Source organism: Lactuca virosa, chromosome 3, assembly GCF_052849685.1.
Source record: "Lactuca virosa cultivar CGN04683 chromosome 3, Lactuca_virosa_CGN04683_v6, whole genome shotgun sequence".
NCBI classification, from domain to species: Eukaryota; Viridiplantae; Streptophyta; class Magnoliopsida; order Asterales; family Asteraceae; genus Lactuca; species Lactuca virosa.
Genome location: NC_136428.1, coordinates 202,199,030 through 202,271,118, shown reverse-complemented (window position 1 = coordinate 202,271,118; position 72,089 = coordinate 202,199,030).

The following is a 72,089-nucleotide window of genomic DNA, read 5'->3' as shown; positions in this document are numbered from 1 at the left end:
AAATATTAGGTTTTTAATTGGTTCTTAGAAATTCCTAGATTCTTTTGAGATTCAATGAACTTTTCAAAGGCATGTTTCAATCTCGAGTGTGCCCTCCAAGTTTTGTGACCATGCAAATCACTTGGTACCCAATCACTCAATCGATGTTCCGGTAAACCACACACGCTCCACCGATGCTATGGTAAACCTTAAGTCACCCTTTACCTACCTTGTTAAGTCCAAGTTAGTGTGCCGGTTAACCACACACGCTCCACCAACGACTTAAACAAAGTGTAAAGTGTAATTTCATGGATTAGCACCTTATTCACATTTTCCTAAAGTAACTACGATTGGGAATTTAATAAAAGCATTTAGTTACTTTATAATATTCATCATACTTTTAATGAGAATTTATAAGCCCTTGTCTTACCCGTTCGGCTAACGACCCTCCACCGATCAAGGAAGCGGTGGGTAAGAGTGGACACCCATTAAGTTGCCATTTTATAGGCAACAACCTTATACCCCCCTTATAGACCGGCTTCGTGAATGAGGCGTACTAGCGGTAAGACGACTTGACGTTATACATATATATATTAGTAACTTATAATATTATAAAGTATAAGGGTTGAATTTTAACTTTTAAAATTCTAAGGGTTGGAACTAAAGTTTTAATCAAGACTTTACATGTTCCAAAACTTGAGGGCAACTTTTGTAAACTTCCAAAACATTTCATTTCTTGTAACTTATGAATTAATTGAGTAATAAAAATGAAGACTCTTCATTTTTATAACTCTTGTGTTCTTTTAATGGCTTTAATAAAAGTGAGACTTTTGCTTTTCCATAACTTGAGGACAAGTTATGGACTCCATTAAAACACATTATGATCATGAATTAAACTACCATGAAGGTTAAAAACAATTCTTGTGATCATCTAATCTTCATAAGTTCAAGAACATGAATATGAACACTTTCAAGAATCAAAAATTACACTTAAAAAAACTTTTAATTTTAATAATTGCCATTGTAAATGGATTAGCATAAACATTACACCATCTAAAACAAGCTTTAAAACATAAAAACAGTTTAGGGTAATGTTTCTAGTCCATTTACAGCAACAAATGTGCAAACTTTCATACGAGCAGAAAACAAAAAAACGTTTTTTTTTTCAAGCTGTTTGCACACAAAAAAAAACAACAAACGAACCTGGCTCTGATACCACTGATGGGTTTTGAGCATTCTAACACTTCCTAAGTGTACATGCAACCCTAATAACCTTGGATCTATGTTTGTCTAATTATCATGCAAAGTTGAATTCCAAGGTTATATTCCTATCTAGCATACATGGGGAACAAATTTTAACTTGCATGAAAGATAGAATAACTTACCTCGTTGTTGCTTATGATCCTTGAAACCTTGTGAGCCTAGGACCCCAAGTGTGATGCCTCAAATGCTTCACACAACACCAAATGCTTTTGGAATGACTTTAGAGAGAATACACACTTCTAAAATCGGCCTAGCCCTCTTGTTTCTTATGTGTAGCCAATTTTGGTGGAGAATGGGTTTCTTATATAGTGTTGACACATCTAGGGTTACACCATGTAAACCCTAATGTGTCATGACTCTTCATTTCCATGACCCATGGGTTTGTAACTCCCATGGAGCATCCTATGGGTGGAACCCAACTTGATAATCCATGGAGCCTCTTAGCCCACTATATAAGATATGGAAGATTTACATAATCTACCCATATATTTAATTAGTTATCTTTTGATCACTTAATTAATTCTAAATTAATTCTTGATCAAACTAATTAAATAATATTATTAATATATTAGAACTTATAATATATTAATAAACCATAAGTGTTATTTCTCTCATTTTAGTTTATCCAATTGCATGGTGCCATGCAACCCAAATGGACCATGCCGGGTCGGGTCAAGTACATACCATAAATAGTTATGGACTTAGACACCTTATCCAACAGGTATTTCCCCATACCTTCCTACCCCACCTCTTCAAACCCCATCCGCAATCATTGCCCCTGGAAGTACCGCAGTCCCTTCTTCTACTACTCTCTCCAATCTTTCTCAAAGAAGAAAGAAATTAGTCTCAGTCCATCAAGGGCCTCGCAACGTCTCCAAGAAACAAAGAACCCCAAAGAAAGATGCTCCCAAACCAACCAAACCCTCAAAGAAACGCAAAATCACCCAAACTGCACCCTTAAATGATAGTGATTCTGATGAGGATGCACAACCCATAGCTATCCTTAAGAAAAGGAAAACCAATCCCACTGGCCAAATCGTGACCGGACTGATACCTCAACCTCTCAAAAGGCTCCGGTAGTCCTTGTTGGATTAATGTCTAAGTCCATAACTATAATTGGTAAGACTTGACCCGACCCGGCATGGTCCATTTGGGTTGCATGGCATCGGGACAATTGGATAGACAAGATGAGGAAAAAGGATACTAGTGATTTATATTAATATATTATAAGTTCTAATATATTAATATATAATCATATTATTTAATTAGTATTGATCAAGAATTAATTTATAATTAATTAAGTGATCAAAAGGAACTAATTAAATATGGACTCTAAGATATATGTGTGTGATGGGCCAAGTTCATTTAGGTTGGGCTAAGCTTTCATGGATAGTCCATGGAGTGTTTAACCCATGGATCATATGAAATGAAAGGTCATGGGTATTAGGGTTTAACCCTAATCTCCACACTATATAAAGATGTCCTTGGTTGGTGAAATGGGCACTAGTGTGTGTACACAAAAGGGCAAGGCCGATTTCACTAGAGAGAACCAAAGTATCCTTATTCTCAAGGTTATTCCAAGTGTTCATGGTGTTGTGTGAACCATTTGAGGTGTCACACTTGGGGCACTAGGCACTCAAGCTTCATGAAGACAAGTTACATAAAAAAAAGGTATGTATTCTATCTATTTTATTACCCAAGTATATGATATTTGTATGCTAGTATAGGGTAATATCTTGGAAACTTCATATTTGCATGTATAATAGAGAAAACATAGATCCAAGGTATTTAGGGTTGTATGTGCACCATAGGATGTTGTAGTATACTAAAACCCAATAGTGGTATCAGAGCCATGGGTTGTTTTCTATTATATTTGATGCAAATGTATTTTTTTTCAAAGTTAAAAAAAAAAAGAAAAAAAAACATGAAGTTTGTCAAATTTCTTGTTTTGTGAAAAACTAATTATTTGTAAAATTTGAATCATTTGCTATATGAGTTGAATTAGGTCAAATTTAGTAAAATATAAAATGATATGATTATTTTATTAGTTTTAAAAGTTTGATCTAAATGTTTTAAGGAGTTACAAATTTTGTCATAAAATTTTGGAGCTCAAAAAGGTTTTTTTAAAGTTGTGATCTTATGTGTTTTGAAACCTCCATAAGTTATGGATATGAAAAGGTTTTAAAAAAAAAATTGTTTTTATGGAGTTACAAAATTTGGTGTTAATGTTTTAAAGAATTCCATAACTTATTCTTAAGTTATGGAACATGAAAAGTTTCATCATAAAACAAGCATTTAACTCCATAAGGTATAGATTACCAAAAGTTCTATGTTTCCTTGATTTATGAGTTAGTTTAGATTAATGAAAAAAAATTTGTGTTTTAGTTGTTTTCAATCCTAAGTAATCTAAAAGTTGTTCATAAAATGTGTTTTTTGTAACTGGTCCTCAAGTTATATGAAAAGTCACATTTATGAATCTTAAAAAACTCATAAATATGCCTTAGGTTACAAAAAAAATGAAGAGTCTTTTCTTATAAATAATTTTTATGGCTCCATAACTTGTCCTCAAGTTATGGATGTCCAAGAGTCTCTTCATTAAAAGTTTTAAAGCTTTACTTAAAACTCATAAGTTATGAAAATCCAAGAGTTTTGAATAGTTTCAAAACTTGCCCTCAAGTTTTAGAATTTGAAAAGTTATCTCTAATGAATACTTTAATTCCAAGTTAAGCTCTTAGAATTTTAAAAGTTAAAATTCAACCCTTATACTTTATAATATTATAAGTTAATTATATATATATATATATATATATATATATATATATATATATATATATATATATATGTATAAGAGCAAGTCAGTCTTACCATTAGTAGGCCTCATTCACGAAGCCGGTCTATAAGGGGGGTATAAGGTTGTTGCCTATAAAATGGCAGCTTAATGGGTGTCCTCTCTCACCCACCGCTTCCTTGACTGGTGGAGGGTCGTTAGCCGAACAGGTAGGACAAGGACTATAATTATCCCTTCATTAAAAGTATTAATGATAAATACTAAGTAACTAAACACTTATAAATTCCCAATCTTAGTTACTTAGGAAAATGTGAATAAGGTGCTAATCCTTGAAATTACACTTTGCACTTTGCTTAAACCGTTAGCGGAGCGTGTGTGGTTAACCGGCACACTAACCTGGATTTAACAAGGTAGGCAAAGGGTAACTTAATATTTATCATAGTATCGGTGGAGCTCGTGTGGTTAACCGGCACATCGATCAAGGGGTAAATATTAAGGGTACCAAGTATATTTGCATGGTTACTTCACACCTTGCTTTGTGATCCTCGGCATCCCAGTCACAAAACCTGAAGGGCACCCTCGAGATTGAAACATGCCATTGAAAAGTTCAATGAATCTCAAAAGATCTAGGAGTTTCAAATCCAAGTAAAAACCTAATTAAATTATTTCGTTTTTCATGGTGGAAATTGGTAAATCGTCATTTACCTACCTTCAACTATTTTATAACTCGGATTACGACATCCCTCTTTCAGTTATAAATAGGTTGTTGGATCCTAGCCTTAATATTTCATATTAGGTGTTATATTAAGGACTTTAGATCAACTATCTTGAATATCTCCCAAAAGTTGTCTAGTTCAGACATCTATGATCTTCACAAATCTCTTGGAACTTTACTTACTCCACCTCCTCCAATTATTCTCTCTAACCCACAAGTTCAAGGTCACTCATGCCCTAATGGCAAGCAAAGTCTATGTGTGATCACATCTTAAAGATGAAGTCACATATTGACAAGCCGGGAGAGTTGGGTGTCAAAGTCTTGAGAAAGTTGGATGTTCAATCACTTTCTAAGTCACATAGTGAGTTCCTTTGGGACTACTATGAAACACACTATGACATGAACCTTAATGATCTTATCTATTTGCTTGGTACTGCTGAATCAGCAATGATTTGGAAGGCTAGTAAAGCAAATTTTATTAGAAGATCGACTTCCCAAAACTTTATGGACATTGACAATGATAACACTGGAAATCCAGAAAAAGCATTCTCTTCCCAATGGAAAGGGATCGAACATAGTCAACTCGGTTGACCAAATGGTAAAGAGAAAAGCTAAGTCTGTGATAGTCCCTTGAACCATTACCAAAGGGTCCATTTATTAAAATTGCCAAAGGAAGGGGCACTGTTTGCGAAGCTGCCAAAAAATACCTAAGGATGTTAAAGTCAATAAGTTTGACTCTACATCAGGTAAAGTCCATTGTCTAACTCTGTTAAGCTCCTATTTGGAGATTCTTATTACATAATGTGACTGAGTCACATGGTGATGTTATAAGAATCAAAAAAAAGAGAGAAAGCTTAAAGGAAGTATACACTGCTTCTGATCGCGAAGTTGGATTTCGATCGCATCAGAATTTTGAAGCTGTTACTTAGGAGTTGTGACACCTTGCTTAGGAATATATAACAACAAGGTTTTCATATGGATTGTAAGGATAAGCTTTTCCGCAAAGTTTTTAAAATAAAAGGAAATTTTTGATTTTATTTATTTTAAGTATCCTTACAATGGCATTTGTGAAAAAAATTGTTGTTTATATGATTCCATTGCTAGTAATATAGGAAATTGGTTTTGATTCTTTCATTTGTGGTAGTGTCTAAATTTACCAAATAAGGAAAGTTTCTCATCACCCAAGTTTCAATTGGACCGAAACTTGGAATCATGCAAGTTGTATAGTATGATGAATGAGAACTTTCAGCTTGGGAAAATTAAGACTAATTCCTTGTTCACATGTATATGTGAGTTAAGTAAAGGACTAAAGGGATCGAGTACACATTCTTGTGCACTGGTCAAGTCCACCACAAAGATCGATAAGACTATTCGTCATGATTTACTAAAGTTTAGTAACTATGGTTATACTTATAAGTTTAAGTATAATTCTGAAACATTGGAAAAGTCACAATGTATGGCAGAACGAATGAGAAGAATCAAATTAGGCAGAAAGATAAAAGTTTCTCAAATCTTAAAAGATGGGAGAGTACTTTAGTATCATGTTTTGTGATCATCTTAATGATTTAAGAACCTCATCACAATTGGTCTTCTAAGGACATCTTAGTGCATTCTTATGACTAAGAAGAGGAGTCATGAATTGTTGAAATGGTTAAATCAAGAAGATAAGTCATACTCCAAGACTATAAGTTGAGCGACAAATCTTAAATAAAGGTTTATAACAATTGTCAAATGTAAGAGTAAAAGTGTCCTACTCTTGTACATTTGAAGTTGGTAGGTTGTGATGTTTTGGATTAAACAAAGACCAACTAAGGCCAATTGTGTGAAGTGTTTCTCTTGATAAAGAATCCGCACTATCCCTTGAATATTCGACAAGAGAGTCTTATATGTCAAGAGGACAGTGGGAGTCTTAAAGGTCTTGAAAGTCTCAAGAACTAATCAAGAGTAAAACCTGAGGTTCTTCACTAGCACACGACTTGAGGTTTATAACCTATCGTGTTGACATACTTCTATTTTTGTGCCCATTCCAGTTAAAGTTCTCTTTGCATATGAGTTCTTAGAGTTCTCAGTTGGTTGCATAACAACTTGGAAGCAATGGCAGGCCCTTGAGCTGCCAGGTGGTAAGAAATTAAGATTGAGTTCAGTCCATATGTGTTTGGATTTGTCATTATCCTTGTCTGGTGACTATGGTGCTGACGATTCACATGGATAAAAACACATACACCATAAAATCTAAGGGTCATAAGGTTTCTCTCCGACTCATGAAAATGATGGTGAGGAAACACTTCCACCAAGTAGATTTGAAGCAGATGGCAAAAGGTCTAAATAATTGAGACTATGATTACGGCATCCCTTTTCATAGTTCTGAAATTGTTTAGACACACATGCATGCTATCTAAGGAAAGGTGTATGATTTTGATAAAGTCTTATCAAGGCAATCTCGTCTCAGAAATCTGAACTTTGGTAAGAAAGTCAGTAAAGTATTGACTTCTAGAAGTCCAGCTGATTTCTGAGTACATGTCAAAGCTAGTGGGAGCATAAGTGTTATGCTAATAATCATCATGTTAGTGGGAGCATGATAATTATTGTTAGTGTTGCAAGTTAGCAATGTTAATTATAGAAAACAAAAGTTTCAATTTGTGAGGCTGCAGGGGTTGAAACAGTTGTTTTGCTATAATTAAGGGAGAGGATATACTTCATTTCAGTTCTAAAGGCTTAGATTGAGACCTTAATCATCTTTAGTCAAGAATATATATATGAATTTCATGTTAGATTGGTTCAACTTAAGGAAATTCTATATATTGCGTTCTCAAAATTCGATTATGATTACGGCATCCCTCTTCATAGTCAAATTTTGAAAACAAGGAAAATAAAAATATTGTAGCAAAAGACTGGTCTAGAATCATGTCTTTATGTGAGACATCATGAATCGTGTCCCATTTGCTTTGGGTACAGGATCGATTGCATGTGCTATAATATTTGTCCTTTCTAAATTTTTCGAAATGCCCAGAGGCATTAACAAAGGAAAAGGACTAAAATTGGATATGACTAAAATGATTAAGCAATTGTCGAGGACAATCTAAGGTTTACCAAAGATTGGTTGCTCAGGGACAGTTGGAAGTATAGTGCTAATTTTGGAAGGACCATATTGACATATTCTGAAAAGAGTCATCTCTTGTTCAGAAGTAATAGTCAAAATGAGAATATGGAGTTGTCTTCATAGGTGGAAATTATCTGTGTAAGATTAGAAAACCTAATGCAAGAAGCATGTTCAAAGCAATGTACTTTGAATATGAGACTTAGTTTCCATGGAGTTGAACTCCATTGGAATACCTTATAATGATTGTTGACAAGTCTTTGTGACTTTGTACATATTCATTACAGGAGGGTCAGTGCATATAAGTTTAAAATCTAAACAGATTTCGATAAATGATAGGAATTTGAAATTCTCACATTTATCAATAAGGATTTGGAAGTGTGAAATTAGAATCATTGAAATTATGTTCAATTGGTTTATTTCACAAAGTAAGGATCATAGAAAAACATAGAGTGCATACTCGGTGTATGGCAAAGCTATTGTTTTGAAAAACATAGTGTACTTGCTTGGAGCATGGGACAACTAGTGTTTTTAATTCAAGTATAAAGTTGATGAAACCGAAACAATGAATAATGAGTAATCAGTATGGTGATAAATAAAAGTGTCTTATTTATATTCATAGGTTTTGATACCATATTAGATTCAATTATTCTTGTGTTTTACTTTGCATGTTTTGACTTCCAGAATAAACCAGGTCATTCTTCCTGAATGACTAAGTTATTCAAACTATCCACAGTCGTTCATATATTGGAAGTAGATATGAATCAAGACTGTCATGGGTTGGCTTGTAGAGGTCTAAGATGTTGGACAAAGTGGTGCTACAACACTCATGAGTGCTCATAAGTTCTGAGTATTGGATTCAACCCACACTCATTTGAATCACTTCATGGATTTTATCACGAGTGATCATGAGACGATAATATCTTATATTCTTCAAACCTAGAGATACGAGTTGTTACTATGAGTTGGTTATACATTGATTCCATGAAAACGCATTGGTAACTCGATGTTACAAAATGTGCCTTTGTGTATGATTCAACAAGTAGTAGAACAAGACATATGAGTCGAAGTTTATCCATTCCTTTTACCTTCGGGATAAAAGCGATATCTGTGGGCCCCTCGATGATTTAGCGATGACACATGTGAGTGCTTGGCCAAGCCAGGACTGATTTGATTTGTTCAATCAGTCAGTCATCATAAATCGGAAATCGGGAAAAAACAAATGGATAGAGAGAATGATTGATAATCCATGTCTGAGTCCATATGATATCTAGAATGGAGGAATATATGATCCCTTATCTAATGGACAAGTCATTGACAAAGGTCAGAGTTCATCGGCAAGGTCAGAGTTCGACAGAAGCTTTTGAGAGCTACGATTGCTAGTCAGGGTTTGAAGTCATACTCAATAATAGTTTTAGACTTATCTAAGTGGGAGACTGTTGGATTAATGTCTAAGTCCATAACTATAATTGGTAAGACTTGACCCGACCCGGCATGGTCCATTTGGGTTGCATGGCATCGGGACAATTAGATAGACAAGATGAGGAAAAAGGATACTAGTGATTTATATTAATATATTATAAGTTCTAATATATTAATATATAATCATATTATTTAATTAGTATTGATCAAGAATTAATTTATAATTAATTAAGTGAACAAAAGGAACTAATTAAATATGGACACTAAGATATATGTGTGTGATGGGCCAAGTTCATTTAGGTTGGGCTAAGCTTTCATGGATAGTCCATGGAGTCTTTAACCCATGGATCATATGAAATGAAAGGTCATGGGTATTAGGGTTTAACCCTAATCTCCACACTATATAAAGATGTCCTTGGTTGGTGAAATGGGCACTAGTGTGTGTACACAAAAGGGCAAGGCCGATTTCACTAGAGAGAACCAAAGTATCCTTATTCTCAAGGTTATTCCAAGTGTTCATAGTGTTGTGTGAACCATTTGAGGTGTCACACTTGGGGCACTAGGCACTCAAGCTTCATGAAGACAAGTTACATAAAAAAAAAGGTATGTATTCTATTTATTTTATTACCCAAGTATATGATATTTGTATGCTAGTATAGGGTAATATCTTGGAAACTTCATATTTGCATGTATAATAGAGAAAACATAGATCCAAGGTATTTAGGGTTGTATGTGCACCATAGGATGTTGTAGTATACTAAAACCCAACAGTCCTTGGGGTGGCCGCAGACCCATTCAACACCACAATCGAATACCACTCAGACTCATAAAGTGAGTCTGTTTCACCGCATCGTGGAGACTCACCCCCAGTTCACTCCCAAGAGGATGACACTGGTTCTCGCCCTAAGGTCTCCAGGGCTTCCCGTCTTCATTTCTTTTCCCCATAGGAGTTTCGCTCCATACTTTTGTTTGTTACCCAAACACTACAAACATCATCCCAACCGCAAGGCGACTCTTCAGCCTTTGCCAGAACTGAGCCGAGGCCAGACTTGACCCCAGGTCAAGAAGACCGAGGAAGCTCAGGAAATCCTACTCTGCTTACATCTGTAATAGGTGGTTTAGGCATGGCGAGCACTACTGTGCAAGGATCCGTGAACCCGGAGGACACTTCGGTGCGATACCAAGGAATTGACGACATAGACATAAATCATTCATGGAGCAAGTATCAACCTTCCAATGAAGCTGAAGCCAAGAAAAATGCCGCTTTCCGTAAGGCATTCCAAGCAAGAAAGGCACGACAGACAAAACAGCTTCAGCAGAAACAACAAGAAATTCAGTCTGTAGCGAAGTATTGGGCAGATGCAATAAAAAATGCCAATACTGTAGCTACTTTCTGCAAGGTTCAAGCTCTGATGGACAACATGGATGATACTATCCTCAAGGCTCAAGAAGCAACTGCTGATCAAACTCCTTCAAAGCCCCCTCCATCTCCAACTGCCAAAGACTCTCAAGATGCAGACACCGAAATCGAAGTCAGCTCTGCTCCCACCTTCGGTTTTGATGATGATGATCTTCAGGAGGTTAATCAACCCAGTCCTTCGGATGATGACCTCATGATGTTTGATGAAGAGGAATCGAGTGGTTCTCAACACTCAACCTCTAAGCCTAAGGAGAAAAAGAAAAAGAAGAAGATGGTCGTCTCAAGAAAAGAATTCCTAAGCCTACAATCCAAAGTAGATCAAATACTTGCCGCAGTTAAATCAACTCAACCGCAATCAGAAGATCATCCGGTACCGCAGTCCTTGATCGAAAGGATTGAGCGTTTGGAAACCAGGGAACGTCTGGCTGCTGAAAGAATTTCTCTCAAGGTAGAAATGGGAATTCGGTCCCTTGATAACAATCGTCAAGCAGATCACAAGGAATTCATGGCTGCTGCGGAACGCCTCATCTCTCAGGTGACCGCAATCAAGAAAGACTTACAAGCAGCCATTGCAGACCAGTCTAATCAATCTCAAAAGCTGATATCTGAGACTCACACTGCATATGAGTCCATTATCTTAGTCCTTCAAGCTACAATCAACAGACTGCAACGATCTTTATGATCAAACTTCCATGGTCCTGAAATTCTCCAACTGACAAAGGAGATTCATCGGCTACTCTTTAACACCACCATTCCTGATAATCAGCAACTGGCTGATGCTCTAAAAGCCCATTTCCAAGAGGTGTGTGCCAAGGTCGATGGTCTCAAATAATGGCTTGAGGAGGCTCTGGGTCTGAACTCCTCAAGAGGGGGAAGTGAAGAATACCATCACTCCAATCATTCCAACAGCATCTCACACCATCAAAGTCCCCCCATCATTACTGAAAGAGTTCCTTCACCGCAATCATCTCATCAGACTCCACTGCAAAAGGAGATCACTCCTGAGCGACCAGAGACTCCCCCTCACTTTAAGAATCTGGTGGATCACATGTCTTCTCCAAGCTCAAATGACTCCCCTGTTACCAAACAGAAGAAAGCTGAATGGAAAGCAGCTAAACTTGTTGAGCTCATATGGAGAGAATACGGTTTCGACACTATTATGGATGAATCCTTGATAAACTCTTGGATCAATCCCCACCACAGACTGCTGGATGACGAATACAAACCATATCTCACCTATGCTGAACCCCCCTCTGATGGCTACTGGGATGTTCCAATCTCCCCAAATGCTAAATACTTTACAGTATTTGAGCAGTTTAACCGTAGCCTTCCAGACCACAAAAGACTTCCAATGGAATTCGAGAGACTTAACCTATTCTATGCAAAGCATGCCTCTCCCATTGAGAAGATCTGGTCTAACGATAGACCATCAGCAGTCAAGAACTTTAAGCCCCGTAAATTCATGAAATCTGACTTCATTCAATACACACTCACAAGAAGGAATCAGGACTATGTCCGCACCCAAGCTGACTTCCCCTGTATGAACCGAGAAGAAGTTTTTCTTATAGCAAAGGTGTTCCAAAATAATTGTGAAAAGCATCCGAAGATGAAGATAGAACTTGAAAGGGCAAGCACGTTTCTGAGGGAAACTGTCTGTGACTTTGCTAAAATCGACGCAGACATCTATCCCACAATTGCCAAAAGGTTCGATCTACCACCACTTGATCCTGCACCGATGCCTACCGAAGGTTATCAAGAAATATCCCTAGGTGCAACTAACTTCCCTGAACTTGGAGTCATCTTCAAAAGGAAAACCAATCAAGTCAAGTACATCATTTCCATGACCTCCATGAACCGCCTCACAAAGAAGCAACTTGAAATCTGTCGAACCGCAGTAGAAAAATCGAAACATACAACTGCCGAAGTCAAGTTCGAGATTTTAAGGAGGATCACTTGGTTGTAAAATATCAGGAAGTTTTGATGGATTCTGATCAAGTTTCTTAAACTTGATAAGTGAAGAAAAAGTTAGAGGTCACTTAGGGGGAAATTGTTGAAACATGAAGTGACCCTCTTAACTTATCCTACCGCAGCCCACAAGCATCCGCAGTCAAGCTCCCATCAGCAGCCTCATCCGAAGTCATCTAGCCAACCGCAGTCTTCTTACTTTACTTAGTTTATCTATCTTTCTGTAATTCTCTCTATTGTCCAGTATGCCTTGCATGGCTACTCTTAGAGAGTAAATCAAATGTAATTCTTTGAGTCTCTATAAATAGATCTCATTCTCACTTATTCAATACAACTCTGAATCTATCTTTTCTATCTCTCTATCTGATTACACATCTCTCCTTACTCTCGAACTTTACTAGAATATAACTGATTACAATCTCTCTTCGAAGCAAGTCTCTTGTGACTTAATCACTAAGTTTGATCTCACTTATTAACTTGGCTTGAATGCATTCCTCGTTATGAATCAACTTATGTGTATACTTGATATAACAATTGTTGTCATTTCCATTTCTTTACTTTTCCGCAACTAACTTTCTAACTATCTAACTCTAACTTATTAATATTATTGTTGAGCTTTTAGATCCTTCGAGATTGACCATTCCGCAATATACTTGTTCTAACGTTTATTCAAGTGTGTCTCAAAAATTTTCTCTCAACACCCTCTATAGCCGCAAGTGCAGATCACCTCTGTGTTGGGCTGAGGTGGGTGATACGCAAATAGCTAGAGGTCAAGTTCCAGACAGTACTCTCACAGGTCCGGAAATCATTCGAGAAACCACAGAGGAAATCGTACAAACTCGGTAGCGAGTTAAAGCTTCTAGGGATAGACTGAAAAGCTACGCTGACAAAAGGAGAAAACCCTTGGAATTCCAGATTGGTGACCGCGTCTTGTTGAAAGTCTCACCCTGGAAGGGCATGATACGCTTTGGAAAGCGTGGCAAGCTGAACCCAAGGTACATAGGACCATTCGAGATTCTTGCTAGAATCGGTCCAATAGCTTACAAACTCCGACTACCTCAAGAACTAAGTAACATACATCCTACCTTCCACATCTCTAACTTGAAAAAGTGCTTATCCGACGAGACTCTTGTTATCCCACTCGACGAGATCGAGGTAGACGAGCGCCTCAACTTTGTGGAAGAGCCTGTAGAGATCCTAGACAGGGAAGTCAAGAGAACCAAACAAAGCTGTATCCCAATAGTGAAGGTTCGTTGGAATGCGAAGTGGGGACCTGAATTCACTGGGGAGCGGGAGGATCAAATGCAACAGAAATACCGATATCTTTTTCCCTAGTCTTTCTGTAACTCTATAGTCCTACTTTTGGGACGAAATTCTCCCTAACGGGGGGATAACGTAACAACTCGTTATTTTTCTACTTGTAAAGTCAAACTTGAGTCAAATAAGGTCCTCTTTATTGTTTGGATTTTTATTAAGGTTAGTATAACAACCTTTGCATATTAAAAACCTTAAGAATATTAGGTGTTGAGAAGGGAATAAGTTGGATCCGAGAACATTCGCATCATCTTTCTTCTTTCTTTCCCTTCGGACCGCACCCTCGTAGCCGTGAACGAGGCCGTGATCAGCCTTCGGGCCGTGTACGAGGTTCACGGTCGTGAACCATTTGCCGAATCCGGACCGTGAACCCCTCGGCAGTGAACCTTCGCATATATATATATATATATATATATATATATATATATATATATATATGTTTCAGCTGATTTTTATTTCATTTCTACACTTTCAAACGAAATTCCAACCTTTTTCTCTCAAGTATCATCAACCAAGAACAACCTCTCTCCTCAAGAACATGCTAAATTCATCGTTTCTCATCATATTCAAGTGATAATCACTAGTTCTTCATAAAGATCTAACAGGTATCATTTCTTGATCTTGTTATCACTTCAAGAACATCCTTCAATCTTCTTATACTAGACTGGAATCCGTTAATTTCACTTGTTTTCGCGAAGAAAACAAAGAACACGCGAAGAACACGAAGAACACCCATCTGAAAACCTTTGAATCTTCTTAGAAATTTGCTTAGGATCTTCAGGTGTTCTTCATTCATCAAGAACACAGGGATGTGAACACCATCAGGGTCGTGAACACCTCATGGGTCGTGAACCCTCCTGGTCGTGAACTCAATTCAGCCTCCATTTTAGCTTCTAACACTCCTATTTGTAAGTTATACTTACAAATTAGTCAAATTTCCAATCATTCCTATGATTATATAAGCTAATTGGTTGCATATATGCTATATAAATTGCTTTGTAGGACTTGTTTTACTACGGGATTTCACTTGTGGAAATAAACGTCCTATATCAATTCATCAATCGAATCACCCTTTAAAAGGTGAGTTCATACCCCCGTATTTTCATAGTTTTTTTTTTACAGTTTTCAGGGGGGAGGGGGGGATGAAAGTCTGGCACAATGATTTTGTATTACCAACAAATGGTTTCAAAATATCTCACAAAATTGATTTCAATTATCTTCAAATCAAATGGTTTTATATTGTGTTAGAATGACATCAAGTAATCAAAAGTATTTCAAAATGTTAAATTCTTTAAAATATTTTATAAAGTTATATTTTTCCCCAAAAATCATATATATATATATATATATATATATATATATATATATATATATATATATATATATATATATATAAGATTTAAAGGGCTTAGGACTAATAATTCGCTTTGATTCCTTTTCCTAGTTTGGATGTGGGGTTATAGCAAGATTATTTGTCTGAATGTTGTTTAAATTTTAGTTATATATATTTGTATAGGTTTTACTAAGGAATTACACTTACAGAACACTGGTTTACAAACCAGAATGGTTTTATGAGATTAAAACTACTTTTTATATACAACAGAAAATATAGGATTTTCTAGAACAATTTATATATTCAAAAGAACAGAAAATATACTTTCAACATAAATACTTATGCACTCACTCAACTTTATGTTGATACTCTCTTTTCAAATTACTTGTATTCTCAGGGAATCAGTAGATATGTACTCCCCGAGCTTTTGAGAAGACAGAGTTGTTTTGAGTCATGTCTTCTATCTTTTTCTATAACTAGTTTTGGTGTCAATATACAAGGATTGAACACATGTAAAAACTTATACTTATTAATGCAATGGTTGTTTGTACTTTGATTACTATAATGCATGTGTTGTGATACTACAAATGAAGTCATCCACCCTCGGACGTTTCCGCCGTCTGGTTTGGGGGTGTGACAATAGTTAAATCCTAACCTTAATATTGTATCTTTGGGTTATTATATTGAGGTATATTGAAATCTAACTAAAACAATCTTTCTTTTCAGATGTGTACTCCTGGAAACACTTCTTGTTCATCATCCTCCAACCACAACTTCTCTTTGCTCAATATTAGCTCCAAAGTCGTCATGGATGGCTCAAGCTATAACGATTAGATGCGCGACATCAAAATGGCGCTTTGTTTTGAGGACAAAGAGTATGTCCTTGAAAAGGAGCTCAAAGAAATTGATGAATCCAAAGCCACTCCTGAAGAATATGCTGCCTACAAGAAGCACTATGACGATGCCACCAAAGTGGCATGCATCATGGTCACAACCATGCCCCCAGAACTGCAGATGTACTATGAGGACTACTGGCCTTTTAAGATGAACAAGGACCTTATGGAAAAGTACCATAAGCGAGCGCGTCAAGAAAAGTTCGAGGTAGTCAAATCACTCTTGGCTTACAAGATGAAGGATGGGGAGTCGGATGTTAGTCATGTGCAAAGAATGCAACGCTACATAGAGCGTTTGGTCAAGATCAATATTCACTTTGATGAGGAATTGGCCATTGACATGGTCTTGAACTCATTATTCGATTGTTATGGTCAGTTTATCCTAACTTACCATTTAACAACACTGAGAAAACACTGGCCCAATTGCACAACTTGTTGCAGGCAGCTTAAGTAGGGATGAAGGGTAAAAGTATAGCATCCACTCCTTCAAGTGCCCCTGTCTTGGCTATTGGACAGGGAAAGGGTAAAAAGAGGAAAGGTCCTTCTAAGAAAAACTAGAACGGTAAGGCTCAAGCTGGGTCATCTAGTAGTGGTCGAAAGGCTAAGCCCAATGCTACCATTCCCTATGTTTCTGATCCAAAGGATGCTGATTGCTTTTATTGCAATGACAAAGGGCACTAAAAACGAAGCTGCCCAAAATATCTGCAAGATATCAAAGATGGCAAAATCAAGCCATCTTCAGTAGGTATTTACATTATTTCTTGTAATAACTTATTATCTTCTCGTTCGTGGGTCCTTGATACAGGATGTGGTTTTCACACCTATTCTGATTTGCAGGGGCTAAAAGAAAGTGAGGAGGTGGAGCGAGGGAGTATAAACTTGATCATGGGCAACAAAAAGTCTTCACCAGTGACCAAGATCGGAGTTTATCAACTTTTGCTTAATAATGATGTTAGAATAGATTTATTGAATTGTTGTTATTCGTCTGAGATGACGAGAAACATTATTTCATTTCATGCATTGTTCAGACAAGGTTTTAAGTATTATTTTAATGATTTGAATGGATCAATTTATGTTTATAAGAATGGTGTTTTTGTCTTTGAAGCTTTACCTTGTGATGGTGTGTATGAAACAGTGACTTATGTTGATAACTTAGGTAATAGTGTATTTAATATTGACTTGTCTAATAGTGTAAACAAGGCAAGCTTGTGGCATTGTCATCTTGGACACATTAACAAGAAACACATATCCCAACTCCAAAAGGATGGAGTGTTGGAATCGTTTGACCTAAAATCAGATGATATGTGTGAATCTTGTCTTTTGGGAAAGATGACAAAATCACCTTTCACGGGATCTTGTGAAAGAGGTGAAGGTTTGTTGGACCTCATACATACTAACGTGTGTGGACCCTTCAGATCAACCACAAGGGATGCCAATCGATTATATATGACTTTCACTGATGATTATTACAGATATCGCTATATTTACATGATCAAACATAAGTCAGAAACCTTTGAAAAGTTCAAAGAGTTTAAAAATGAAGTCAAGAATCAATTGGGCAGGAAGATAAAGGTATTTAGATCTGATAGAGGCGGAGAGTATCTTAGTATCGAGTTTAACGACTATCTAAAGGAATGTGGAATACTTTCACAATTAACACCTCCTAGGACACCACAGTTAAAATGTGTAGCTGAGAGGCATAATCGGACCTTGTTAGACATGGTTCGTTCTATGATGAGTCGTGCTTCTCTTCCTATTCACTTCTGGCGGTATGGCTTAGAGACAGCCGCCCACATCCTCAGTTTTGTCCCTACAAAGAAGGTTGCCAAAACACCTCACAAAATGTGGACGGGGAAAGTTCCCTCGTTAGAACATATTAAAGTCTGGGGTTGTGAGGCTTTCGTAAGACGAAAGACTCATGACAAGCTTGCAGCTAGAAGTGAGAAATGTGTTTTCATTAGTTACCCAAAACAGTCTTTTGGATAGTTGTTCTACAGACCTAGTGAAAATGTGGTCTTTGTAGCACGAAGAGGAGTCTTTCTAGAAAGAGAGCTCATATTCAAAGAGGACAGTGGGAGCACCATTGAAGTTGAAGAGATTCAAGAGTTAGCCAATGAAGTAACCTTAGATGACACTAGCATTCAACCAGAGGAAACAGTTCCTGTTAGACCAGTTGATAATTCATTACCTCTTCGAAGATCCACTAGGGTGAGGGTGTCATCTGAGTTATATCGTTTTCATATTACTTCAGACGGTGACACATTCATCAGTGATAGGACACTGGTAAATTTAGATGAACCAGTTACTTACAAGGAAGCAATGGCAGTCATATTGGCTTCCAAGTGGAAAGAGGCAATGGACAGCGAGATTAAGTCCATGTTTGACAACCAAGTTTGGAATTTGGTTGATTGTGCACAAGGTCGTAAGACAGTTGGGTGCAAATAGATCTTCAAGAAGAAGACAAACATGGATGGAAATGTGCACACATTCAAGGCTCGATTGGTTGCAAAAGGTTTCACTCAAACCCCGGGGGTTCACTATGATGAGACCTTCTCGGCAGTAGCTAAGATTAAATCTAGTAGGATATTGCTCGCCATAGCTGCCTTTCATGACTATGAAATCTGGCAGATGGATGTCAAGACTGCTTTCCTTAACGAAAAGTTGGCTGATGATGTTTACATGAATCAGCTAGAGGGTTTTGTTGATGCAAAGTTTCCCAATAGAGTGTGCAAGCTTGAGAAATCCATTTATGGATTGAAACAAGCATCTTGCAGTTGGAATCTTTACTTCCATGAGAAAGTCAAAGAGTTTGGTTTTTCTAGGAGTGAATATGAGTTATGTGTATATATCAAGGCTAGTGGGAGTATAGTGACTTTTCTTGTGTCGATGACATATTGCTCATTGGTAACGACGTTCCAACCTTGAAAGATGTTAGATCTTGGCTTGGAAAGTGTTTTTCCATGAAAGACCTTGGAGAAGTGCCTATATTCTTGGGATTAGAATATTGAGAGATAGAAAGAAGAGAGTAATTGGACCTAGTCAAAGCACATACTTGGACAAGGTACTAAAGAGGTTTAGTATGGAAAATTCCAAGAAGGGAGAGCTATATCCAAAGCAATACCAAATTGAGTAAGACTCAACGCCCGAGTACATATGAGGAAATAGCTGACATGAGTCGTGTACCTTATGCTTCCGCTGTCGGATCAATCATGTACGCTATGACATGTACTCGCCCTGATGTGGCCTTTGCTCTGAGCATAGTCAGTCGCTAGCAGGGAAACCCGGATAAAGCTCATTGGATGGCGGTGAAGAATATACTTAAGTATTTGCGAAGGACAAAGGATTGGGTCCTTGTACTTGGTGGCAATGATACTTTGAGAGTAGATGGTTATAGTGATGCCTGCTTTCAAACGGCTAGAGATAACTTCTGTTCTCAATCTGGTGGGGTATTTGTACTAAATGGAGGAGTAGTTGCTTGGAAAGGTTCCAGCAAGATACGGTGGCTGATACGACTTGTGAATCAGAGTACACAGCAGCAAGTGAAGCGTCGAAAGAAGCTGCTTGGTTAAGGAACTTCATCGGAGATCTCGGAGTTGTTCCGCCCATCCAGGAGCCTATGGAACTGTTCTGCGATAACGAAGGAGCGATTGCCTTAACAAAGGAACCCAGAGATCATGGTAAAACCAGACATATTGATAGAAAGTACCATTTCATAAGACATAGATTAAAAGAGGGTATCATCTGAGGACAACCCAGCAGACCCCCTCACAAAGGGTCTGAGTAGGGTTAAGCATATTCAGCATGATCGGAGCATTGGACTGAGAGATGATATTAGTTATAGTAGTTAGATTAGTTTTCTGAAACTTATAACAAAGTAAATGTAATTGACTTTTGGTGATTAAATAATAAAGTATTATTTATGAGTTTGTTTACTGCCTTTTATCAATTGTTTATTATTGTGTTTCATATTTTGCATGTTTTACTTCCCGAATAATATGATTATTCAAAGTCCTCAGTCGCTCGTACTTTTGGAAGTAAGTAGTGAATTAAGATTGTCATGAATTGGATTGCAGATTGTCTAAGGATAGACATTGCAATAGAACTGCTGCAATGTTCATGAGTACTCAAAAATTGAGATTTGAGTATTGGATAAACCCTCGCTCAGAGTTTTACTTCATGGAATTCATCATGAGTAATACTGAGACGATAATATCTTATAATCTTGAAACAGAGATATATGAGTTATAATTTGCAAGTCGATTATACATTGGTGATGCGAAAACGCATAAGTAACTTCATGCTATAAAACGTATTGTCATGTATAGTTTGATGAGTAAAAGATACAAGTATATGAGTCAATGTTTATTCGTTCCTTTTTCCCTACCGAGAAAAGCGATATATGTGGGCCCCTCGATGATTTGGTGTTGACTTATGTGCTGGACCCAGCCAGGACCAAATTGAAGTGTTCAATTAGAAGTCCTATATCATCACAAATCAGAAATCGGGAAACATAGATTTTGGACAAAGAGATTGATTACATTCCATGTCTTATGTCTAGGGATATCTTGCAGAATGAAGGATTATATGATCGCTTATCTTAGGACACATAACTAACTGGGTCAGAGTTCGGCGACAACTTTTGGAAGCTACAATTTGCTGGTCAAATTTGGAAGTCTTACTAGCAATTATAGATACAGACTTATCCAAGGGGGAGATTTTTGGATTAGGTGTCTAAGCCCATAACTATAATTGGTATGTACTTGAATTGATAGCAACACGGTCCTTTTGGGTTGCCCTCAAACCTAGCAATTGGACAAGGAAATTATGAAAGGAGAGATATTGATTTATTATAAGATTAATAAATTAATATAAATGATTTATTAATATGTTAAAAGGTTAATATATTAATTAGAAATCATAATGTTTAGTTAATAGTTAGCCAGAAATTAATTAGAATTGATTTTGGGGTTAATTGTATTAATTATAAAGTGTGTGGACTAGTTTTCAGTTATCAAATAGTTTAGTGGAAGGTTGCAGGACCTCCTTGGAAGGGGGTGGACGAAATCTGTAGGGGAAACAGTAATGATTTCATCCAAGGGGCTTGGATAAGGCCTTTGGATAAGCTTAGGCCCTAAGCAAAGGAACATTAGGGTTTTCCTTAAACCCTAGATACCCCAGCTATATAAGGAGCCTCCTGGCTCCCAAAATTGGCACTCCTTCTCTTGAAGAAACCCTAGGCCGAAATTGCATAGCCTAACCTCTCTCCTCACAAGCTTCCTTCTTGCTAGTTCTTGGGTGTGAATCCATTAGAGGCATTACAATTGTGGTGCTAGGCTTCCAAGAAGATCAAGATCAAAGGACTACCAATTGTTTGCTATAACAATTTAAAGGTATGTAACTCTAAAACCCTAGTTGGTTAATTTTGAAACTAGCCTCTCTCCTTAGGGTTCTTGTTTTGCAATTTAAAGTTATATGTTCAATAGTCAAAACTGATAGGTTTTAAGTAAAACAAATAAACTAGAAAAACCATTCCTAAGTTCACATGCAACCTACTTTTGATCTATGTTTTAACTATTGAACATATAACTTTGAATTGAAAAACAAGAACCCTAAGGAGAGAGGCTATTTTCGAAATTAACCAACTAGGGTTTTAAAGTTACATACTTTTCAATTGTTATAGCAAACAATTGGTAATCCTTTGATCTTGATCTTCTTGGAAGCCAAGCACGACAATTGTAATGCCTCTAATGGAATCACACCCAAGAACTAGCAAGAAGGAAGCTTGTGAGGAGAGAGATTAAGGTATGCAATTTTGGCCTAGGGTTTCTTCAAGAGAAGGAGTACCGATTTTGGGAGCCAGGAGGCTCCTTATATAGCTGATGTATCTAGGGTTTAAGGAAAACCCTAATGTTCCTTTGCTTAGGGCCTAAGCTTATCCAAAGGCCTTATCCAAGCCCCTTAGATGAAATCATTAGGGTTTCCCCTATAGATTTCGTCCACCCCCTTCCAAGGAGGTTCTGGAACCTTCCACTCAACTATTTGATAATTGTAAACTAGTCCCTTCACTTTATAATTAATACAATTAACCCCAAGATCAATTCTAATTAATTTCGGGCTAACTATTAATTAAATATTATGATTTCTAATTAATATACTAACCTTTTAACATATTAATAAATCATTTATATTATTTTATTAATCTTATAATAAATCAATATCTCTCCTTTCATAATTTCCTTGTCCACTTGCTAAGTTTGAGGGCAACCCAAAAGGACTGTGTTGCTATAAAATCAAGTACATATCAATTACAGTTATGGGCTTAGACACTTAATCCAACAGTTTCCCACTTGGATAAGTCTGTAACTATAATTGCTAGTAAGACTTCTAAATTTGACCAACAAATTGTAGCTTCCAAAAGCTGTCGCCGAACTCTAACCCAGTTAGTTATGTGTCCTAAGATAAGTGATCATATAATCATTCGTTCTGCAAGAGATCCCTAGACATAAGAAATGGAATGTAATCAATATCTTCGTCCAGAATCTATGTTTTCCAATTTCTAATTTGTGATGATATAGGACTTCTAATTGAACACATCAATTTGGTACTGGCTGGGCCTAGCACATAAGTCAAAACCAAATCATCGAGGGGCCCATAGATATCGCTTTTCCCGTTAGGGCAAAAGGAACGAATAAATGTTGACTCATATGCTTGTATCTTTTACACATCAAACTATATATGACAATACGTTTTATAGCACCAATTTACTGATGCGTTTTCACATCACCAATGTATATTCAACTTGCAAATTACAACTCATATATCTCTGTTTCAAGATTATAAGATATTATGATCTCAGTATTACTCGTGATGAATTCCATGAAGTAAAACTCTGAGCGAGGGTTTATCCAATACTCAAATCTCAATTTCTGAGAACTCATGAACATTACAGAAATTCTATTGCTATGTCTATCCTTAGACAATCTGCAATCCAATTCATGACAGTCTTAATTCACTACTTACTTCCAAAAGTACGAGCGACTGTGGAGTTTGAATATTCATATTATTCGGGAAGTAAAACATGAAAAATATGAAACACAATAATAAACAATTGACAAAAGGCAATAAACAAACTCATAAATAATACTTTATTATTTAATCACCAAAAGTCAATTACATTTACTTTGTTATAAGTTTCAGAAAACTAATCTAACTACTAAAACTAATATCATCTCTCAGTCTAATGCTCTGAGCATGCTGAATATGCTTAACCCTACTCAGACCCTTTGTGAGGGGGTCTGCTGGGTTGTCCTCAGATGATACCCTCTTTACAACAAGATGGCCTTCTTCTACTCTATGTCTTATGAAATGGTACTTTATGTCGATATGTCTGGTTTAACCATGATATCTGGGTTCCTTTGTTAAGGCAACCGCTCCTTCGTTATCGCAGAACAGTTCCATAGGCTCCTGGATGGTCGGAACAACTCCGAGATCTCCGATGAAGTTCCTTAACCAAGCTGATTCTTTCGATGCTTCACCTGCTGCTATGTACTCTGATTTACAAGTCGAATCAGCCACCGTATCTTGCTTGGAACTTTTCCAAGCAACTGCTCCTCCATTCAGTAGAAATACCCAACCAGATTGAGAACGGAAGTTATCTCTATCCGTTTGAAAGTTGGCATCACTGTAACCATCTACTCTCAAAGTATCATTGCCACCAAGTACAAGGAACCAGTCCTTTGTCGTTCGCAAATACTTGAGTATATTCTTTACCACCATCCAATGACCTCTACCTGGGTTTCCCTGATAGCGACTGACTATGCTCAGAGGAAAGGCCACATCAGGGCGAGTACATGTCATAGCGTACATGATCGATCCGACAACGGAAGCATAAGGTACACGACTCATGTCAGCTATTTCCCTATCTTTACTCGGGAATTGAGTCTTACTGAATTTGGTATTGCTTTGGATATTGTCACACCCCCAAACCAGAACGGCGGAAACATTCGGGGGCGGAGGGCGTCATATTTAGTATCATAACAATTGAATAGTAGTGTTTTGAGAAAATGTATGCTATTTGAAAGTTCACGTTCACTTTCCAGAAAATCCGATATTTTCTTATGAGTGTATGAAATGAGTATGAATGATTGTTGTATAAATTGTATGTATTTGAACCAGGAAAATCCTATATTTTCCTAAATGTGGATTGCAGTCTCAAATGTCCAAGACCGTAACTTGTAAGCAACAATGACATGCTCAAAAGAATGGTGTATAGTCTTTTTATAAAACAAAACTATAAAAAGGTTTGTATTTGAATGTGAAAAGAACTGTATTTGTTACTTTTCCCGTGAAAACTTAATACCATAATAATTATCTATCCAGTGATTTTTTATAACCGTATTATCATAATTTGCCTATAGCGACGTTCTTCAGACGTCGAAATGAGATGACACTTGTCACCCCGGGGACTGTAGCTAATAGTCAGGGCGCGGGATCATTAGTGCCGTATAGATCTATACACACTTGTCACGTTCTCCGGACGGGAGATTCTGGTTATAAATAGGACTTCTATTGGTACCTGAAAAGGTATATTGAAGATGAATGCCTCACGAATTCTCAATTAAGTCCCGTATTAAAATGAATAATGTTGTTTCGGAAATGATTATGCTTTTTCACAATGTTAACAAAGGCATAATAAAAGGTGGATGTTCTTTTATGTATAAAAGTGGTATACTGAAAAATAGTTACCCTTAATATGATGCAAACGTATAAATAAGCTTATAGTATTTATAATCATGTTTTATTCCGAGAGGGTAAAGTAAGGTAAGATGTTTTGCATGTTAACAGATCCATATGATAGTTATTAAAAACAATCTGAAATGTATAACGAAAGGTAGATGTTTTCACACAAGATTAACTGTGTGTTTACTTGTATTCTCCCCCGTAATGTGTTAAAAGCATTTAAAAAGTATCTAAAACCGTAGAAATGGGGGGTATGAACTCACTTGGTAGCTTGAAGAAGGTGAGACAAAAATCGATCAGAACTTCGACTGGAGAAAGCTGATTTCTCAGGATTCTCGGGAATCTCTGGAATCTCGGGAGCGTAAAACTTCCTTCGGAACTTGGATATGAAAAACGAGGCTTCGAGATGGTTTCGAGGGGTTAAACGCAGAGCAAAAGCACGGGAATGAGAAGAATTGAGCAAAAGAACTCGGCAGCCTCACATGCCCTTTTGTAGGGGCTGAACCTCGCACGTACGCTGGGCGTACGAAGCTCTACGCGGGGCGTAGTTCGGATCGGACCTCCAGGTGTCGAGCTCCGGATGGTGCAACGTGGTCGCTTCTGGGCCGAGGAATGCAGTTGTACGCTGCGCGTAGCTATCTCGTACGCAGGGCGTACCTCGGTGTCGACATGTACGCGGGGCGTACTCCACGGTACGCGGGGCGTACCCTTCGGATCAGATCGGACTCGTCAGCACTTCGGATATTATCCGAATAAATAATTAAATTTATATATTTTAATTATTTAAAACTTCAGAAAATCATAACTCTTGCATACGATCTCCGTTTTCGACGTTCCTTATATGCACGCGTAGGTGAGATTATGCTCTACAAATCTCGTTTGGACTTCGTTGGCTAATTTTGATTTTATTTTTAATATTACATTTTTAGCAGGCCGGGACAGGAAAAGTCCGTTAAAAATCCATAACTTCTTCATCCGAGGTCCGTTTTCATCAGACTTTTTACCGTTGCAATACCATTGATGAGATCTTCGATTCTCGTTTAGGTCATGTTGGCAAAAAGTCGCTCGATCTCTAATTCGAGTTTTTAGCTGTCTACTGCTATGTCCGAAACTTCGAAAAATCATAACTTCCTCTTATGAAGTCAGATTTTAGCGTTCTTTATGTTTTTGGAAACCTTATTACCATATCCACAACTTAGCACACTCAAATTGAGAGTTTTGAACATTTCATTTTTGATGTTATTTCAATTAATTCAAAAAGGGATTACCATATTTGACTTTTAGTCATTACATTGACCTGAAATATCGGGTTGTTACATCATCCCCCCGTTAGAGGGAATTTCGTCTCAAAATTATTTACAAGGTAAGTGTCTATGGACTAGGGAAGAGATGCGGGTACTTTTGTTGTGTAAGGTCCTAAAACGGATCTTTACCAATGATCAAGCAATCAAACAATCACAAGTAATCAGAATATGAGTAGAAGAACAAGAGAAACCGAGCTTGCACACGTTTATAGCTGAAAAACGTCAGGTACAACTCGATATAACTTGACTATGAACTCTGTGTTGGATTAATGTCTAAGTCCATAACTATGAAGTGAAATTCCTAATTCTTTTGAGATACATTGAAACTATTCAATGGCATGTTTTAATCTCGGATTATGCTCTTCTATTTGTGACTGGGATACCGAGGATCACAAAGAAGATGTGAATAACAATGCAAATGTGCTTGGTAACCTCATTGTCTTTATCATTATCTATTGATGTGCTGGTAAACCACACACGCTCCATCAAAATGATAATTATGAGATATCCATTACTACTCTTTATTAGTGCCTATTAGTGTGCTGGTTAACCACACACGCTCCACTAACGACCAATAAAGCATAATGTGCAATTTCTTGGGTTAGCATACTTTTCACATTATTCCTAAAGTAACTAGAGTTGGGATTTTTGTAAAATAATTTTCTAGTACTTCATTAATAACATTATACTTTTAATGAGATTTAGTTGTCCTATAAAATCCGTTATGCTAACGACCCTCCACTAAAACAAATAAACTAGAAAAACAATTCCTAAGTTCAAATGCAGCCTACTTTGGATCTATGTTTTAACTATTGAAAATATAACTTTTAATTGCAAAACAAGAACCCTAAGTGGAGAGGCTATTTTCGAAATTAACCTACTAGGGTTTTAGAGTTACATACCTTTCAATTGTTATAGCAAACAATTGGTAATCCTTTGATCTTGATCTTCTTGGAAACCTAGCTCTACAATTGTAATGCCTCTAATGGAATCACACCCAAGAACTAGCAAGAAGGAAACTTGTGAGGAAAGAGCTTAGGGTATGCAATTTCGGCCTAGGGTTTCTTTAAGAGAAGGAGTGTCAATTTTGGGAGCCAGGAGGCTCCTTATATAGCTGAGGTATCTAGGGTTTAAGGAAGACCCTAATGTTCCTTTGCTTAGGGCCTAAACTTATCCAAAGGCCTTATCCAAGCCCCTTGGACGAAATCATCATGGTTTTTCCTATAGATTTCGTCCACCCCCTTCCAAGGATGTTCTGGTGTTGGATTAATGTCTAAGTCCATAACTATATTTGGTATGTACTTTTAATGAGGTTCTGGTGTTGGATTAATGCAATGGATGTTGTTGCTTGTCTTTACTATTATGCATTGTTATGATACTGTACATGACGTCCTCCACCCCAGAACGTATTCCGCCGTTCTCGGTTTTGGGGTGTGACATTTTAACCCATGGATCCTATGTAAATGAAAGGTCATGGGTATTAGGGTTTACATGGATGTAACCCTAATCCTCCATAATATATAAAGGGGTCCTTGGCTCACAAAATTGGAACAAGTGTGTGAAAATAAGAGTGGGCCGATTTTAGTGTGCATACATATTCTCTCAAGTTCTTCCAAGGTGTTTTGGTAATTTGTGATTCCATTTGAGGCTTCCACACTATTGGGGCTAAGCTCTTAAAGCTTGAAGACATCAAGCTACATCAAAAGGTATGTCATCTAACTAGAACTTTGCAGTATAGGTGCTTCATAATATGCTAGTTAGGATGAAACCTTGGAATAGTTAATATTTGCATGTATAATAGAGAAAACATAGATCCAAGGTTTATAGGGTTGCATGTACACCATAGGAGTGTTAGAATGCTCAAAACCCAACAGTGGTATCAGAGCCTGGTTGTTTTCTGTTATATTGATGCAAATGTTTTATTTTCAAGTTGAAAAAAAAAAGGAAAAAAAAACATGACGTTTGTCAAATTTTAAGATAATTACTTGTTTTGTGAAAAACGAATTATTTGTAAAATTTAAATCATTTGTTATATGAGTTGAATTATGTCAAATTTAGTAAAAGATAAAATGATATGATTATTTTATTAGTTTTAAAAGTTTGATCTAAATGTTTTAAGGAGTTACATATTTTGTCATAAAATTTTGGAGCTCAAAAGTTTTTTTTAAAGTTGTGATCTTAAGGGATTTTGAAACTTCCATAAGTTATGGATATGAAAGTTTTTTTTTAAAAAAAAAAATTTGATTCAAAGTTTTTATGGAGTGACAAAATTTGGTGTTAATGTTTTTAAAGAATTCCATAACTTGTTCTTAAGTTATGGAACATGGAAAGTTTCATCATAAAACACCATTAATTCTATAAGTTATGGAATCCAAAGGTTTTCAAGAATTACAAAACTTGCCCTCAAGTTTTGGAATTTGAGAAAAGTTTTTTATGAAAAAAAGAATTGAATTCTAAAACTCTTGGGTTCATAACTTAAACACTTAATTAAATGGTTTTAATTTTGAGTTTAATAATTGGAATTATGATGTTTTGTTGAATAGTTCAAATTAACTCTTATGGACTTTATTAATAGTTAATTAAAGCGTTTAATTAAAAGAGTATTATTAATCCATAAATATATGGTTTGAGTTTAATTAAATTAAAAGTCTAGTTTAACTAATAGATTAAACCACCAAGTATTTTAAATGTCTAAAATACACCCTTATACTATTATAATATTAAAAGTTTAATATATTATATGTATAAGAGCAAGTCGTCTTACCATTAGTAGGTCTCATTCACGAAGTCGATCTATAAGGGGGGTATAAGGTTACTGCCTATAAAATGCCAGTTTAATGGGTGTCCACTCTCACTCACCGTTTCCTTGACCGGTGGAGGGTCGTTAGCCGAACAGGTACAAGAAGGACTATAATTATCCCTTCATTATAAGTATAATGATAAATACTAAGTAACTAAACACTTATAAATTCTCAATCTTAGTTACTTAAGAAAATGTGAATAAGGTGCTAATCCATGAAATTACACTTTGCACTTTGTTTAAGCTGTTAGTGGAGCGTGTGTGGTTAACCGGCACACTAACCTGGACTTAACAAGGTAGGCAAAGGGTAACTTAATGTTTATCATAGTATCGTTGGAGCGCGTGTGGTTAACCGGCACATCGATTGAGGGGTAAATATTAAGGGTACCAAGTATATTTGCATGGTTACTTCACACATTGTTTTGTGATCCTCGGCATCCCAGTCACAAAACCTGAAGGGCACACTCGAGATTGAAACATGCCATTGAAAAGTTCAATGAATCTCAAAAGAATCTAGGAGTTTCAAAACCAATTAAAACCTAATAATACATTTTGTTTATCTTGGTGGAAATTGGTGAATCGTCATTCACCTACCTTCAAATATTTTATAGCTTGGATTACGGCATCCCTCTTCCAAGTTATAAAATAGTTTGTTGGGTCCTAGCCTTAATATATCATATTGGGTGTTATATTAAGGACTTAAATCAACTTTACGTGAATTTCTCCCATTGTTGATGTCTGCTTTAGACAACAATGATCTTCCCAAACCAAGCTTTCCAAATGAATATGACTTCCCGAGTTTGGCTCATGGAAGTCATACTTCTCTTCCTCCACCTCCTCCAATTATTCTCCCTAACCCACAAGTTCAAGGTCACTCAATCCCTAATGGCAAGCAAGGTCTATGTGTGATCACATCTTAGAGATGAAGTCACATATTAACAAGCCGGGAGAGTTGGGTGTCAAAGTCTTGAGAAAGTTGGATGTTCAATCACTTTCTAAGTCACATAGTGAGTTCCTTTGGGACTACTATGAAACAGACTATGACATGAACCTTAATGATCATATCTATTTGCTTGGTGCTGCTGAATCAGCAATGATTTGGAACGATAGTAAAGCAAATTTGATTAGAAGATCAACTTCCCAAAAACTTTATGGACAGTGACAATGGTGACATTGGAAATCTAGAAAAAGCATTCTCTTCCCAATGGAAAGGGATTGGCCATAGTCAACCCGGTTGACCAAATGGTAAAGAGAAAGGCTAAGTCTGAGATAGTCCTATTACCAAAGGGTCCATATGTTTATTTTGCCAAAAGAAGGGGCGTTGATTGCAAAGCTGCCAAATTTACCTAAGGATGTTAAAGTCAATAAGTTTGACTCTACATCAGGTAGAGCCCATTATCTAACTCTGTTAAGTTCTATTCTGAGATCCTCATTACATGATGTGACTGGGTCACATGTTGATGTTTTAAGAATCAAAGAATAGAAAGAAATATTAAAGGAAGTATATGCTGATTCTGATTGCGAAGGTGGATTTCGATCGCATCAGAATTTTGAGCAGTTGCTTAAGAAGTTATGATATATTGCTAAGGAATAGATAACAACAATTTTCCATGTGGATTGTAAGGATAAGTTTTTCCGCAAAGTTTTAAAATAAAAGAAAATTGTTTAATTTTATTTATTTGAAGTATCCTTACAATGGCATTTGTGGAAAATTGTTGCTTATATGATTCCACTGACAGCAATATTGGAAAATGGATTTGATTCTTTCATTTGTGGTAGTGTCTAAATTTACCAAATCAGGAAAGTTCCTCATCGCCTAAGTTTCAATTGGACCGAAACTTGGAATCATGCAAGTTGAATAGTATGATGAATGAGAACTTTCAAGCATTGGAAAATCAAGACTAATTACTTGTTCACGTGGATGTGTGAGTCAAGTGAAGGACTAAAGGGATCGAGTACACATTCTTGTGCACTGGTCATGTCCACCACAAAGCTCGTTAAGACTATTTGATTTACTAAAAGTTTAGTAAATATGGTTATACTTAGAAGTTTAAGTATAATTCTGAAACATTGGAAAAGTCTCAATGTATGGCAGAACGAATGGGAAGAATCAAATTAGGCAGAAAGATAAAAGTTTCTCAAATCTGAAAAGATGGGAGAGTACTTTAGTATCATGTTTGTGATCATCTTAATGATTTAGAAATCATATCACAATTAGTCCTCTAAAGGTCATCTTAGTGAATTCTTATGACTAAGAAGAGGATTCATGAATTGTTGAAATGGTTAGATCAGGAAGATGAGTCATACTTCGTTCCAAAACAATTCTTAGAGTCATACTCCAAGATTGTAACTTGAGTAACATATCTTAAAGAAAGGTTTAGACACACATGCATGCTATCGAAGGAAAGGTGTATGATTTTGATAAAGTTTTATCAAAGCATCTTGTATCAGAAATCTGAACTTTGGTAAGAAAGACAATAAAGTATTGATTTCTAGAAGTCCAGCTGATTTCAGAGTACATGTCAAAGCTAGTGGGAGCATAAGTGTTATGCTAATAATCATCATGTTAGTGGGAGCATGATAATTATTGTTAGTGTTGCAAGTTAGCAATGTTAATTATAGAAAACAAAAGTTTCAATTCGTGAGGCTGCAGGGATTGAAAAAGTTGTTTTGCTATAATTAAGGGAGAGGATATACTTCATTTCAGTTCTAAAGGCTTAGATTGAGACCTTAATCATCTTTAGTCAAGAATATATATATATATATATATATATATATATATATATATATATATATATATATATATAGATATATATATATATGAATTTCATGTTGGATTGGTTCAACTTAAGGAAATTCTATATATTGCGTTCTCAAAATTCGATTATGATTACGGCATCCCTCTTCATAGTCAAATTTTGAAAACATGGCAAATAAAAATATTGTAGCAAAAGACTGGTCTAGAATCATGTCTTTATGTGAGACATCATGAATCGTGTACCATTTTCTTTGGGTACAGGATCGATTGCATGTGTTCTAATATTTATCATTTCTAAAATTTTCCAAATGCCCAGAGGCATTAAGAAGGGAAAAGGTCTAGAATTGGATATGACTAAAATGATTAAGCAATTGTCGAGGACAATCTAAGGTTTACCAAAGATTGGTTGCTCAGGGACGGTTGGAAGTATAGTGCTAATTTTGGAAGGACCATATTGACATATTCTGAAAAGAGGCATCTTTTGTTCAGAAGTTATAGTCAAAATGATAATATGGAGTTGTCTCCATAGGTGGAAGTTATATGTGTAAGATTAGAAAACTTAATGCAAGAAGCATGTCCAAAGCAATGTACTTTGAATATGAGACTTAGTTTCTATGGAGTTGATCTCCATTGGAATACCTTATAATGACTGTTGACAAGTCTTTGTGACTTTGTATATATTCATTACAGGAGGGTCAGTGCATATAAGTTTAAAATCTAAACAGATTTGGATAAATGATAGGAATTTGAAATTCTCACATTTTTCGATAAGGATTTGGGAGTGTGAAATTAGAATCATTGAAATTATGTTCAATTAGTTTATTTCACAAAGTAAGGATCATAGACAAACATAGAGTGCATACTTGGTGTATGGCAAAGCTATTGTTTAAGAAAAACATAGTGTACATGCTTGGAGCATGGGACAACTAGTGTTTTTTATTCAAGTATAAACTTGATAAAACCGAAACAAGGAATAATGAGTAATCAGTATGGTGATAAATAAAAGTGTTTATTTATATTCATAGGGTTTGATACCATATTTGATTCATTTATTCTTGTGTTTCACTTTGCATGTTTTGACTTCCAGAATAACTAAGTCGCTCTTCCTGAATGATTAATTTATTCAAACCATCCACAGTCGGTCATATGTTGGAAGTAGATATGAATCAAGACTGTCATGGGTTGGTTTGTAGAGGTCCAAGTTGGTCGACAAAGTGGTGCTACAACACTCATGAGTGCTCATAAGTTCTAAGTATTGGATTCAACCCGCGCTCATTTGAATCACTTCATGGATTTTATCACGAGTGATCATGAGACGATAATATCTTATATTCTTCAAACCTAGAGATATGAGTTGTTACTATGAGTTGGTTATACATTGATTGCACGAAAACGCATTTGGTAACTCGATGTTATAAAACGTGCCTTTGTGTATGATTCAACAAGTAGTAGAACAAGCCATATGAGCCGAAGTTTATCCATTCCTTTTACCTTCGGGATAAAAGCGATATATGTGGGCCCCACGATGATTTAGCGATGACACATGTGAGTGCTTGGCCAAGCCACGACTGATTTGATTTGTTCAATCAGTCAGTCATCATAAATCGAAAATCGGGAAACAACAAATGGACAGAGAGAATGATTATAATCCATGTCTCAGTCCATATGATATCTAGAATGGCGGAATATATGATCCCTTAGCTAATGGACAAGTCATTGACAAGGTCAGAGTTCGACAGCGGCTTTAAGAGCTACAATTGCCAGTTAGGTTTTGAAGTCATAATCAATAATAGTTTTAGACTTATCCAAGTGGGAGACTGTTGGATTAATGTCTAAGTCCATAACTATATTTGGTATGTACTTGACCCGACCCGGCATGGTCCATTTGGGTTGCACTTCACCGGCACAGTTTATATGGATAGTCTTTTGAGAATAGTATATTTATGATTTATATTAATATATTATAAGTTCTAATATATTAATATGGAATCATATTATTTAATTAGTATTGATCAAGAATTAATTTAGAATTAATTAAGTGACCAAAAAGAACTAATTAAATATGGACTCTTATATATATGGAATGGGCCAAGTTCATTTAGGTTGGGCTAAGCTTTCATGGATGGTCCATGGAGCTTTTAACCCATGGATCCTATGTAAATGAAAGGTCATGGGTATTAGGGTTTACATGGATGTAACCCTAATCCTCCATAATATATAAAGGGGTCCTTGGCTCACAAAATTGGCACGAGTGTGCGAAAATAAGAGTGGGCCGATTTTAGTGTGCATACATATTCTCTCAAGTTCTTCCAAGGTGTTTTGGTGATTTGTGATTCCATTTGAGGCTTCCACACTATTGGGGCTAAGCTCTTAAAGCTTGAAGACATCAAGCTACATCAAAGGTATGTCATCTAACTAGAACTTTGTAGTATAGGTGCTTCATAATATGCTAGTTAGGATGAAACCTTGGAATAGTTAATATTTGCATGTATAATAGAGAAAACATAGATCCAAGGTTTATAGGGTTGCATGTACACCATAGGAGTGTTAGAATGCTCAAAACCCAACACTCTGTGGCATCAACAACTAACAATGACCTACACAACCTCTATATATATGAGACTTAGACCGTAAATGGGTTTACGGCCGTAAACACTGACCGTAAACACATATATGGCCGTAAACACTGAGCTGTTTACGGTCCTAGACATAAAAATACATTTTCCTATAAAAGCAAGGTATAAACCATATTTTTGACCCAACAATCTCCCCCTTGGTTTATAGCTTTCTTTTCTTTTCTTAAATGACCCAACAAGCTCCCCTAAAAAGTAGCTAGCTTTCTTGTTCATCTTTATTGTAAGCTTGGCTTCAGCATTTATCTTCAAATTCTTCACAACTTCAAGATGAACTTGATGAATCTTCAATGAATGACTTCATCTTGAGCACTTGAGCTTTTCTTCAGAATTTGGCATTGAACGCACATTGGGTGAGGAGGCTTGACGTACTGATTCTCGAAAGATAGCGCTTTTAGCTTGAGAATCTTCAGAGAGAACGTCAGAGAGAAACAATCTTCTGGATCACTTCAGCATGTACAAGATAACAGCAAATTGATTGAGGAGGCTTCAATGCAATCCGTCACATAATCTTCAATTTCAGCTTCACCTTGCTTCTAGGGTTGAAAGATTGAATGTCGAAAGAATAATCTTCCTTTCTTGCTCCTTCGAATGAGAATTCTTCGATGCTCACGGATGAAGCCTTGGCTCAGAAATCTCGATACAGTCTCCATGAGTCTCATCTACACCTGAATTCACCTTTCAAGACAAAACAAAACTAAAAGAAAACTTACCACACAATATTTTTGGATTTTTCATATTTTCTGAAAAAGAAATAAAACAGAAATAACACTATTTTTGGATTTTTTTTAATTTTCTGATTTTTGTTTGGTTTTTAAAACTTTTAATTCTCCCCTAATATTTTTTAAAATATGAAGAAAACTATGAACAAATTCAACAAAAATAAAAATGATATCTAACTTAGAGTGATTTGGGATCAAAGTTTTTAAACAACCTTTATCCGTTTATCAGTACGTCTCCCTTCATGAATAGATCTGATCAATCACCGATATTGTGGTCCACTTAAACACGAGAGATTGTGACAAAATTAGGACATACTATAAGTGACAAGACAATGTGATCCTAAGATCCTAGATAATATTCCTTAAAGACCATTCAGCTGACGACGACCAAAGATATTGTTGTCCACCTAAATTGAGCAGCGAGATCTACAGACAACCTAGTGATTGATCAATTTTAAATGTACTAGAACATGTTTCCCGCTTCCTGACATACCCCAATAATCAGGAACTTCCAAAGTACTCCTTACTTTAGGTGAGCAGACAATTATTATGAGAGAAGTCAGATTTAGAATGCATATGTTATACACCCAGGTCGGATCTCTTCCAATCTCACAGAGGGTGAAACATATGACTAACCAGATTTAGAGGGATTGAGAAGTAGAATGGTGCATATGATATGTACCAAGTCGGATGGTTAATCACGCAAAGGAGACAGCATATGGCTAACAGACAGGCATAATTGCATAGATAGAAGATGCATAGAAATAGAGTTGCATATGTTGCAGTCCAGGTCGGATGTATTTCAATCACGCAGAGAAGGCAACATATGACTAACAGAAAGAAAGCAAGAAAATAATTTCCTACAGACCTACTTTATCGGAATTCCCCAGTCGTCCCATCAATACCGGAATTAAGGACAGAGTCCGTACATCGAGGAAGAGTTAAACCACAGTTCTAGATACGGATTACTTTAATGTGACCGGTGGATTATCATGTATATCTCCCTGCTCAACCTATCTGGGCGTCGTATTGTCAGGCTAAATGGATCTATCTAGGTCAAGATTTTTCAAGTCTCTAGATTCCTTAAGTTCATTAATGCCTAGTCAAGTCCATTTTAATCTTTCGTGCCTACCAGCGCATCGAACACAGAGCCTAGACAATTCAGATTCAGTCCCTTACACGGATTCAGATTTCCTGTTATCACATGATTATATCACTTCCCAAAACATCTCCATCAAACACATTTCATTAACACCATATTTTTGAATTTTCTGATTTTCTAATGTTTTTGGATTTTTTAAAATTTTCTAATTTTTGTTTTGTTTTTATTTATCCCCCTAAATTTGTGGATAGGAGAGAAACGAAAGTAAATGCACAAATTTAAACTATCCTAAAACAAAAATTAGTCTTTAAAGCGAGTCAGCTTAAGAAAAACTCAGGAGTATAGAGAAGAAAACTCAAACCGTAAGTCACCGATTAATTTTTGCATCAATAAGGTCTGAGAACAGCACGCGTAATCTCATAATAGATCCAAAAATTCTTCACAACGTTAAGCACTAATCCCATGAGTGATCCCTTCCTTTCTTCCCTTCCCGCAAAGGACACATACTCTCAAATAATGTTCTAAGTGTTGTACAGTTGAGAGATGTCCCTTATCATGTGCCTGGAACAGCCACTACCAACAAACCGAAGTCTGATGATATGCCTCCATAGCTGCTCCGACACATAGCGGGATTAGCTGGTCCTTGGAACCCAGTCCATTTTGAAACTGGGTCGAACTTTGTCATCTACGCAAGATACATTCTCCCACGACATCTCCTGTTTATCACAAACAGAAGATGTAGAAATATTAGAATCATTAGAAGATTTGGGAGAGTGAAACTTCGGAACCCATCTGTAGTTGGGTTTAACCCATTTCTTTTTCAATCCGATGGGTGCCCCGGCACTTGATTTTGAACTTGAGGTCTGCTGTCGAGATGACTTTGACCTAGCCGGTTTTGGTTTCGTTGGAGCATTTCTTGAAATTGGCTTCTGGGCCGGCATTCCCTTCTTGCCCTTGGGAGTTGGATTCCTGACCTTCTGCGCGTTCCAGTCACCATGGTCTGAACGTGACCTTGAGGGGTTTCTTTCGGAGTATCTCCCTCTTTGCGCGTTCTGCCACCCTTGTGCATAGTAGGGAACGTATGCGCGATTTGGACAATATCTGACAATATGTCCAGGTGTTCCACAGTGAAAGCAAGTATGCTTCTTCACGTAGGAGTTGTTTCTTCCTGCCCCTGGTGGCGTATCCTTGCCTTGTCTCTTATTGTTCCTACAAGCACAATCACAACAGGCACTCTATTTCACTGGAATTGGTGGCCTGTATTTCTGAACAGTAGGCTGATCAGAAGCAGCTGAGTTCGAAGCAACAGATTCAGAGCTCAAAGAGATGTTGGTTTGTTCAGTGGTGTTCTCCTTTTTCTCATCCTCTGCTACTTTACTTGCACATGAAGTAGATGTGCTAGAAACAGGAACATCAGTATTTTCAAACAAATAATAAAATATGTCAAAAAAAATTAACTCAACATGATCCGGAGCAGAAGCATCACAAGATGTATCATTGATTTTAACATCGGAAACGAAAGGTTTTTCATTGGAAACAGAAACATCAGATTGAGACTCAGTTTTATTATCAGAAACAGATCCTTCAACTTTGTGCTTTGACTGATCTAAGGATTGATCTGCAGGGGAAGTAGAAACGTTAGTATTTTCAACATTAATAAATCCTCCTGAAACAAAACCAGATGGCTTGCCATATACCATGAATGGTTCGTTGGCAATCTCCTTTTTAGACAAGGGTTCATACTGATATGTATGATTAAAAGGAGGAGGTACATTATCGAATCCTAAACCCTTTTCCTGGTTTCGTTTGAACTGCATGCAATGGTCAATCATGTTGGCAACTACCTCGCTTGATACATCAAATCTTCTAAAATCAAAATTTGCAGTTTCAAATTGTCTCTTTAATGTATCAAGTTCAGTAATTAACTCATCATTCTGTCTCTTGATGTAATCATAATTTTCACATTTTTCACTGTAGTCCTGCTAAATTCTCTTAAAGTCCTTTATTTTTGTTTCTAATTGGGCCTTTAGGGGTTTTTGTCCTTTTCTAAGCTGATAACCCTCATATCTAAGATCCTCTACTTCTCTACGCAATAATGCTATTTCGTCAAGAAGAAGTTTAACATAATCAGTACATGCTTGAGAACAAGAAGGTAAACTTACCTCGCGTTTCTTGGGCTCGGAAGTAGAAGATACCATCAGTGCAAACTGCATCTCCATCATCTGCTCTTCAGGATCAGCTGCATCATTCTTCAAGGGAGCATCATCATTGATTTGGGGTAGGTGAGCATTTTCAGGTTTTGAAATGTTTAGGGCCTGAATCTGGTCCTCCCAATCAAATGACTGAGTAACCATAGCAGTCTCACCATTGGCCACAGCACCTCCACGATTGTTTCCCACCGCAACCATCGTCCTATCATTGTTCAACCTTCGATCCGGTTTTGGGCACTCACGAGCAAAATGACCTGGCTCGTGACAGTTGAAACATCGCAGCTTTCCCTTGTTGAACCCTACCTTTTTATCAGCATTCATCCCCCAGTTATTTTTCCCTGTCTTTTTAGCAAACTGCTTCCACATCTCCTCGCCCTGAATACTACCATAGCAATTTGCCATGTAATGTCCATCTCTTCCACATCTTCTGGATGAATCTGATCCAGATCAGCAAATGACAACTAAGGTGGAAGCTCTCCAGCAACAAAAGCATTATAGAAGTTAACAACTCCTGTGGTGAGAGCAAGATTTTCATCACTTTCCTTTGTGTTTGAGGAAGAGGCTACAACTGGCACATTGGAGGATGGAACAGCTTGTGGAGTGACAAATGGCTGGCTTTGAGAAATAGGCATGGACGACGCAGTAGTAAAGGTTTGAATCTGAGGTTGTTGAACAGCAAATGCTTGACCTGAGGAAGAGATGAATGATGAAAGAGCATTGTTAGAGGAAATTCTGAGACTTGCAGTCAAATACGAGCTCACATGGTTAATCTATCGTTGTTTATCATCAATATCACAAGCCTTGATGATCACCATTGTTTCAGCAAGAGTAAGGCGATTCAGATCATTGGTCTTCTTAATCACAGCAACATTCATGTCCCATGAATTTGGAAGAGCATTCAGTATCTTTTTATTTATCTCGGACTTGGTCAAGAAAATCCCAGATATGCTCATCTCAGCAGTGAGAGTTGTGAATCGATGTAGCTGTGTCTCCAGGGTTTCTCTAGGTATGTAGTTAAACATATTGAATTTCTGTCGCAACATATCCTGGCGACTTTCCTTCATGTCTTCATTTCCTTCATACACCTCAATCAAGGCTTCCCATAAAGCTTTAGCTGAAGTATACTCTCTAAAACCTTGAGCTATATCAGGAGATAAGGCCATGGTTAGGGTGGCCAAAGCCCTTTCCTGTTCTTCGACTTTCTCAAATTCATCATCTGTATAGTTCTCAACTGCTTTGTCAATCATTTGTCCTCCAACCGTCATAGTAATTCGAACAGGACCCTTGATGATGCTTCTCCAAACTTTGAAGTCTTTCATTTTATTGTACTTCTCAATCCGGTATTTCCATTCACGAAAACCATCTGCAGACAGCAGTCTTGGAATACGTGTGGTTGTGCCCATGACAGTATCCAACTCATGAAGATGTGTTTGACTTTGAGAATCCATTGATGATTAAATTTTAAATCAGAAAATAAAACTGAAATAATGTCAAAAATGTGTTTCCGGTCAAGGTGTTTACCGCCGTAAACTAAGTTTACGGTCGGATGTTTACGGCTAGAGAGTTTAGTGTCTGAGCGTTTACGGTCTTGTGTTTACGGTTAATGAAGCTTAGTTTACAGTTATTGAAGATTAGTTTACGGTTATTGAAGATGCCTTGTTTACGGTCCAAGAACACAGTTTACGGTTTATGAACGTTCTTGAGTTTACGGCCGTAATCTTTTGGCAGTAAACTCTCAGAAGTTCTTCGAAAACGCGTTTTTGGAGTAGATTCGATCCCTTTAGTAACGAAAACACTAAACCCAATCTCGAACAGTGAAGAATATATGTTTAAGCAGCCGAAAACTCGATTGAATGAAGCTTTGACACCGGTTTTGCTCTGATACCAATTGTAAGGTCCTAAAACGGATCTTTACCAATGATCAAGCAATCAAACAATCACAAGTAATCAGAATATGAGTAGAAGAAGAAGAGAAACCAAGCTTACACACGTTTATAGCTGAAAAACGTCTGGTACAACTCGATATAACTTGACTGTGAACTCTGTGGCATCAACAACTAACAATGACCTAGACAACCTCTATATATAGGAGACTTAGACCGTAAATGGGTTTACGGCCGTAAACCTGTTTACGGCCATAAACACTGACCGTAAACATATATATGGCCATAAACACTGAGATGTTTATGGTCCTAGACATAAAAATACATTTTCCTAGAAAAGCAAAGTATAAAGCATATTTTTGACTCAACATGTTGCATCTGATCTTCTCGCTCCCAAGTGAATTCGAGCCCCCGCTTAGCATTCCAGCGAACCTTCACTATTGGTATGCGACTCTGCTTAGTTCGTTTGATTTCCATATCCATGATCTCGACGGGTTTATCCACAAACTTAAGATTTTCATTCAGTTTGATTTCCTCGAGTGGAATCACGAGAGTTTCGTCGGACAGACACTTCTTCAGGTTAGATACATGAAACACCGGATGTACTTTGCTAAGTTTGATTGCAAGCTGAAGTATATAAGCTACTGGACCAATCCTTGCAGTAATTTTGAAGGGTCCAATGTACCTTGGGTTTAGTTTTCCACGCTTCCCGAAGCGTATCATGCCCTTCCAAGGTGAGACCTTCAGTAGGACGCAGTCACCAACCTGAAATTCCAAGGGTTTTCGTCTTTTGTCGGCATAGCTCTTTTGTCTATCTCTTGAGGCTTTCAGTCGCTCTCGAATTTGAACGATCTTTTCAGTCGTTTCCCTTATGATTTCTGGACCAGTGAGAGTGCTATCAGGGACTAGACCTTTCGCTAACTGCGTGTCGCCTACTTCCGCCCAGCACAGAGGTGATCTGCACTTGCGGCCGTAAAGGGCTTCGAATGGAACAGTCTTGATGCTAGTATGATAACTGTTGTTATAAGAGAACTCCACCAATGTCAAGTGGACATCCCATGCTTTACCGAAGTCGATTACACATGCTCGCAACATGTCTTCTAGGGTTTGGATCATTCTCTCACTCTGTCCGTCAGTTTGTGGGTGATCGGCTGTACTCATATCTAGCTTAGTACCTAAGGCTTTCTGTAGCGTTTGCCAGAACCTTGAAGTGAATCTACTGTCTCTATCCGAGATGATAGATATTGGTACACCATGAAGTCGCACGATCTCTCGGATGTAGGTTCTTGTTAGTTTCTCTATCTTATCGGTTTCTTTGATTGGCAAGAAGTGGGAAGATTTGGTTAACCTGTCGACGATCACCCAAATGGTATCGTGAACACCCTGCGTCTTGGGTAGTTTGGTTATGAAATCCATGGAGATCTGCTCCCACTTCCACTCAGGTATTTCGGGCTGATGGAGTAGACCTGAGGGCTTCTGATGTTCTACCTTGACTTTGGCACAAGTCAAGCACTTGCCCACATAAGTAGCAATTTATGCTTTCATGTTTGGCCACCAGTAGAGTTGTTTGAGATCCAGATCCATCTTATCTGAACTTGGGTTCACGGAGTATCGGGTCTTGTGTGCTTCGTTCATAACTATTTCTCTGAATCCACCGAACTCCGGTGTCTAGATTTGGTTCATGAGGTAACGAACTCTGTCACTCTTGATCTCAAAATTCTTGTCCATCCCTCAAAGTGCTTCACCTGTCAGGTTTTCGGGTTTCAAGGCTTTTAATTGAGCTTCCTTGATTTGTGTTGACAGGTGTGAATGGATCGTCATGGTTAATGACTTAACTCTTCGACGAGAGTACTCCTTACGACTAAGGGCAACTTCCACCACATTGGCTTTTCCCGGATGATAACGAATCTCGCATTCGTAGTCATTGAGTAGCTCAATCCAACGTCTTTGCCTCATGTTGAGTTCCTTCTGATCGAATATGTGTTGAAGGCTTTTGTGGTCTGTGAAGATGGTGCACTTCGTACCGTATAGGTAGTGCCTCCAGATTTTTAGGGCGAACACCACTGCTCCAAGTTCTAAGTCATGAGTGGTGTAGTTGACCTCGTGCGTTTTTAGTTGTCGTGAGGCGTACACAATAACCTTTCCTCGCTGCATTAGTACACAACCCAGCCCTTGATTGGATGCATCGCAGTATACTACAAAGTCTTCTGTCCCCTCTGGAAGAGACAAAATGGGTGCACTGCACAGGGCTTGCTTCAAGGTTTGGAATGCAATATCTTGCTTTTCCCCCAGCTGTAGGTTACACCCTTCTGAGTCAGGGAGGTAAGAGGTTTTGCAATACTAGAGAAGTTCTGTATGAACCGGCGATAATAGCCAGCAAGGCCTAGAAATTGGCGAATTTCGGTTGGCGTTGTTGGCGCAGACCAACTCTGGATAGCCTTGATCTTGGAAGGGTCCACGTGGATTCCCTCTTCGCTGACCACGTGACCTAGGAAGTCCACCTTCCTAATCCAAAACTCGCATTTTGAGAATTTCGCGTAAAGCTTCTCTGTTCTTAGCGTCTCTAAGACTTGTCTCAGGTGCTGCCCATGTTCCTCTTTACTTTTTGAATAGATGAGTATGTCATCTATGAATATTATCACAAATTTGTCCAGGAACGAACGACATACCCGATTCATTAAGTCCATGAACACGGCGGGTGCATTGGTTAGTCCGAACGGCATCACTACGAATTCGTAGTGATCGTATCTAGTTCGGAAGGCCGTCTTAGGAATATCGCTCTCTAGGACTCTCAGCTGGTGATATCCCGATCTCAGATCGATCTTGGAAAAGTAGTGTGCTCCTTGTAGTTGATCGAACAAATCGTCTATTCGTGGTAGGGGGTATTGGTTCTTAATGGTAAGTTTGTTGAGTTCTCGGTAGTCGATGCACATTCTGAACGATCCGTCTTTCTTTTTCACGAAAAGCACTGGTGCTCCCCAAGGTGAGAAGCTTGGTCGGATGAATCCTTTGCTGAGTAGTTCATTCAGTTGACTTGATAGTTCTTGCATCTCTGCTGGGGCTAAGCGATACGGCGCTTTGGCCACAGGGGTGGCTCCAGGAATTAAGTCGATTCTGAATTCGACTTGTCTTGCAGGCGGTACTCCTGGGAGATCCTCAGGAAAGACATCAGGAAAGTCACAGACATCAGGAAAGTCACAGACATCAGGCACGCCCTTGATGTCTTCTACTCCTCGATTCACATCCACAACATGTGCCAAGAACGCGTGGCATTCCTTGCATAGATATTTTTGAGCCTTGATGCAAGAGATGATACGAAGAGGGGTGCTAGGTTTGTCGCCATAAATAACGAGGGCTTCGCCATTTGGCAGATTAAGGCGAACGGCCTTATCATAACATATAATGTCCGCACGATGAGAACTTAGCCAATCAATGCCTATGATAACGTCGAAACTTTTTATCGAGACTGGCATGAGGTCGATTGGAAAGGATTTATTGTTTAGGGAGAGGGTACAGTTTAGGTATATTTCCTTAGCACCTTTTGTTTTCCCATTAGCCATTTCTACTATTAAATTTTCACTTAATGATTGAGGGATTTGTTTGAGTAGATTTTTAAAACTATTGCTCACAAAACTCCTCTCCGCTCCACTATCAAATAACATGCATGCATATGAGTTATCGAGGAGAAACGTACCCGTAACAACAGTGGGGTCTGCAACAGCTTCCTCCTGGCCCATTGCAAATACTCGGCCACTTCCCCCAGCATTCCTGTTGTTTGCCTTCGGGCAGTCCCTTCGGAAGTGCCCGGTTGCTCCGGACTCGTAGCAGGTACGGCCTACTCCGACATTTGCAGCTGGAACGGCTGGTTGGGCTGGTTCTTTGCAGAAGCGGACGGTGTGTCCCTTCCTGTTGCACCTAGTGCAATGCATTTCACGGCAGGGTCCATGGTGATGGACGTTGCATTTACTGCACTTCGGTAGGTTGCCGATGTATGGCTTTGTTGGTGCTGGGGCGGTCGGGACAGTAACAACGTGAGCCGTCACTATCTGTTGTTTGTTGGGGTTCTCTTGCAGGGCTAGTCCCTTTCTCTTGTTCCATGGTTTCCATTGGCCCTGTATTTCCTTTGGTGGGTCGGCAATAACTGCGGTAGTATCCTTTTTGATCCCGTGATCGATCAAACGTTGTGCCAGGCGCTTTGTGCTGTTGAATGTTATTGGGTTGGAGGCCAAGACATGTCCTTGAATCTGAGGTAACAACCCCCAGATGTATCTTCCCACTTTCTTCGGCTCCGGGTTGACCATTCCCGGGAAAAGGGCTGCCAAATCACTGAACCTGGCCGTGTAGGCAGCTAGGTCAGAACCAACCATTTTCAGGTTCCATAGCTCCTGCTCCAGTTTTTGAATTTCCCCCCTCGGGCAGTATTCTTCCAACAGTAGGACCTTCAAGTCCTCCCAGCTCATGGTGTTGGCCACTGGAAGAGACACAGATTTCACATGGCCCTTCCACCACGTGAGGGCTCGGTCTGTGAAGGTACACGCAGCAAACTTGACCTTGCTTGTTTCTTGGCATGAACAGATTTCAAATACCGTCTCGGTCTTTTCAAACCATTGCATAAGAGCAATGACTCCTCCAGTGTCGTTGAACATTTTCGGCTTGGCGTTTGAGAATTCTTTGTAGGTGCATTCCCTAACATGACCATGACCAGTGCCATGGTTCTGATGGTTGGTACTACTCCCGCTCCCTCCGGCTCCATTAGAGTTTATTTGGGATAGCGCAGCTGCTACTGTTGCGGTGATGGCAGCCTGTACCATAGTGGGATCGTAAGTTGGAGGTGGTGGTGGCGGTGTTGGTGTCGCATTTCGGCGTGCTGACCTACGAGGAGGCATCTGGCTGCCGAAGAAGTAACAATGAAGACAATAAGTCTTTGATGATTGATAGTCGTGTGATAATGAGTCAGTTATTTTCAATATATCCTGAATTAGATTTGACTTAAACAAGGTTTTTGAGTTTGATTCATAAGCAGAGCTTAACAGATAAACTTATGAATTTGAGTGGTAGGGAAAGAATTAACACACAAAGGAAGTACTTCCTTATATATTAAACATATATTGGGTTACATTTTGGAGTCAGGAAAATTTTTGACCTTTCTAAAGGTCTCCGATTACAAAAGTTAGAGAAAAGTAAGACTTTTAGCCGAGATCCTATTCTATAACAAAATTTTGGGAGTCGGGCAAGTACTACTTGCGATGTGGTTTGCGTTTGGAGCTTGACTCCGTGTCTGATTGCTTTGTCCCCATGAGACGCCTGTCAAAGGTGGCTTGCTGCTCCCTCATTTCCCTTATCTCAGAGAGGGATGTGTTTAGTTGGCCTTGGAGTGTGTCGGTGTGGAGTTGGGCATCCTCCTTCAACCTGTCTAGGCGACGGATATCAGCTGCGTTACATTGTACCTCTACGTTGGCTTCGCGAATCCAGTTCGCTTGGACTCCTGATTGGTAGGACTGGTTGGCTATTTTGCCCACCATGACTGGGAGAGCCCGGTCAGCTGAACTTCCACCACTGACTTCGTAGAAGTCCCGACACATGCCGTAGGGAGGGCGCAATCCTTGAAGTTGACTCCAATGGTGAATGTGACTTCCCCAGATGGGAGTTAGTCCCTGAAAACCTCTTCGAACCGCAGGAGGTCGGACGGCTGGTGGATTGATTACTTCTGGTTCTGAGTATGTCCCATCAGAGCCTTCATCTTCCTCCTCTTCCATGGGTTCCTCATCCTCTTCTGGGTCGTCTTCCTCCCATCCCCCGTTGCCTTGATTGTGGTAGTAGGGGTCTCCGGGTAGATGGAATCCAGCCATTGCATCTATGCGAGAATAGGGTTAAGAATTGACTATTAACTAAAGCACATACTGAAGTATCAAAGTTTAAACTTATTGCATTCACCAAATACTCCTATAGTATTATAAATGTTATGTTTGATTCAAAAATGTTATGCTTTTGGTAAGTTTTTAGACTTGTTGTCCACTGCATCTACTCCCTGGCATACGTTAGTCGGCTCTCGGACAAATATAGTTGATCAGGCTATATTCATCCCAGTTCCGATTACATGTTCCAAGGCATATCTGTATTGCACAACTCATCTGTAATACTTCTATATTGTTTTTAATATGATATTGGCCTTGATATATGATGTATGCATGTATACTTTATAAAAATTTCATTTTTAAAAGTATAACTCTCAGTCAGAGTGTTTTTGCCCAGTTGTGTTTATAGTTGTATATCAAAAATAAATGGTTTTGATATACTTAGTTCACTATAAACAAAGCTCTGATACCAATCTGGCACACCCCCAAACCGGAACGGCGGAAACGTTCGGGGGCGGAGGACGTCATATTCAGTATCATAACAATTGAATAGTAAAGAAAGTACACACCACCATAACATATATATTTGAAAAGTTTAGATGATTGTAAGTGTTACATGTTTGAATATCAAATACAATATGGTGATCCAAAAATATGTTACTAACGCCAGCGCGTTAGTCTTCAAAAGTAGTTGCTACCTGGTTTAGCGTTTTCCTGATAATACAAGTTATTTCAAAGAAAAAGTGTCAACAATAAAGTTGGCGAGTTCATAAGTAGTGTTTTGAGAAAATGTATGCCATTCGAAAGTTCACGTTCATTTTCCAGAAAATCTGATATTTTCTTATGAGTGTATGAAATGAGTATGAATGATTGTTGTATAAATTGTATGTATTTGAACCAGGAAAATCCTATATTTTCTTAAAAGTGGATTGCAGTCTCAAATGTCCAAGACTGTAACCTGTAAGCAACAATGACATGCTCAAAAGAATGGTGTATAGTCTTGTTATAAAACAAAACTATAAGAAGGTTTGTATTTGAATGTGAAAAGAACAGTATTTATTACTTTTCCCGTGAAAACGTAATACCATAATAACTGTCTATCCAGTGAGTTTTTATAACCGTACTATCATAATTTGCCTGTGGCGACGTTCTTCAGGCGTCGAAATGAGATGACACTTGTCACCCCGGGGACTGTAGCTAGCATTCAGGGTGCGGGATCATTAGTCCCGTATAGATCTATACACACTTGTCACGTTCTCCGGACGGGAGATTCTGGTTATAAACAGGACTTCTAGTGGTACCTTAAAAGGTATATTGAAGATGAATGCCTCACGAATTCTCAATTAAGTCCCGTATTAAAATGAATAATGTTGTTTCTGAAATGATTATCCTTTTTCACAATGTTAACAAAGGCATAATAAAAGGTGGATGTTCTTGTATGTATAAAAGTGGTATACTGAAAAATAGTTACCCTTAATATGATGCAAACGTATAAATAAGCTTATAGTATTTATAATCATGTTTTATTCCGAGAGGGTAAAGTAAGGTAAGATGTTTTGCATGTTAACAGATCCATATGATAGTTATTAAAAACAATGTGAAATGTATAACGAAAGGTAGATGTTTTCACACAAGATTAACCGTGTGTATACTTGTATTCTCCCCCGTAATGTGTTAAAAGCAGTTAAAAAGTATTTAAAAGCGTAGAAATGGGGGGTATGAACTCACTTGGTAGCTTGAAGAAGGTGAGACAAAAATCGATCAGAACTTCGACTGGAGAAAGCTGATTTCTCGGGATTCTCGGAAATCTCGGGAGCGTAAAACTTCCTTCGGAACTTGGATATGAAAACCGAGGCTTCGGGATGGTTTCGAGGGGTTAAACGCAGAGCAAAAGCACGGGAATGAGAAGAATTGAGCAAAAGAACTCAGCAGCCTCGCATGCCCTTTTATAGGGGCTGAACCTCGCACGTACGTTGCGCGTACGAAGCTCTACGCGGGGCGTAGTTCGGATCGGACCTCCAGGTGTCGAGCTCCGGATGGTGCAACGTGGTCGCTTCTGGGCCGAGGAAAGCAGTTGTACGGTGCGCGTAGCTATCTCGTACGCAGGGCGTACCTCGGTGTCGACATGTACGCGGGGCGTACTCCTCGGCACGCTGGGCGTACCCTTCGGATCAGATCGGACTCGTCAGCACTTCGAATATTATCCGAATAAATAATTAAATTTATATATTTTAATTATTTAAAACTTCAGAAAATCATAACTCTTGCAAACGATCTCCGTTTTCGACATTCCTTATATGCACGCGTAGGTGAGATTATGCTCTACAACTCTCGTTTCGACTTCATTGGCTAATTTTGACTTTATTTTTAATATTACATTTTTAACAGGCCGGGACAGGAAAAGTCCGTTAAAAATCCATAACTTCTTCATCCGATGTCCGTTTTCGTCAGACTTTTTACCGTTACAATACAATTGATGAGATATTCGATTCTCGTTTAGGTCATGTTGGAAAAAAGTCGCTCGATCTCTAATTCGAGTTTTTAGCTGTCTACTGCTATGTCTGAAACTTCGAAAAATCATAACTTCCTCATATGAAGTCAGATTTTAGCGTTCTTTATATTTTTGGAAACCTTATTACGATATCTACCACTTAGCACACTCAAAGTGAGACTTTTGAACATTTTTTTTATGTTATTTCAATTAATTCAAAAAGGGATTACCATATTTGACTTTTAGTTATTACATTGACCTGAAATATCGGGTTGTTACAGATAGGTAGCTCTCCCTTCTTGTAATTTTCCATACTAAACCTCTTTAGTACCTTGTCCAAGTGTGTGCTTTAACTAAGTCCAATTAGTTTCTTCTTTCTATCTCTCAATATTCTAATCCAAGAATATAGGCAGCTTCTCCAAGGTCTTTTATGGCAAAACACTTTCTAAGCCAAGATTTAACATCTTTCAAGGTTGGAACGTCGTTACCGATGAGTAATATGTCATCGACATACAACACCAGAAAAGTCACTATACTCCCACTAGCCTTGATATATACACAGAACTCATATTCACTCCTAGAGAAACCAAACTCTTTGACTTTCTCATGGAAGCAAAGATTCCAGCTGCGAGATGCTTGTTTCAATCCATAAATGGACTTCTCAAGATTGCACACTCTATTGGTAAGCTTTGAAAAACCCTCTGGCTGATTCATGTAAACATCCTCAGCCAACTTTCCGTTAAGGAAAGCAGTCTTGACATCCATCTGCCAGATTTCATAGTCATGAAAGGCAGCTATGTCGAGCAATATCCTAATAGATTTAATCTTAGCTACTGGCTAGAAGGTCTCATGATAGTCAACCTCTGGGGTTTAAGTGAAACCTTTTGCAACCAGTCGAGCCTTGAATGTGTGCACATTTCCATCCATGTTTGTCTACTTCTTGAAGATCCATTTTCACCCAACTGTCTTACGACCTGGTGCACTATCAACCAAATTCCAAACTTGGTTGTCATACATGGACTTAATCTCTCTGTCCATTGCTTCTTTCCACTTGGAAGCCTATGGGGCTGCCATTGCTTCCTTGTAAGTAACTGGTTCATCTAAATTTACCAGTGTCCTATCACTGATGAATGTGTCACCGTCTGAAGTAATATGAAAACCATATAACTCAGGTGGCACACTCACCCTAGTGGATCTTCGAAGAGGTAATGAGTTATCAACTGGTTCAACAGGAACTGTTTCCTCTGGTTGAATGCTAGTGTCATCTAAGGTTCCTTCATTGGAAAACTCTTGAATCTCTTCAAGTTCAATGGTGCTCCCACTGTCCACTTTGAATATGAGCTCTCTTTCTAGAAAGACTCCTCTTCGTGCTACAAAGACCACGTTTTCACTAGGTCTATAGAACAAGTATCCAAAAGACTGTTTTGGGTAACCAATGAAAACACATTTCTCACTTCTAGCTTCTAGCTTGCCGTGAGTCTCTCGTCTTACGAAAGCTTACCAACCCCAGACTTTAATATGTGCTAACGAGGGAACTTTCCTCGTCCACATTTCGTGAGGTGTTTTGGCAACCTTCTTTGTAGGGACAAGATTGAGGATGTGGGCGCCTGTCTCTAAGGCATACCCCCAGAAGTGAATAGGAAGCGAAGCACGACTCATCATAGAACGAACCATGTCTAACAAGGTTTGATTACGCCTCTCAGCTACACCATTTAACTGTGGTGTCCTAGGAGGAGTTAATTGTGAAACTATTCCACATTCCTTTAGATAGTCGTTAAACTCGATACTAAGATACCCTCCGCCTCTATCGGATCTACGTACCTTTATCTTACTACCCAATTGATTCTCGACTTCATTTTTAAACTCTTTGAACTTTTCAAAGGTTTTTGACTTATGTTTGATCTAGTAAATATAACCATATCTGCTATAATCATCAGTGAAAGTCACACAGAATCGATTAGCATCCCTTGTGGTTGATCTGAAGGGTCCACACATGTCAGTATCTATGAGGTCCAACAAACCTTCACCTCTTTCACAAGATCCCGTGAAAGGTGATTTTGTCATCTTTCGCAAACGACAAAATTCACACATATCATCTGATTTTACATCAAATGATTCCAACACTCCATCCTTTTGGAGTTGGGCTATACGTTTCTTGTTAATGTGTCCAAGACGACAATGCCACAAGCATGCCTTGTCTACATTAGACAAGTCAATATTAAATACACTATTACCTAACCTATGAACACAAGTCACTGTTTCATACTCACCGTCACAAGGTAAAGTTTCAAACACAAAAACACCATTCTTATAAACAAAAATTGAACCATTCAAATCATTTAAAAGAATACCTAAAACCTTGTCTAAACAATGCATGAAATGAAATAATGTTTCTCGTCATCTCAGACGAAAAGCAACAATTCAATAAATCTAATCTAACATCATTATTAAGCAAAAGTTGATGAACTCCGATCTTGGTCACTAGTGAAGACTTTCTGTTCCCCATGATCAAGTTGATCTTCCCTCGCTCCACCTCCTCACTTTCTTTTAGCCCATGCAAATCAGAACAGATGTGAAAACCACATCATGTATCAAGGACCCACGAACGAGAAGATAATGAGTTATTAGAAGAAATAGTGTAAATACCTGCTGAATATGGCTTTACTTTGCCATCTTTGATATCTTGCAGATATTTTGGGCATCTTCGTTTCAAGTGCCCTTTGTCATTGCAATAAACGCAATCAGCATCCTTTGGATCAGAAACATGTGGGCCACTACTAGATGACCCAGCTTGAGCCTTGCCCTTCCAATTTTGCTTAGGATGACCTTTCCTTTTTTTCCCCTTTCCCTGTCCAACAGCCAAGACAGGGGCACTTGCAGGAGTGGAGGCTATACTTTTACCCTTCATCCCTGCTTCAGCTATCTGCAACAAGTTGTGCAATTGGGCCAGTGTCTGCTCAGTGTTGTTCAAATGGTAAGTTAGGATAAACTGAGCATAACAATTGGGTAATGAGTTCAAGACCATGTCATTGGCCAATTCCTCATCAAAGTGAATATTGAGCTTGACCAAACGCTCTATGTAGCGTAGCATTCTTTGAACATATAACTTTGAATTGCAAAACAAGAACCCTAAGGAGAGAGGCTATTTTAAAAATTAACCAACTAGGGTTTTAGAGTTACATACCTTTCAATTGTTATAGCAAACAATTGGTAATCGGTTGATCTTGATCTTCTTGGAAGCCTAGCACCACAATTATAATGCCTCTAATGGAATCACACCCAAGAACTAGCAAGAAGGAAACTTGTGAGGAGGGAGGTTAGGGTATGCAATTTCGGCCTAGGGTTTCTTCAAGAGAAGGAGTACCGATTTGTGGAGCCAGGAGGCTCCTTATATAGCTGAGGTATCTAGGGTTTAAGGAAAACCCTAATGTTCCTTTACTTAGGGCCTAAGCTTATCCAAAGGCCTTATCCAAGCCCCTTGGACGAAATCATTAGGGTTTCCCCTATAGATTTCGTCCACCCCCTTCCAAGGAGGTTCTGGAACCTTCCACTCAACTATTTGATAATTGCAAACTAGTCCCTGCACTTTATAATTAATACAATTAACCCCAAAATCAATTCTAATTAATTTATGGCTAACTATTAAGTAAACATTATGATTTCTAATTAATATATTAACCTTTTAACATATTAATAAATCGTTTATATTAATTTATTAATCTTATAATAAATCAATATCTCTTCTTTCATAATGTCCTTGTCCAGTTGCTAGGTTTGAAGGCAACCCAAAAGGACTGTGCTGCTATCAATTCAAGTACATACCAATTATAGTTATTGGCTTAGACACCTAATCCAACAAAAACATAGATCCAAAGTAGGTTTCATGTGAACTTAGGAATTGTTTTTCTAGTTTATTTGTTTTACCTAAAACCTATCACAGTCAGCAACTTCCTCCTCCTCAATTTCACTTATATTATCATAATCATCTTCGATATCACGAAAATTATTTTTAGAGTCAGATGTCGAATTCTCAGTTCTTTTTAAAAACGTTATTTGTTCGTTTTTGGTCAAAGTCTCATTCACAATAACAATAAGATCATTTTCATCTAAACATTCATCAATTCTAACAACACCATATGCATATCGATCTATTGGGACCTTGTCAAACTCATATATTTTCTTTTCATAGTCATAGGAAGTCGAATCAATTTTCTCCCTTTCGAAAGCTAAAAAGGGCAAAATCTTCCTATGTTGTTCCTTGCTAATGTTTGACGAATGATGTAATGCAGTCAATTTTCCATACAAACGTTTAGTTGAATTACAGTATATATTTCGTTGTTTAAGAAAAATCTTATTATCAGTACTAAGGTTGTCTCTATCACACATGATATTTGTCAATTGTAAATCTAAACATTCTATTTTAGACTTCTTGACCTCCAAAATCCTCTGAGTTTCAAGCAATAAAGTTTTTGACCTTTCAACATCACTACTAGCAGAAATAAACAAATCATTAACATATGTAATGGCTTCATCAAACTCAGATAACATGAAATTATATCCACTAGAAGGAATATTAAAGGATTGTAAAAGAGAACATACCTACGAATTATAGGAGACTTATGAGCAGTGCTCGATACAAAGCATTTCCTTGTGATATTCTCTTCATCCTCTTCTTCAAAAATTGCGAACATCGCTCCATGAGTCGGGTTTCTCATCTCCTCATCATCTGATCCTGACGACCAGATTTGATACGTTCCCTCCTCATCATCCATTCCCTTCACAACCAGAGACATTCCCTTAGTTTTTTATCTAACTTCCTCTAGCCTCTCCACGTGGTACGCTTCGTCCTTGACTCTACTCTTCCTCTCATCTCTCTTTCTCAGCATGCAATCACTCGCTATATGATTCGCTCCATTGCAATAATGGCAGTCGAATCCAGAATCTCATGTGAGCTTTTTCTCTATCTTTGCTTCCTCAGTCTTCACTTCCTTCTTCTTAACTCTCTTCTCCTCATTCACATTCTTCCCAGAATAACTTCCTGTCATCTCACTCATTCTTGTCTTCGAATTGAATGGATTTTTGAAAAATTTCTTCACTCGATTGTTCGATTAGAAAGCCACTACTTCGTCATCAGAATTGACGATCAAACCTTCATCTTCCGAGCCCTCATTCTCAACAGTCTCTTTCTCAACTTCTCTATGGCAACCTTCGACATCAGTGCCAAAGGACCACCCAAACCAATTTTTGTTTCCTCAACTATCTCATTTACTTCACTTTCATGCGCCTTCAACACATTATAGAGATCATTAAGAGAATAGTAGTCGAAGCTTTGTTGAGTTTTTATCATTAAGCTGACATTGCGCCATTCCTTGCGAAGCCCCATGATGAAAGTAAAATTGAAATGCATTGTTGGCCTTGTGAATCCATATATGTTCCATTTATAGATTAGTTCATTCAGACGGTCATAATAAAGCTCAATGGATTCTCCTTCTTTCTCCTTGAATTCTCCCAAATCCAACAGACACTGCTTAACTGAGCGTATCTTTGTCTTCTCACTACCTTGGTACTTTTCCTTTAAAGTATCCCAAATTTCTTTTGATGTCTTGCAACTACGCACATAGTTATACACAATAGGTGGAAGAGCACCACGGAGTTCATGCATACATCTCTTCTCGTTTTTCTGTAGTTTCTCAGTTTGTTGAGCAACATCTTGATTGGTAGTAGAAGTTCTAACATTGTGTAACACAGTAGGAGAATAGACATTGTCAATGACGCATTTCCAGAGTTACTCATTGATTCCATTCAAATAGTCTTCCATTCGATCAGCCCATTGCTCATAGAATTTTGGAATCAGCATAGGAATTTTTGTGGATGAACCGAGAAGATGAGTATATGAAGTCATGGTGTTCATGTTAAAATTTGCCATTGTTGTACGGAATAGATTTGAGAAAAGCTTCAAAAATTGAGATCTGATGGTTAAAACTTCCAGAAATCAAACACCGATACTCGATATAACAATCAAAACGCAAAATCGAATCAAAACAGATGATCTATAATGATTTTCAAAATCAAAATAGCAGAATATTTTGAATGTAGAATGAGACTCAAAAACTTTAGAAAACTCAAGAAAATCATATTACATCTGAATGAATCCTGCTCTGATACCAAATGTAGTTGTTATATGATCGAGTATGAAAACATAAATCAGAGTAATGAACGAATTAAGAACACACGGTGTAAATATTATCTGGTTGGTTCGATTATGCTCTTGAAGAATACAGAGAAAAATAGAGTAAAGTGTTCAGAGTCACGAAAGTTACTCTAACTCTAGTATCCCTTCCCTATTTATAGGCAATACAAAAGCATACAAAAAATACATAAGGGACTAAATGTTACAGTTTCAAAACTAACAATGCCCCTATAGAAAACATATAAACTAGTCTTCGACACTAAGACTTACTCAGATAGACATCGACACCTCACAACTAATTTTGACCCTTACACTCAGTAGAGAAAAGCAAGATAAAAATGTTGAAGACTACCAGAAGTTCCTAGAGCACATCAAATCCCTTCAAATCAATATCATGTTCATTGAAGCCTTAGCTCAAATGCCAAAGTACGCAAAGCTCCTTAAGGATCTCCTAACAAACCTAAAGAAGATGGGGGAGGTGTCTCAAGTAGTACTAAATGAAACCTACTTAGCTGGTATGTTGAGCATACTACCATAGAAGATGGATGATCCGGGTAGTTTAACACTTCAAAACCAATTTGGGAATCTAGTCACAAGCCACACTCTAGCTGATTCGGGAGCAAGTGTTAACTTAATGCCTTATTCATTTTTCAAGAAATTGACCTCCCAGAACCAAGACCAATCCGCATGGACATCCACTTAGCAAACAAAACGGTGACATTTCCAAGGGGAATTTGTGAAGATTTATTAGTGAAAATTGACAAGTTTGTTTTTCCTGCAAATTTCATTGTTCTAGACGTGGAGGAAGACGAACAAATATCAATTATTCTTGGAAGGCCCTTTTTGAGCACCACACGAGCCTTGGTAGATATAAGATAATCCAAACTCAATCTTCGCGTTGGAGAAGAAGTTGTAACTTTCGGGGTTAATAGAGTAATAAAACATTTAGGAATAAGTGATGACATGGCTTTTTCGGTAGATGTGTTTGATGAAATTTTTGAGAAAGAGCTTGGATGATGGAAGGAAAAGGAAACTGAGGGGTATATAATTCTATGAGAATGTGATTTTAATGTTGAACATGAGTTTCAAGAACTAGAGAAGCTACTTGAAGAGACTGAGTACAATGAATTGAAAAAGGTAAGTGAAGCCCTCCATGACATTCCGTTCAATTGAAGAACCAAACGGTTCATTTCTGTGGTGTTGATTCTTTGAAGCACGTCGTTATATAGTCTCCATTTGCCAAACCATTTCTTCCTTTCTAGCGATGTGGGATCGTCTTTGTATATTTATTAACAACGTGTTGCATAGTAACAAATAAATCGTGATGGATTTGCCAAGCCACTATTTTATAATTTTTTAAACAATCGTATCATTCTTTTTCTAAACCATTTTTATTTAATTTCTTTAAACAATCAAATCATTGTTTTTTCTATAGATTCAAATCAATGTTTTTATATTTATATGGATCAAAATTTTCTTTCTATAAAATACGTGTACAGCACAATAAACTCATCATCAATCAATGCATTACACTATATATTTGAATCGTTTTTATTCTAACTACTCGCTACATCCCTGCCAAACCGAATGAGTATTGATAACGAGTTCTAAAATATTTGGTGGTGGTGGCGGTGGTTATCACAGGAGAGGTGGTGTTGGTGGTGGTGAGGTGTCGGAGGGGATGGAGGTGATGATTACTTATTAGATATGACTGTGAACCGTTCTCGAGATTCTAAATTGTCTAATATAAATAACTTTGTAGTTTTTGATTTTAATTTCTTTTGACCGGTCTTAATGAAAGGGGTTGATGGATGAAATATAAAACGTCAGTTTTAGAAGACGAACATAACTAAAGATTTTAGTGTTGTATTTTGTTTTTCTCAATTTTAGAAATTAAAATACGACAACTATTTTATGTCGTAAATTTTCATAAAGGATAAACATAATTTTACAACGGACAATTATGTTTGTCGTAGATCATTATCATTTTACAAATGTTGATATACGTTTTAGGACATATATCGTATATTTGTATCTATCATATAATTGTTGCGAGTCGTAATACTATTGTCATTATAATTTGTTTTTTTTTTAAATAGTAGACAGAAGATTGGTCACTAATAATGCTTCATTCACAAACAAAATTTGGTGCTAGTATATATGAGACTGAAATCCACTCTCTAATATGTTTCAATAAAAATAATATATATGTTATTGATTCATAATCTCTAATATATGATATATATTATTAAATAATCTATCTCAAAGACTAATATTCAATCCCCCATAAGTTCTCTAAAAAATCAACACTAGCCACGTTTATCTGAAATTTAATATCTAATAAGTTCTTTAAAAAATCAAAATTGACACGAGTTTATTAGGGACTGAAATTTAGTCTCTATTAAGTTTCATTCCAAAGTCAAAGTTAGCGCCAGTCTATTTGAGACTGAAATTCAGTCACTATCGTGTTTCTTACCAAACTTAAATTGGTGCAAATGTTTTAGGGACTGAAATTTAGTCCATAATAAGTTTCCCTCCAAAGCCAAAATTGGTGCTAGTTTATTCGGGACTGAAATTCAGTCCCCAATGTGTTTCCCTCCAAATGTAAATTGACACAAAGTAATTAGGGACTAAATTTCAGTCTCGAATAGGTCTAGCCAGTTCCAAATTATTCACATATTAAAATCAATCCTAAATAGCATCTGAGACTGATTCATCAGTCCTAGATACATGATATTCGGGACTGATTAATCAGTATTTGATAGGTTAGTCACAGAAAGCCATTTTTCTTGTAGTGGACATGGTAATAACACCACGCTGTGCCATTCTGAATTCAGTTGATCTGACGGAAAAAACTGCGACACCACGACGTGGAAAGATGCCCATGTCGTGTTCAATGAACAAAAACTAAAAGTCGAGTTAAAAGCTTTTCCCGAACATGTGGAGTATGCATTATTGGAAGAAATTAATAAAAGCCAGTCATCATAGCATCTGATCTCACACAACACGAAACGGAAAGCCTAGTTGAAGTACTCAAGATACGAAAGAATGTCATCGCATGGAAGATCACCGATATCAAGGGCATTAGTCGCTTAAAATTTTCATATAAAATTAATTTGGAAGAGGGATCTAAACCAGTGGTGCAACGCCAAATGAGATTAAACCCGAACATGCAAGAAGTAGTCAAGAAAGAGGTAGTCAAACTTTTGGATGCCAATATTATTTACTCAACATCGGATAGCCAGTGGGTGAGTCCGGTGCACGTGGTACCTAAAAAAGGAGGCATGACGGTGGTGACAAACAAAGAGAACAAGCTTATTCCTCCGAGAACGGTAACTGATTCGCGTGTGTGCATCGATTATCTCAAGATAAATGATGTCAATTGAAAAGATTACTAGGTCACCTTTATTGATCAAATGCTCGAAAGATTACTAGGTCACCTTTATTTCTGCTTTTTAGATGGTTTTTCAAGATATTTTTAGATCCCCATTGATCCTCAAGACCAATAAAAGACCACGTTCACTTGCCTTAGTGGGACCTCTTCTTATCGTCGGATGCCATTCGGGTTATGCAACACACCAGCCATATTCCAAACATGCATGATGGCTATTGTCCACGATATGGTTGAAAATTTCATGGAAGATTTCATGGACAATTTTTCTGTTTTTGGGTCGTTTTTTGATGATTGCTTGTCTAACCTCGACTTGATGCTTGCTAGATGTGAAAATACCAACTTGGTCTTAAATTGGGAGAAGTGCCATTTCATGGTCAAAGAAGGCATTGTCTTGGGATATAAAGTATCTAAATCGAGGATATAGGTGTAACGTGCAAAAGTTGACACTATAGTTAAATTTTCACCTCCAACTAACGTAAAAGGGATAACAAGTTTTCTAGGCCATGCAGGATTTTACTGCCGATTTATAAAAGATTTTTCGAAAATTACAAGGCCATAAACCCAACTTCTTTTGAAAGATGCCATATTTTGCATATTTATATATTTTTTAAGTTTTTTATATAGATGCTTATGTATTTTAAATGAATAAATGTTTTGTTTTACATATTTATATGTATTTTTTTAAATACTTTACATATTTTTTGTGTGTTTTTATGTGTTTTCTATGTATTATTTATTTATATGTATTTTTACGTATTTATGTATTTTTTTAATTTTTTATATAGATGTTTATGTATTTTTATGTTTTTGAAATGTTTGATCATATTATTTTTACGTATTTATGTATTTTTACTTCAAGTCATCTTCACCATTTCATTTAATTCGCACAACATCTTCGAGTATGTCTAGATGGTTTTACTATATACCTATATATTTTAAGTTTTTCCCATTCGATATTTAATTTCAAGATAAGCTAAAGGGAATAACTTAATATATATATATATATATATATATATATATATATATATATATATATATATATATATGGGTATATAGGAAAACCATCTAGACATATTCAAAGAAGTTGTACGAATTGTATGAAATGGCGAAGACGACTTGACATAAAAAATTCATAAATACGTAAGAAAAATATCGTTATACATTTAAAATACATAAACATCTATATAAAAAAACTTTAAAAAAATACATAAATACATAAAAATAGATATATATACGTAATACATAAAAAAAACCACATCAAAATACATAAAAATATGTACAATACTTAAAAATACATGTAAATATGTAAGAAATATGTTTATACATTGAGAATACATAAAAATACATAAATATCTATATAAAAAACATAAAAGAAAATACATAATACATAAAAAATAACACATAAAAATAAATATATAAAATACTTAAAAATGCATATAAATACGAATATGTTTATAAATTTAAAATACATACACAATGTAAACATGTATATATAAAAACTTACAAAAAGACATAAACACTTATATATATATATATATATATATATATATATACACGTAAAATAATACGTTTATATATTTAAAATACGTAAACATATACATATAAAAACTTAAAAAATACAAAGTACGTAAAAATAGATACAAATATATAAAAAATACGTTTATACATTATATTTAAGTTTTGACGAAATCTACAGAAAAGTCCAATTATTTTGAAAAAATGAACGATTTGGTCTCATGGCCTACTGAACAGGTTAAAAATGGCTAAAGTGAATAAATTAACCGGTTTCGTGGGCTTTTCTATTCAAAAAGTTAGAAAGTCAGGACTTTTCTATTCAAAAAAGAAATTTTAGGACTTTACTAAAATTTTCCCCAAAATATTGGGACATTTCTGTAGATTTCCCATAGAAAAAATATCACTTTTTGTCTTTGAGGGAAAAGAAAGGAATTGAGTTTGGCGGACTTTGCATTGCGGACTGAGCTCTATTTACCGTCAGAATTGCACATTGAATCCTATACTTAATTTATTGCTCAATGTATCAATTCAAGTGAAGAGTTCAAGGAAGCCAATTACTGGCCCATTATCGCCAATAGGGTCTACCAATGAGGAACGGCTCAAGAAAGTGATATACAGTCTCCTAACTTGGGACGAGCTTTAGGCGGAACAACATGGAGGAGTCGGCGAAAGCACAAAAACTTCCATATTTCCACATATTAGCGAACTATTCTACACACAAGAAACACGATCGACCTTGCAAATTCTATCCCAGGGGAGTCTCTTCCTTTTTCTACCTCCTTACTTTTATGTTTTGCATAGCATGCAATGGGGACATAGCATCAAACAAGTGTGGGGTGGGGGCTGATTGCATTAGAGTACAAGCATTTGATTATTGAAAAAAAATTGCATTGTCATAAAATTACTAGTTTTTACAATATACATTCACATAAACTTGAAATAATAGTTTAATTTAGGAAAATCTAGCCAAGTAAAATTTTTTGCTAGTATTTTGTGGGATGATCCAATGAGAGCCCAAATGTTTACCTGAGCCAAGACATGTTATAATGTATTTGTGGCTTCCCATTCTTATTGAAAAGTCATGAGATATGAAAGATAATCTGGTAGTTTGTACGATGTAATAAGTTTTGCAGCGTGTACATGAAATCCATCTAGGAGAGATTTGTTGGGTTTTGAGCATAACAACATCCTATGTGATCATGTAACCCTAACTGCTTTGGATCTATGTTTTCCACTAATTGAACATGCAAATTGAATACCAAAGCAATAACCCTAGATCTAGCATACAATTTCAAAATTCATACAGAAAATTAGGGTTAGAAGATTACCTCACTTGTTATGTAGTAATAACAAGACAATCTTGAAGATCCTTGACTCTTGAAAGCTTAGTGCCCCAAGTGTTGCACCTCTAATGGAGTCACAAACACCCAATGCAACAAGATGAGATGAGAGACACTAGAAAAATCGGCTAGGGTTATTCAAGGAAGCATAGGGCCGAAATTCTAATGCTTGTGGGGAGTTTATATAGTTGTGGGTTGCTAGGGTTTTTAGGCGGAAACCCTAATTTCCTGCTTAAGGCTTAAGCAACCCATGGACTCCTCATTATGAGGCCTTGGACGAAAATTTTATAAGGCTTCCTATAATTTTCGTGCACTCCACCATAAGGAGTCTAGTAGTCCAGTTTCACAACTATCAATGATTTCCAAAACAGCCCCTCCATTATTAATCAGTTCCTTTAATCCCAAAATTAATATCAAATTAATTTCTGATTAAATACTAATTAATAATATGATTTCTAAATAATATATTAACCTTGTAATATATTAATAAAATCATTTTTAGTACAAATTTATTATTTCAAATAATAAATTCTACTCGCTCTCCACTAGTCACCCTGTCAAGTTGAATGAGTGAAGGCAACCCAAAAGGATCATTCTTCTATCAACTCAAGTACATACTAATTATAGTTATAGGCTTAGACACCAAATCCAACAAGATTATGTAGTCATTGCACTTAGACTAATATCTTTAACCAATAAAGACTGAAGTTAAGCTCCTTGCTTAAGCATGTAGGATTTGAGAGAAAAAAAAAAGAGAATTTACAAAAAGTTGAAAGAATTTTGGAGCTATGAAAGTATGAAAATCAAAAGATCAAAAATTCTAAAGATCAAAAGTTGAAGATACCAAAAATGAAACAAGAGGGTGGTGAATTCAAAGAAATTTAAAAGCAAATATCAAAGAAGAGATGAATTCAAAGAGCTCCATTGTGGTATCAAAGTTGTAATTCTTTCTAGAATATATATATATATATATATATATATATATATATATATATATATATATATATATATGCTTGGTAGTTTACCCAAAAATACCTTGAGGTAAAGAAAGATTTTTGAGGATGGATTCGGAGGGTTGCGAAAATGAGTGTCTTATAAACTAAGGGATGAATGTTCATAAGTATTGTGACTATTTAAGAATAGAAAGTTTTTAGGAATTATAGACACAAGTACATGCATTGCGGTCTTGGGATAATGGTTGGGTTTTAAATGGATTGTTTTATTTAATATTGGTAAGTTAAAAATCAGTTTGCTTGGGGGAAAGCAAAGATTATGTGTGGCGTATTTTGATATGTGCGTGTATATATATATATATATATATATATATATATATATATATATATATATATATATATATATATATATATATTACATCATATCTTAATAATTTTGGTCATTTTTATGCTCATTATAGAACAAAAGATACTTAATCTATTCTTTGTTGTGTTGTAGGGGTAAACGACATGCTCAAAGCAAAAAGGAAGCTAGAAGATGGAAGTTGGAAGCTAGGAACTTGGATCAAGGTTAAAAATGAAGAAAAACCTATTTACCACGCCAGGGTGGCATTACCACGACGTGACGTTTTGAAGTTTCCCTTCGAATCTGGAAGACTTGCAAATTACGTGATAAACCCGAAGACCACGTCGTAGTGGACTTGCCACGACGTGGTGGACCGACTTCGAGAAAAATATATATAGAAGACGTATTCCTCCAGAAACCAACTTTTTCCGGAGCTTTTGTCGACTTTTGAAGGACAAGAACGTACTTGGAAGCTTGGAGTTGTAGAAGATCGATTAGAAGCTTGAATTTGAGAGATTTGAGGCAAAATTTCTTATTAATACCTTTTCTTCTTGTGTTTGATCATGGATTACAAGTTGAATTCCGTTTGTATATGTTTACTTGTTGAAATCATGGGCTAAAAACACTGACTTTCGTTTAGACTAGATTGCTTGTCTATTTAAGAGTTGATTTATGGATTAGATTATGCTTAGTTGGTTATTTGTTATTTTAACTTATCAAAGAACCTCTCTATGCTTATGATAACTACTTTTCCGTTCATTGCTGAGTTTAATTAAGTTTTCACGACCATCATTCTTGATTAACTATGATCTTGTGACTTGTAAAATTCTCGGACTAGTGTTTTGACCAAAACCTAGGGTTAAATAGAAAGGTGGTTAAGTAATTGTAGGAGCTAATATATGAGGACCAATCATATATATTTAATTGAATTAATTAACCAAATTGATCAACCCATTATAAGTCTAATATAACTCGAACCAAAAACTAGTACATTTGTTAGTTTATCCGTCTGATCACCGTATGAATGAACTTATTTGCTAAAGGATTAGGTTAGTGAACATTAACCGGATCATCTTAGGAATCGGTAACCAACGAAACATTAATTCATTGCACTTCCATTAAAACAATCATAATAGCAAGTATATCGAAGCTAAACGAAAGTAACTCATTTACCTTGGTTAAAATCATCTTTTGTGTTTCTTGCTTTTAGTTTTGCTTTTTGTTTCATTAGTTGATAATTAGTTTTAGTTTGATTAATTAAGTTTCTAGTTTTGCAAAACTAGAGCAAAACCCATTTCTTTTATTAAATAGTAATTTAGGTAATTAGTAGATAAAATTAGCTAATCATTATGTTCCCTGTGTTCGATACCCAACTATTTGTGCTATTATATTTTCGACTAGGTACACAGCCTTAGGAGTAATAATTACTTCCATTAGTAGGTTAAAAATAGTGCATAATTATTTCACATCAATACCATTGATGGATGTTTTACATAAAGATGTTACATCATATACAAAACATAATAAATAATTATTGTTGCTATATCATGAGATAGTTTCAACATAGTAATATGTGATCAAAGACTCAATAAACCGACAATGTGTTAAACAGTATTTAAGTGTCAAGAAATGATACAAATCAATAAAGGTATAGGAATAGAATGTTTATTCGTGTTAGTATAACAATTTGAACAGATATGAATGGATGGATTAATTTCATGGACGTTGAAGGACTAAAGTCTCATGAAGGAGTAAAGGACTATTGGAATTATGTAGTTTGACAAATCTAATTAGAGTACATGTGGATTTTTATCATGAGATACATGCATAACACGTTATTTGGTATAATGTTAGTTTTCATATAATAATGATTACTACAATAAAATATTTAGAATGTTCATTTTAAGTTAAAGAAATTTGCAATAAAAAAAAATGTTTATGAACATGGTTTAAGTAATATCGTAATATGAAATGAGTTTTTCTATGTTAGTTCTTTTCTGGAACTTCTATTATAAATTTATGGAAAAACCTTCCAAATAAGTATCGTGTTATTGTTTTTGTTCTTATTAGAACCATTGTCATAATTTTAAGAGTATTTAAAAAAATGAATTTTTATTTTGGTCTGGTTTTATGATATTTTGTTAAAAATTCAAATTTTCTTGAAATTTTGGAGTCTTTTATATTGTTTTGCTCATTGAATATTTTTTTGATCCTTTATTGAGGTTGTTATAGTTCATTTGTTATGAGTACTGATTAAAAAACATATAAAAAGCTTATTGTATTTATTTAAGTTAAGCCAATTGTTTATTGACTAAGATTTGAGATTTTGTAACATGAATGCATTTATAGTTTTTAGTGTCCAAACTTGTTAACCCAAAAATAAGGGAGACAATGAGATTCTATTGACGGTATCTCCTGTTGCGAAGTCGATGTCTAGGAATAGTTAACCTGAAAAAAAGGGGAGACCTTTTCAGTTAATTTCATAGATTGGAGGCTTTCTAACTATGTTTGGATTTTTATTTAAGTTAACCCAAAACATGGGAGTTTACCACGGGGTGTCCCATAACTTTTTGTTGAGTTATTGATTATTTGTTTTTTGGAGTTTCACCTAAGTTAGCAGTAAACTGGGGAGTTTAATATAGAGATGCTCATAACTTTCAGTTTGAGTTATTGATTATTGCTATTATGCAAAGTTTTTTTTTTCAAACTCAGTATTTATTTAGGATTCTAGGTAAAAATTTATGCAGTTTATTTGATGATCGATTTTTAATTCCAAGCATTTAAAAGCTTATTGATTTTATTTAAGTTAGGCCAATTGTTTATTGAATGGGCATTGAGATTTTGTATGATGAATGCATTCATAGTTTCGGTGTATGGATTTGTTAACCTAGAAACATGGCAGACCTTTTCAAGTTACTTGGTAGGATTTGAGGCTGTCTAACTATATTTGAATTTTTACCTAAGTTAACCTAAAACATGAAAGTTTACTACTTGGTAGGATTTGAGGCTGTCTAACTATATTTGAATTTTTACCTAAGTTAACCTAAAACATGAAAGTTTACTACGTTGAGGCTCGTAGCTTTTTGTTTAATTTATTAATTTTTTATTTTTGGAGTTTTACATAAGTTAACCACAAATAGGGGGTTTACTATGGGGAGGCCCATAACTTTGATTGTGAGTACTTTGATTGTGAGTTATTGATTATAGCTATTATGCAAAGTTTCATTTTTCAAACCCGGTATTTAAGAAAAGTTTTCTTAAATGTTTAAAATTTGAATTGAGCAAAGACATCAAGGTTTTATTAAGGCATTAGACTTTTGTTATTCCTTGCATAAGTTGTTTTTAGTAAAGTTCTTTGGAGAGGTAGGATTATGCATTATTCCTTATACTTTCTTTCATATGAATCAGAATGTGTAAAAGTCTTAATAAGTGATTTTAAACGTGAACTTCTTGGATTATTAATGAATTTTTTATTACTTGTTCAGTCTAAACCCCATCTAACACATGAGGCTTAATTTCTTACATATTATTTATTTAAAGTGTCATGTGTTACAAAAATTAAAAAGAAATGCTTACAGTGAACGGACTTTTAGAAATCATAGAAATGCGAAATATCATTTGGTAACTAACATTATGGTTGTTTGATATCTAGATACCACCCAAAAAATAGTAAAACTATTTTAAATATTTTTTTTTGTTAAACGATATTTTTTTTGTACTCTTGGCTATATGTCATGAACTTTTTAACAACCATCTCTTAAAAATATCTTTAATGTTTAGGGTGTCATACACATTGGTATTGAAGACATGTTTGAGGTGAATTCATTTTGGATTTTCCACACTAAGGCTAAAATTACGAGGGAATAGAAAAAATGATCGCCTAAGGATCAATAATAGTGAAAACCATGTCCTATATGCTCTAAGAAGGCTTTACCAAGGACATGAAAAGAAGTTTTTCAATGATTGGTCAAGGCAACAACCAAAAGGCTAATAACATGAGATGTCTTCACGAGTTACGTGGAGCTTTGCCACCGGTCGTGTATAACTATATTCGAGGCTGCAAGACTGCACAAGATATCTGGAACACACTAAAAAAATATCAAGGAAATGAGGGTACTAAAAAAAGCTTGGTGACTTAGTGCTTATCGGAGTTAGCTGACTTCAAATATAACGAGAATGAATTTATCAAAGTATATTATCATCGAGTCAATGAGCTCATTTACAGGTGCCCCATGTATAATGTTGGTCACACCAATCTACAGTTTAACATTACTTTCATACTTGGACTGAAAAGGGAATGGAAGAATATTTGTCTGATGATTAAGACTCAAGATTACTTCGACACTTACTCACTGTCAAATCTCTACAACATTCTGAAAGCTAACGAGTATGAGGTGAAAGATATTGCAGAGTAAAATAGCAATATGAACTTTGAAGGTCTTTTGGCCCTAGAAGGTTTTTTGATGAATTCCGATGACGAAGTTGTTGCCTATTATTCAAATAATAGGGTCAAGAAATTCTATAAGACACCAATTGGTGGAAACTTTAATAACAACTCAGTTAAGAAGTCGTTGTCGAACTCTGTTGTTGCTCACAAGAGTGTTGAAAAGGTAGAAGAGAAGAAAGAAGAAATCAAATTTGAGAAGAAAGTAAAAGGAGATTCCGGTTATGATTGTAATTATTACAATAGACATAATCATCTTGATCGTGATTTCATGTTTAGAAATAAAGAAGAGAAGAAATAGAAAGTAAAAGGCGAAGCCTACTATGCAATGAAAGCTGAGATGCTTCGTGAAAAGTCAAAGAACCTCTCCCTAGTGGCGAAGGATACAAATGATGAAGATGGAACTTACCAGATTTGGTCATCTGGTTCTGACGAGTAGATGCATCATCTTACTCACGGTGTCATTTATATGAAGCACTGAAGTGATCATTTAGAAGAGTGAAGAGGAAGAAGAGTTGATCGAGGGAAGATGTTTTCTGTCGACAATTTTGAAGTATCCCGTGATTGAGAAGGTACGCGATCTTCTTGTCTCTCTTAATGTTCCCTTAAATTCATCCAATGCAATTTATCTGATTTTGATGATACATGTTCTTACTTGAATGATATGTTGCTTTCTATGAGCAGTGAAGTGGAGAAAAATAAAGCTTTGCTTTATGAAGCCATGAATAATTTGCAGGTGAGGAAAACTAGGATAGAGAGCTTAGACTTGAAACTTAAGAATATCATGATAGATAGAAACTCTTTCAGAATGCATCATAGTTTACTAGTTAAACAAAAAAACATATATTGTAACACAACTAACTGGTTGTATGGAAAACTTACTCATCTCTCTCATTCGTCGGATATTTGTAAGGAACAACACCAAAAACTACTGCCTTTCATTAACTTTGAGCGTGAATTAGTTGACGAAATTACTTACGATATTGATAGTAAGGTAGCTAAATATGATCAAGTTCCTAATTATTCGTATGCTTATGGTATTATTAGTAATGATGATTGCTTGGATGTTGATGATTTGGTTAATATAGTGAATAATACTCTGTCTAAAAACGAAAAAATGAAAATTTTGAACAAACCTGAAACTTCAACACAAAGTACTCAACATAATTTTGTTGATATCGAAGATGATTCTAACACTGTAAGGGTCGAATTGTTGTAATTAGTCGAAATGTATTTTGAACTCTTCGAATGTTTTGTAATGTATTTTACTAGGGCGCTTTTATTCGAAGCTTAAGTGTCTATGCCTTAGTATATTTTTTGTACGCTTTCTGTTCCCTATAAATAGGGTTATTTACTAGAGTTAGACAAGAGTTTTTACAGACTTGTCTATTGTACTCTGTAAACATTCGAAAGCGTAATAGAGCTGAAACAAGATCATATTTACATCTGGTGTTCAATATCGCATTCTTAATTGATTTCATACTCTGATTTGTTTAATACTCGATTCTTTGATTCATCAATTGGTATCAGAGCAGGAATCACATCTGTGATCTGATTTTCATTCATTCAAAAAGTTTTTGAATCAAATTTTTGGTTCAAAAGTTTTCGTACTTTTTGATCGTGAAAAACTTGTCTAGATTTCAGTTTGTGATTTGATTCTGCATTTGAATTGTTGAATCGAGTGTTTTTCTTTCAATTCCGATTTGAATCAACTAGTTTGTTTTCAAATTTCCATTTCTTCTTAAAAAGTTTCAAATTCAGCTTCCGTACAACAATGGCGAGTTTTAATCTCAATTCGATGACCTCGTTTTCTCATCTGTTAGGTTCATCAACCAAAATTACAATGCTAATCCCTGAATATTATGATCAGTGGGCTGATCGTATGCAGGATTATCTGAATGGTCTTGATGAAGAATTATGGTCATGTATCACTGGAAATGTCAATGTTCCAGTGAATGTTCAACCAATCGGATCTTCTTCCACAAGTTCTGATGTTGATAATCAATCTGATCGTCTGAAGAAACCGGAGAAAAGGTGTATGAGGGAACTGCGAGGTGCTTTACCTCCAGTTGTGTACAATTACGTTAGGAGTTGTACAACTGCAAAGGAGGTCTGGAACAATCTGAAAGATAAGTTTCAAGGAAGTGAGAAGACGAAAATCAATTCAGTCAAACAGTGTTTGGTTGAGCTGAAAGATTTCAGACAAAAAGAAGGTGAAACAATCGAAGTCTACTATGATCGACTGAATGAGCTAATCTATCGTTGTAATCGCTATGGAATTACCAGGATTTCAATGGAATTCAATCTCATTTTTGTGATGGGTCTTCGAAAATAATGGAGAAGCGTAAGTATGATGGTGAAGAATCAGCAAAGTTTTGACACATCAACTCTTAATGATTTGTACAATCAGTTGAAAACACACGAAACTGAGGTTAATGAAATTGCTGAAGAGACGAAGCTAAATTGGGGAGGTCCATTGGCACTTGTGTCAAAGATATCTGAGAAAGAATCAGAAAATGGTGACTCTGAGGAAGAAGAAGGATTCATCATGAATTCGGATGATGAGGCAATAGCTTTTTACTCGAATAATCGTGTTAAGAAGTTTTTCAAAAAGCCGTTCAATCTGAAAACTAAACTTGCTGAGGTAAAAGGAAGTGCTGTGAGTAAAACTGCTGATGAGGAGAAAAAGAAAGTTGAGAAGAAAGATTCGAAAATGTCTGAAGGAAAGATTGAGAAAAAGCTGAAAGGTGATGCTGGAATAGATTGTCATTATTGCAACGGTGCTAATCATCTTGCGAATGACTGTATGCTTCAGAAGAAGGATGAGAGGAAGAATAAAGTCAAGGATGAGGCGTATTATGCAGAGAGGCTTGAGGAGGTTCATGCGAAAGCTAATAATTTGTCATTGGTTGCAAAGGGTGAACATGAGGATGAAGATGGAACTTATCAAATCTGGTCATCCGGATCAGACGATGAAGAAATGAGAAATCCAACACATGAAGCGATGTATGCGAAAATGGTGGAGGATTCAGATGATGAGAAATTCGAAGTGAAAGGACGATGCTTCGTATCCAAAACGGCAGACAAATATCCAATGACAACAAAGGTACGTAAAATTCTCGAATCTTTCAATATTCCTACACATGCTTATGATTCTGAACTAATATCTTTTGATGAGACGGTCACTTATTTTGATTCAATTTTTGTGTCTGCTAGCAATGAGGCCAACAAGTTGTCAATGGAGTTGTTAGAGACCAAAAAGCGATTAGATATTAAAATAAGCAAAATTGAATGTTTGGAATTACAAATAACAAATATTATGTGTGATAGGGATACTTTAACGAGTGAAGTCAAACTTTTGCTAGCACAAAGAAACATTTATTGTAATTCTGCAAAAAGACTTTATGGCAAATTAACTGATTTATATCATTCATGTGACATAAGTAAAGAGCAACATAGAAAATTACTACCTTTTCTAGCATTCGAAAGAGCTAAGGTAGATAATATTTCGTATGATTGTGAGCAAATAATAGCTAATTTTGACAAAGTTCCTGATGATAGATATAAATATGGAATTGTCAAAATTGATGAATGTCTTGATGCGAATGAATTAGTTAACATAGTGAATGATACTTTGACTAAATCTGAACAAATTCAAATTTTGAAAAGGACTGAGAATTCAACATCTGATTCTCAATCTAATTTTGCTGATATTGAAGATAATTCTGACAATATTAGTGAAATTAGTGAACTTGAAGATGTTGATTGTTCTCAGTTGTCTGTTGTTAATGTTGCATTAACATCTAAAGGGAAAGAAAAAGTTAAGGATTTGATGGTTGAGAATAAAACTGATATACCCTCAACTTCGAAAGTTTATGATATGAACTTCGTGGATCTCAAAGACAGTCAAACTGATGATAGTGATGATGAAGATGAAGAGAAAATTTCGAAGGAAGAAGAAACTCCTCGAATAGTGGTTGATCAAGTGTATGGTGATACACAAAAGTTCGAAAAAGTAATGAATGAAAAAGGTGAACACTATCTTGAAACGAATACAGTGGTTTATCCAAATTTCAAGTGTACAGATGATGTCATTTTTCCAAATCAAGTTTTCGTAACTACTGGAAATGTTGAGAAAATCAAACCAGAATTAAAGAAGTTAGTTGAAGAGGATAATTCAAAAACAACTGATGAAGGTTTTTTCGCAAATCAAAGCACAGTTGAAAACAACTTAACAAAGAATTCGTATGTGTTCCAACGTCAAAAACCACAAAGAAAATGGGTTGAAAAATCAAAAATTGAAAAAGAGAATTCAAAACAAGTTGTAAATGAAAATGAAAAAGTTGTCAAACTAAACTCCAAGGAATTCAAAGATCAAATTGACAGATTTTCGAAAGAAAACAACATTTCAAAAAGACAAGCAAGAAAGAAAATATTTTGGCAAAATATTGAGTCTCAAAAGATGTCTGAATCACAATCACCAAAAATTGTTTTTAAAGCTAAAAGTTCCTCTTTTTCAACAAAACCTCAACATTCATCTCAATCAAATCATTCAAAGTCTGAAGTGAATACACAACCAAGGTTTTCGAAAGTTTCAGAAACTAATATTCCAAGAAAATTTTCAAATAACTCAAATCCAAATCAAAAATTTCTTCAAAGTCAACATTTTAAATCAACAGTTGATAAATCATATGCTCAATCTTTTATAACAAAACCAAAAGTTGATTTTGTTCCTTAAAAGCCAAATTTTCCAAATCACACGAAGAAAGAAACTATGAAAATTTCACGAGAAAAAGGAATGACTTCAAGGAAAAACATTGATCATTGGCTTGAAGGCAAAGGAAAGATGTATCAGTCGAATAAATTTTCAAAGGAGCAAATTCACGAAGCTTATGAGAAGTATGTGAATACTTCATCAAACGGCAGTTCATCTTCTAAGGATTCGAAAATTTCAGTCAAAGCTTGGGGTTGCTCACATCAAGATTTTCATCGAAAATTACTATGAGTGCTTGGCTCTTACAGATGTGGAGTTAGCTACGGCTAAAGGTATGGAAATTAAAGTTTCGATGGCTCCTACGAAGACTCAGGCAGAATTGAAGAAGTATGCTGATGGTGAAATTTGCCTGAAACCTTTTGGAATGGTATTCGCAGGAAAAGACAAGGGTGGAAAAGCTAAACGATTCTTATTCCAGGCATGCGAAGTGGAGATATATTCAACATC